Source organism: Phallusia mammillata, chromosome 3 (genome assembly GCF_965637545.1).
Source record: "Phallusia mammillata chromosome 3, kaPhaMamm4.hap1.1, whole genome shotgun sequence".
In the NCBI taxonomy this organism is placed as follows: Eukaryota; Metazoa; Chordata; class Ascidiacea; order Phlebobranchia; family Ascidiidae; genus Phallusia; species Phallusia mammillata.
Window position 1 is genome coordinate 13,562,831 of NC_137254.1, and position 60,948 is coordinate 13,623,778.

A 60,948-nucleotide genomic window follows, 5' to 3' on the forward strand; every position below is an offset into this window, starting at 1 on the left:
TTTTTAACCATTTTTACTCAGTTTACGTTGTTTTACTGCAAAAACAGTTGCATTTAGCACATTTAACACTAACAAAAACAAATTAAAACCAGCGTTCTAACCGGAACGTAACTTTTCGCTTGTTAGCGCATAAAACTCCTTGTTAAACCCTTGTTACGTCACAATTGGCGATTAGATAACAAGCGAATACAAGAGATTGAAAGCTCATAGCTTAGGGATAACGACTCCCTGTTATCACGCAACGGTAGCGGAACGATTTGAGCCTATTTAATTAACGCACATAACAAACAGTAGAAATGAATGTTTTCAGTTTATTGAGATGGTGCAGGATCCACATTATCCAGGCAATCGTCCTTGACAAACAGGACAAATTGTTTTGCCTCCCTTAACAACATCCTCAACATAAGGCCAGGCAAAGGCTCGTCTTTAACCGCTGCCTCTTCAACTTCCTGTTTAAATTTAATAAACTCCATTCTCACCCTTCTTTGGCTCGTATGTATATTGACAAACATTAGGATAAAACAATGTTGAAAGGAAAGCAAATAACAACAAGGACAAATTGTTTTGCCTCCCTTAACAACATCCTCAACATAAGGCCAGGCAAAGGCTCGTCTTTAACCGCTGCCTCTTCAACTTCCTGTTTAAATTTAATAAACTCCATTCTCACCCTTCTTTGGCTCGTATGTATAAAGTTTCAATTGCTTACAGTCTCATTTACTTCTTGGAAATGTTTGCTGGAAATTGTTCGGAAGGCTAGTTCGGGAGGCGCGCTGCACGTGTTTGCTGGGGCACTGCGGAATGACGTAGCGTAGCAGAGCAATGCGGCTCTGAGCAAGCATGGGGTGCACGAAATGGCGACAAGACGGTTTCTTTTTCAGCCAAATAATGAAGATCAGTCGGATCCTGCGACAAGACAGGTGCCGTCACGTGGCGTCACCGCAAGTAGCTGATGGATAAATACCAAAGGCGAAACCGAACCTGCACTACACTGTTAAAAAAATTTCGGTAAAATTTACTGCAAAAGGACTGGCAGCAGTTTTTACGGAATGACGCGGCAATTTCTACAATGCATTTTTACTGTTGTTTAATGTAAATGTACGTAAACTGCCGTAAAAATCACGGGTTGAATCACTTTGTTTACCTTTAAATTAACTGTAAGTGCCAGTAAAATTTACAGGTAACTTATTTTCTTACATACTACGTACTTTTACTGATATCTGGAGTAAAATTGCTCATTTTCGGAGTAGATTTAAAGTAACAAGCTCGGGCTTCCAGTAGATTTTACACAAAATGCACTTAAAAAAGAAAACCAGTGTTTTATTAGCAATGAAAAAACACTTTTCCTACAATCTCAGTCAAAATATGTTTCACCCATTTTGAGTAAGAACAAAAAATTATTAGCAAAACTAATCGAGAGGAACATAATTTTCGAACACAAAAACGCTGAAATTGGGCAAGTTTATACATTACACTTTTCATATTATCTTAAGTGACACACAAAACGACACGATCAGGGATACTGATGTGCAGCAAAACTACGCAGAAAAGGCAGTGTTCCGAAAACTCTTTAAGATTACAATAGATAAATCCAAAATAACAGACCAAGTACTTTAATAGTGATAGAAATCACTGCAGTTTAACAGCGAAAAATAATTTCTAAACTTTTGCTTTTCTCTATCTAAAAACAATTAGGCCCATCTTATACATTGAAAACACAAAAACTCAATAAAAATTTTTTTTTTGCTAAATGTCAGGTAATGCACCCCACCAAAAATGGTATCACAGCCTAGACCAACATATTTACAGAATTTACATGTACACAGAAGCCGTGCCAGTCAACCGGCCACTTTACTCAATTCAGGCTATACACTAATGGTAAACAGGAAACAATTCCCATATCTCACCTTACATAAACGAATAAGCAACACCAAAATACATACTAAAAGCTTATCCTAATGCAAGGGTTTATGCACAAACGGCTTAAAGCACTGAATCATATCGCTTCATAGCCTTCACCAGCGTTAGCACTTTTGGACTGGCCTTCAGTAGCAGTTGAATTTCCTGAATAAATATTAATTTTTTTATTAATTTTGATATACATCCAAAACTCGTAATTGAAACTTAAAGCTTAAAGCTCGAATCACCCAGTCCGTTGCTTGGTGGGTGAAGACTAAAAATCCTTATAGCAATAGATGTAAGTTCCGACAAATCACTTAGTCGTTCACCCTTTGGTTTTAAAGATATATATATTTCGCTATTACAGCATCGTCAGTATCTACGAACAAGCAGAAAGATTCATAAAAAATTAATGAAAACAGTATGCATAAAAGACCTACTAATAAAAGTGTAAAATGGAATGTTAAAAACGTTAAAAAACGTTACTCAAGCTGCAGCGGCAACCAACGCACCGAGTGAACCACTACCGCATCAAACAAGCGAACAGACAAGAAAAAGAAAAAATGCATTACAGGTGCGCGGCCGGAGGGAGGAAACAAGGCAACTTGTATATTATCGTCCGATAAAAATCCACAGGCAGAGAAAACACGCTGGTTGACGAGATAAGGCGATATAAACACAAACAAACTGGAGGGGAAGGCAAAGGACGTTATTTTACTCTAGGAAGAACCATTTTTTGGATGTTTATGCTTGCACCACTTTTGTTTAGCCATTTGTCCTCGTAAATGTCCAATAAATGAACCGGTGGTTTTTGTACGAACTGCACAAAAAAACATAGAGCGATGTCTAAATGTTCTTCAAATATGTCGCTGTGTGCGATAGCGTAGTGGTGCGCCAAAGCCGTTTTGTCGTCGTTTGCGTTGTGTTGATGAGTCTTCCATACCGACCTGTGGCTATTCCAACGGATGGAAAATCGGTTTTTCGTCTGGCCGACATACTGCGCATTGCAAATTCGACATGTTGCCACATAAATGCCGAAATCCCTACATGTTAGATGGGACGCTAATCTGAACATCCCGTTTGGTGTAGTGAGGCTGTCGGATGCGTCCACCATAGACATGTGGTTACCGAAGTGGCCACACAATGCACAATGGCCGCATGGAAAAGAACCCGGCAGTGATGAAATGTTGGTCAAAAAACTGCTTTGCGCGATAGTTCTGTATCTTGTGAGGATCCTAGCCAGAGTCGGTGGCTTTCTGTAGGAAATCATCACATTTGGTTGCAGCAATCGTTCTTTTTCACTAGCCTTCAGTAGATGAGGAAAACTAGTCGCCCAAACGTCCCTTTGAGCCCCAAACATTGTGGACGGGTTTGTCGGAAATCTTTCTGTCCATTTTCCTGCTTTACCAATGATGTCGTGGACCATGTTTTTTGGAAAATTTGACAATATGGCCTTTTGCTGAAGGTGTCGCAGACTCTTTGAGTAATCTTCGTCTCTTTCATTAAGCCGACGCATCCTTTTCGCCTCACCATGCAGAATCGATTTAAAAACTGATATTGGATGGTGAGACCTTCCGTCCAGAAAACGGCGGTTGACAGCAGTTTTCTTTACGTGATTTTTTGTTACAAACTGGAACACGTCATAATTGCAGATGACGTGTTCCACGTCTAGAAAAGAAATGTGCCCCTTCTTCTGATCGGTAGCAATTAGCTGAAATGTCAATGCAAGACCAGATTCAGCAAATGATTTTCTTAAGCCGTCATTTATCTGTTCAGCTTTCTTTTTACCCAGACATATGTACGCAATGTCATCAATAAAACGAAATAAAGCGATCAAACTGATCCCGCCGCGTCTTAACCGTGCAGCAGCAAGTCGGTCCATAGAACATAGCATGACGAAATACACACGAAACTGTAGATGATTTCATCCAGCGAATTGTGTCTTCACAAGGCGAATTCGAAGCGTTCCAAAGCAGATCTTTCCTCCCACTAGTGTTGAAGCTAAACGCTCTTTTTCTGGGGCTGTTAATTTTGTTTTGTGTAGTCGATTGCACTTAAATTACATGCGAATTACGACAATAGACCATGGCTCTTCAACCGGGGTTCCGTACAACTTTCTCAGGGGTTCCGTGAACTTTAAGGGTTCCACAGTGGTTCCCCGAGCTTTCTTGTACCAATTCAAAAATGATTCATAATACAGCAACGCTGGCTTGTACAACAGGGGTGCAAAATTTGTTTCGGAATGTGGTAGCGCGCAAAAATTTTTAGTAGCACATACCGTTTTGTGTATGCGTCTTGTTCCACCTAATGCACAACCATTTCGCTACTAACAGGCCGTATCACAGGTCCCTATTTCACAAACTGCCACCAAATGTATCAAATTGTTCATAATCTAGTGATTTGAAGAATTTTATGTCTAATCCATAGATTTTTTATTTTTTCAAAAAGTTTATGCCCAATCCATAGATTGAACTGTACAGCTTTAATGATTTGTTTCAATTGTTAAGTTGTTTGTTGCCTGCTGACATTTGGCATTGTTTGCACACAATAGCGTACAAAAAGTTCGTCACGTATTGCTACCGAGAGTAGCCCCGAAAAATCTATTTATACTACCGTAATTTTCCAAGTATAGTGCGCCCCCGTACATAATACGCACCCTAAAAATGGCATGTCAATGCTGGAAAAAAGCCTGTACCCATGTATAATACGCACCCAAATTTTTACTCTTAAATCCGTAAACGTGAAATTATTTCAGAAAAAAGATCATCTTTTGAAACAACCGGATGTTATTCTGCCGGTCAGTATCAATGCGCATGCGCTCGCAAACTCGATAGCGAAAAATGTTTAGGATTTGTGTAGGGTACATCGTGACAGCAAACGAGATCTTAGTGGTTGCGTTCAAGCGGAACCGATCTTAATAATTGCAGAGAATATTTTTATTTTTAAAACACAAATGAAGTTTAATATGTGTATCAGATTAAAATACCTAAAAATCAGAATATATAAATTCAAATTTGTATTCAAAATTTTAGTTCGATCCGTTGCATATCGGCAATGATCACCCCAATTACGTTGTCGCTAAATGGGCAGTGTGCAATATTTGACAATAACACACCATCAAGGATTGCACCATCACATCAAACGATGTGTCGTCAATTATGAATTTTGCTGACTAAGTGTGTTGGGCAGATGGCTAAATGTGATGCGCGATTGACAACAAACAAGAAGAAAGGTGTGATTTCAAGTTTTATTTCGAGGAAGATTTTCTTCAAAAATTGTTGTACCCATGCATAATGCGCAACCCAGATTTTAGGACAATAAATTAAGTAAATTTTGCGCATTATACACGGAAAATTAATGTAGTCTTTTAAAATTAAGTTTAAATCAACGCTGTACCGCCCACACATTTACTTCCATATACGATTTCGCGGTCGCATCTCTGAGTAGCATACGGCGACAGGTTGTGGAGCACTGCTTCAGTAACATCACGGCATAGTCTATTGATAGGTTTTGGAATTGGGGTTTGCCCGATATCTAGTTTTTATCCCGACGCCTGACAAATCGTCGTTAAAATTGCTGATTCGGCAAATCGGTCTTTCGGCTCGTCTCATACGTTCTCAGATAGGAACAGGAAACGTCCAAACCTGACGCAGAGATTGTGTTTTAACTAGGCCTACCATATTTCAATCCCCAAAGAGGAGGACACATTGTTGAAAAGAACATAAACAAAAAAAAAACCGTTGAAAATGTGTGTGCGGCGTGAGTGACGTGTTGTTGAGTGCATGTGCGTTGCTAATTCTTTTTGAGACACGTGTGCGATTGCACCATACCCACGACTATCAGCATCACATTCGGGCCCAATGTGTAAGAATGCTTATTATGATAGTGAAAAGTAAATGTTCTTTTTAGGTTTTAAAAACGTTTGCGGAAATCATTACTTCAACAGATGACAGACACAGTCACGTCATGTCATGTCAATTGATGATTGCACATTTTACACAGTTACATCGCGATAGTGCCATATAAAATATGCAATTAACGTAATTCGGTCGCCGCTTGACTCCAGCGTGTTTTTCGCGAAAACAATATTGTTAGATCGTTGCCTACTCTCTATTTTTGTGCCACTTTATCATTGCTTTGTTATTATTCTGAGAATTAATTACAAAAATATAGACCACCTTTAATTGTGACTACAAACTGCGGTCGCGCACGCAAGTTTATTGGTCGCGCGGCGCGACCGTGCGACCGCATTTTTGCACCCCTGCTTTACAATCTTACTTGCGTGTTGATCAAGTATTTATAATTTTATGACAAGTGGCAAATTACAAAACGTCTGTTGAACTATTAAAAAAGTCCATTGACAGTAAGCAGTAATGCAAACCGGTTCGCTGATCTCTTTTTGTGTGACGGTTCTATAAAACCGGTGCAAACCGGCAGAATCCCACCACTGGATATATGGGTGTGGTTTAAAGTTTCATTAATTTTCCTTTGTTGAACATTCGACGGGTAAGTAAAACAATAAAAAATTGGGTCATATTTCACAAGATTTTAATATTTTTTTTATTTGCTATTGACCCAGCGGCCATGGAATATTGCCTCGCGGGCCACGTGATGGATCTCCCTGGCGTAAGATTACAAGGACTGTAGGAAAGGCTTGGCCGAATGGTCTGGCGCGCCTGACCCACATACAGACATAAAAAAACCTTGATCGGGATTCGTCCCCGGGAGTGTCCTGGGTTCGAACCCCGTGAGGGCAGCTTGGTTTAAGAAAGATTGGTTAGTCGACAGCGCAAATATGCCCATATTTGCTGGACTTTCTGCAAAACACTCCGATTGCAAAACAATTTCAAAACCAGATGAAAAAGAAGGGCTCTCCACACAGGAATTTTTTCTCATTATTTTATCGGCTAAAAAACGATTTTTTAAACCAGCGCTTCCCAACCGGTGGGCCGCGAAGCTTTTCAAACTACTATCATGCCAATATAGAGGTTAACAAAAGTTGCACAATTTGTGTGAACGCACTTTCAAATTTAACCATTTTTCTCAAAAATATGATACTATATGAAAGGCGCATGGCGCTTAAGATTTCACGTTAAACAAACTTGTCGCGTCACAACAGTACCTGTACTAGTTATAAAATCTTGTTGCTGCAACTCTCTTTGTTAACTTTATTTGGTCTTTGCGTAGCTACAAAATGGATAGTTTTTTTCATTATGGTTTTCTCGTAATATTATACGGTGGTCCGCCAAAAAAAAAAAAAAATTTTTAAGTGGGCCGCGAGCTGGAAAAGGTTGGGAAGCACTGTTTTAAACCGTTGGTCAGCATCAAAAAACACATTTGATTTCTGAGATTATTGTCTTCCGGATATGCGACTTGACCCAGCCGAAAAAGCTCTATAATAAACATTCTGTCTGTTTCTTCAACTTTCTGGGTCCGCGCTACCAGGTCTTGTTTGGCCTTGTTCCTGAACACATTGCCGCTGGTTCATTTAATTCCAAGTGCCTTTAGGTCTTTGTAATCAGCCGTGTACGAGTCACTGCTGATTTGTCCCATAATCGAGTGACGGAATAAAAATTCCTTTTGGTATGCTTTAAACAGTAATATACTGCACCGCAAGCTTTTTTAGACTACGTCATAGTCATGATACAATAGGACACTAAGCACATCAAATGGGTAATCCTACTCTACCATTGACAAGTTAGTTCCTGTAATTGTTATGTCGTGCGCTCGCTGTTTGCATTTTGACAATGGTTCTAAAACACCGCTTAGCAGATTGTCAAATACTGCAACTGCTGGTTATAAATTTATTGTTAATTACACCGTGCACAGTGTGAAGCTTAAATAACTCGATGCTGTTGACGAAATGCATTTCAAATACAATTTAAATCTGAAAAAGGTTCGTAGCATGTTCGTTGTTACTACATGTTAGTCCTACAGCAGTTCAGCACACAGAAGATTGTGACCGTTTTTTGCAGAGTATCGGGACCACAATGAACAGACTAGAGCTGTGTCGTATTGGTTTTATTATTTCAGTTTTTCTGTCATTGACTTCAATATGTTTTCTGCTTTCGGATGCTGCCGCTAAAATATTCCAATGCTTTTGTTTTGGTACTGCTTAGATTTATAAGAACCAACTTGCATTGTATGATTTCACTCAAATTTTTTGCGCTTGTGCGACAAAAGTTTTTCTCGAGGACCTTGAAATGTTTTGTGTTATGCAGGCCTGTTTTTAGGGACTACGAATCAACAAAATGGTGTACCAACAGTCACATTTGAATGGTTTGCCTCAGTTACATTCTATTTAAATCACACCGTTTCCTTTAGATACTATAGGTTCTGCATCATATGGTTAACATTTTGCAGTTGCAGACTGCGGAATTTCCGATTGGCTTAGTAGGAGGATATCCTGGCCGTTTCAAGTGCAAGTTTAGTTTTCCAAAAGGATCTGCAATTAATATTAATCACGTGAGGTTTGATGCAGATGAAATGAAAAGATGTTTTCATCCCGATACAAGGTATATACTCGTTAAGTTGCCCATTTTATGTCGTGTAGTAATGTTGAGTAAACTAATATCGCGTACAAGTGGAAAATACCAACAAATATTTTACTTTAGGTATTTTACAATAATTCGAAAGCCATACGACAATTTTCTTCTTACAACTTTTTCCCCAAACTGAAAGCGCCTTCGTTCCACTGCGATCAAATGCCATCAATTTACGTCAACCAGGGTGCAGACGCCAACACTCCTCAATTCCTTTCAAAAGCTGTATTATTGCTCAATGTTATTGTCGGTTCCTTTCTATTTCAGGTGAGATTTGCCCCAATGCGGCAAACAAATTGTTTGAATACGATGAAATGACTTCTGGATCTGTCACAAACACTCGATTAAAACGAAACCCACTTTTGTGTTCAGGTACCGAAATTCTCAGTCATATGATTTAGGAATTGACTCGATGATGGACGATGACAAAGAAATTAAAAGAGAGATACGAGAATTGGATAAAAACATGGATCTAGTTATGCTGCTTGAATATCTTGAGGAGTCTCTCATACTCCTAAAGGCTTGTTTGAGATGCAAACTTCTATTTAACATGTTCTAACTTGAAATGTAACCAACAACGACTTCTTTTAAAAGGGTTGTGAATAGATTTGATGCTAATCATCAAAGATAATTGTTTGTTTTTTTGCAAGAATATTTCAATGTTAAACTTTGAACCGAAAAATATCTTTTTTGTGTTAGGATCTACTGTGTTGCGATTGGGATGTTGTAAGCAATTTTGCCTATTTGAACAAAAATTTGTACAATCGAAAATCGCTAATTGATGAACAGGAGAAGGAAAACTTTCAGCAACTCTATAACATTGTACGGAAGCACAGAAAAAGTTTTGTAACGCTCTTTCTGGAATCCGATATTATGTATAACACACTGTTACTCGCTTCGCAGTAAGCTTCTACACGTTAAGTCGCATGACTTGGCAGGAGTAGTAAACTTATGTTGTTATTTAAGAAGCGTCAAGCGATTGTTTATAGATTCGAATACCGCGCATTCTTATTTCTAGGCTTGATTTGGGTTAAAGTAACGTTGTGTTCCGTAACAGTTTGGTTTCTTTTGTGTTCAGGATATTGTACTTTACGATTACTTCAACAAAACCCTTTGGAAACGGGTTGACGCATACGGACGGGAGAAAATGGCAAAGGATTTGGAAATACTGCGCAAAAGACAAACCAAGCCGTCAGCTGTAGGACCAAATCGTTTACCTCCAGAAGTAATTATAAATTCCTCATTAAAAGCGGAGTTGCAAAATTATATGTTCAAAAATAACGGAAAATGCATACTTCCCGGTTGGAAAGAGCCCCTGCACATTCCTTAGATGAGTGGTCGGCAAACTTTACATAAGAAAAGTTTATAAATGAAGAAAGATTCAAGTGAGAAAAAGTACAATCGAAATTAGTATTTGACAAACCAGTTCTTGCATCATGCACGCGTTTCTGTTTTCTCAATTGTAATTTAGTTTGATGGAGCGTCATTTTTGTCCTCTCATGACTAACCAACAGAGTTTTTCTGAATAAGTTTTGCTACATTTTTTCCGTTGGTTATTAATTCTTGCGTGTAACAATTTAAATACTAATATGATGTCATTGACACTTAAAGCACCCTAACGTCACCAACATTATTGTCGAAAAGTGGTGTTTCAAAAAAAACATGACGAAGTAAAGACTGCCACTGTACGCTCAGTGACGACAGGAGTTAAACCAGGGGTCTCCAACACGCTGCCCGCATGTGGCCCGCCAGGCAATTTTCCGTGACCCACGGCGTAATTAGCAATGAAAAATATATTGTAAAATTTAAAGGATGTGTTTGTTTTTTATTTTCCCTTTAAAGTATTTCATAATTCAAAATTATATATCAGTAAATTAAAATACCAAATTTAACCGTTGTGATACATTATTATTATTATTGTGATGAAATAATGCATATCATGAAAGCGTTAAAATCCGTTAAGTTTTTTGTGTAGACTATTTTTGTTTAGCTTGGAGGTAAGGAAATTTTAAGTTGATTAGAGCCAACCAACATTTTAGTGACACTTATGCTGGTCGCATTGACTTTTTCAGAAGTGTATAGCCCAGTGGTTTCCAAGCCATTTAATTTAAATAACAGACGTCTCGTCATTTTTCGCGGTCCACGCCTAATTCAATGCTAAAACCAATTAATCAGCTTAAGCTACTAAATGTAATTTAACCTTTTGCCACTACAGCTTTATGATTTATTTTACCTACATATTATCAATTGGTTACGCATATCAATGATCTAAGAGCGGATTGAGACATAACAGACAAAACTAAGATATGAAATTATGTGCAAACAATTGCTTTCTTTGTTGAATTTTATGATTTATAAAAACCATTGATGAACACGCAAGTAAGATTAAAAAGTCATGAGCTCTTGGAGGTCAACAAAAATAACGCCGTTAGCCACTAAGGGACCATGAACTATCTAGTTTGGAAACATCTGGCGTGGAGTGTTAAATCCACAGTAATGTAATCACATATTTTTCTATGATTGGTAGCGTGTAGTATTTAGTGGCCCGTGGCCACTAGAAAATTAGCCTTGGACAACCGTTGAGTTGTAGACCCCTGAGTTAAACTATATCTACGCCATTAGGAGTAGCAGACTGCACTAAATCTTTGTATATATTGTTTTTTTGTGCTCTACAGTTTGATGCTTATAGACAAATTAGATCAAATGCACCGAAGCAAATTATACTTTTTGTCTATTGTGGTAGTTAACAGCACTGCCCTTTTCCCTTCGGTACGACGAAGAGGAAGCTGGCTTATTGCATTGTTCTGTACGTACCACAGAGTACACGCAATTTATCCAGCAATATGGAGACGATGCGACTCGACCGGTCTAATTGCAAAAGCTTGTTCATATCACATCAGATATTGCCGCAGCTTTAATCAAACAAGAGGAAGGGGTATAGTCCTTAAACGACTTTTTAACGCAAAATATTAACAAATCGGGAAACCGACGTATGCTCCCCCAACATTTTTATACTGCTAATTCGACGATGTTACTCAAATAAGCGGAGAGTACTTTAAAGACTGTGCTCGAAAGGAACTGTGGGAGTTTGCCAAGGATGAGGTTTTCGGAGAAAAATTATGGAACGAAAGTGTCGCGTTTACAAAAAAGTATCTTCCTCGGGAACTCAAATGTAGCGAAAATGTCATTATCGACTTTAAATATCATTGTCGAATTTCGGGGACGAACAGAATTAACTTGAACAACACACGCATAGGCAGATAAGGCAGCTTCGTTACAATAAGTTTTTTTTTGTGAATATTGTACTGATTGTACATTGTGGCAATCTGTGTTATAAAGTGCGCAATTCAACCAAACTGTTAGTTGCTAGCACCATGAATACGTTGAAACGCTGAACCAAGTGTAACAAGTAAAAACTCACTTTTCAGTTAATATGTAAATAAAACTGAATTCGATTTTTTAAATCAGCTAGTCATTCACTATTACTTGAACGTCATCAATACAATCCTGTGTTTTAATTTCAAGCGACGCATGTTTAAACAAAGCGCTAATATTCCATATCGCAACAATTACAGCAGCCAACGCAATTTTCACGTCAGAATGTTTGATCATATTATAATTAATACAACAGAACAAGTATAATTAATAGAACATCCATCTATCTTTCGAATACTTCAATACATAGCCGTACTACATGACACACAGTTGTACGACGCGGCGTTTCCGCTTCTCAGTGACGTAACAATCAGTCGAACCTGCAAATGACTCCCGCAGGTGTTGTGTTTTGATTTAAACGTTTCAGACATCGAACAGTGTGTAAACTCGTGGTTGTATTGTGCTTGCTGTTATAAGAAAAAGCCATTCACAGGCGAAGTTGTGCAGTCTGTTATTAGGATATTTCGTAAAAAAAGAAAATTTGTTAAGTTGGTGTAAACGACAATGTATATTGCGATTCCATTTTATGATATAAAGCAAGAGTCATATGTTGCGGTTGGAATAAGTTTGCAATAACTTTTTGTTTTTGACACTATTGTGTGGCATTTAGTAACCACAATAAAAACGACACTGACAGTTATGCAAATTGCATGTATGATGTTGTGTGCCTAGATGCCGCTTAACAGTTTTATGCCATTGTTAGTTTACTTCTGATACCCGTCCACTTTGCGTTTACCGGCAGAGCGTCACAGGAAGTATGACGTCATCTAGAACAATGGTAACACAGCTTTACAACCTCCCATGTCCATATTATACTAGTTCACATTGAAGCAAAGCGTGTAAAAGAAGCATGCACTCAAGTAGCAGCCATGCAAAGAATCTAAAAGCTTGTAAAGAAAGTGTTTAATTTTTTTATTTTGATTTGGACGCTCTTTCTGAGACAGGTAAAAACAAGTGCAGCCTTTCAGGTTTTATTCAACGTAAAGCGCGATGCAAACAAATATGTTACTTTTTTAGGTTGCATTTTCTTAGGCTAAGTAAAACTTTATTAGTTCGGTGGATTCAAACCTGATGATGTCATACAATTTAGGAGTTTCTCGTAGTGATGATGGTTTACAAGCAGGGGAAGATCCCTATTCAGAAGTGGGAGTCCCATCTGCAAAACCTATTCCTGTTCAGGGTTATGTGAATTACAATTTTGAGGTAGGAAAAACATACCCATATCTTGCTAATTTTGTTCATTGAAATCTATCCAACTTTCGCTAATGTAAAAACATTGATGTGGAGTTTGCATTACTAAGTTGATTAGTTTAACTTAAACCACAAACACTTTATAGGTGGGGAGAAAAGGAAAGGCCCCAGGTCAGTTCGGGGGCTGGGTACAACATTTTACCACTAGCAAGGATGGCAGTTAAAGCGAAAACCAATGTGAGTAGCTTTAAAACACTGAAGATTACGATAGTTACGAACTCTAATTCCACAGTTGTTAATTGTTGGGGTAAAAAAAATAATTAATTTTAAAAAATGTATGATCTTGGTCTCGCATTCTCTCTTCTTTACAGTAGTTCCTTTCCGACCACTATGGAAGGATTTAACTTCCAAGCGCAAGGTGTCCAGGTTTTTAGGGACGGAAACTTATGTGTTAATTGCGTTGGTTTTGATGGGACTTCGAGGATTGGGATTTTCTCTCCCGAAGGCCGAAAAATAAGCAGCTTCGGACCGGGTGTGATCGGTTCAACATCTTGTATCGCTGTAGACAATATGGACCGAGTCGTTGCTATTGACAGGTAAGTTTGAAATGAAGAGCACATTCAATTAAGTTTGTACATTCGCTGAAATATAAACTTAGCCATCTATAAGTCTGGATAACGAATATAAGAATGATTTGTAAAGAATGTTGAACTTATAACGTAACATTATTGCAGTTGTAGGAAGATAAGGTTGAACATTTGATTTTTCTGTCATGCAGACGCAAGATGCGGATTTCTACGTGTTCAAAAGATGGCAGACTCTTGGAAAGTTTTAACCCGGGCATCAAGGGCGATCTCCTGCAGATTTGCTGCAACAGCAAAGGCCACGTGGTGGTGCCAAACCACCTTGAAAACCAGGTGGTAGTTTTTGACCCTTATGGGAACCCTATACACCTGATCCGCCCCCTAAGCGGTTGTGGGTACGAGATGAAGTACCCGGCCGGCGTCACGTGCGATTGTAATGACAACGTGTTTGTTTGTGATGTGGGGAATCACCGAGTTTTGCAGTTTAACTCTGATTGTGAGTTCAGGGCAGCGACATTAACCAAGCGTGACCACAAGCTATGGCGACCTCATGACGTCACTGCGACAAATTTGGGCGATTTAATTGTCAGCGAAGTTTCCGAAACTTTCAATTTTTCGCCAAAAGTGTATTAGAATTTGCTTTCTGTAAAATCTCATTTTTGCTTTTGTTTGTTGTTGAACGAACTTATTTGAATTGTGTTTGTATGTTACCAGTTTAGTATGTATATATCGCTACGGAAATTATAAACCGAAACATTTAATTAAGACGTAAAAATCACCTAAAATCCCACAGTTGACTTCATGAAGGTAAAAGCGGTTAAATAATTTCTCTTCCTCATTTTTCTGTTATTATATAACACCTTAAACAGATTCGGGAGATCTACTCAGAAGTAGTAAATAAACAAATGTTACAAGTGTCATAATAAAGCTATACTGAGTTGACACCTCAAAAGAATGGGTATAACCAGCATATGGCCACAAACAAAGCAAACTATCATCGTCTAACAGAGTTTAAAATGTATTTCTTCATATGCTTTCGACACTAAGTGTGGTCAGAAACGGGCAACTGAATTGCTTCCGATTGTATAACTGCTACACAAACGCGATATATTGCGTGACTGAAGACCGAGTTCATGAAATCCGTATGCTATTTATAACATGGTTGAAAATATTAATGCTTTTCATACTTACAGCCATACTAAAGCGTAAGGTTTACATCGCTGTCGTATTGGTATTTTAAACCATGTTAAGAATAATTATAGGAGTTTCGAATTTCACGTTAAAGTTTGTTGAAGTTAAAATAATGTTTTTGGCAAAAAATGACCACAAAGCTTGCACTTACGGCCACTTTTACAATAAAAGCACAGTTTTATTCCAAAGAACATACTGTGTGAGGAGATGGTACGAAACAACTTTATAGGTTAACGTGTAGTGAAAAATATAAATGCATTGGAAAACAGACCAGTTGACCACTAGACGTGCCATGGAAATTCACTCAACATACCACCGTTCATTTGACGGCCGCTGCTTTAATCCGCCCACATTATGTGCTCTGGTTTCCAACAGGAAGTTAAATTGCTTCCTGTCTGACAAGAACGCCTGCGTTCGCCGCACAACAATAGACTTATTATGTGTGGAATGGCAAGGAAAGGCTTTGGAAAACTTTACTACATAGAAAATCGAGTTGGATGTAAGTTGCATGAAACTTAGACATACGATATGACTTTGCAAATGCGTACGCAACGATATGCGAAGTACCACTTGAATACCCGATGGAGCAGTTATTTTCGAAATGACTTAGTTGGTCTACGACAGGGGTCGCCAACCTTTACTACTTAAAGAGCCATTCTGACCCGTTTTACGCAGTACAGAAAACACTGGGAGCCGCAAATTTTTTTTTGGATTTGCCTTTCCAAATCAATGAACGAAAGCAGAAGAACGAAATAAAATGTATGCATGCAACAAAATTACGAAAAAAGACGTTGGGCAAAAGGCCGAAATGCCTAGTGTGATTTCTGCCCCTGAACCTCAGAGCATAGCAACTGCACATCGGGGATGTATGTCGTCACCTTCATCTTTAAACAGGATTGTATGCTGTCATCTGTAAAGCGTGTGCGATGTTTGTTTTTAATAAAGTTCATGTTGGAGAACACCTGCTCACATACATATGTGGACCCAAAAATCGACAGTACTCCAAATGCAAACTTTTTCATGTTTTCATATATGCCGGGGATAGCATTCCAAGTTTCAAACACAAGTTTGTCTGGTTTGGGGAGGCTTTCAATATCGCGCCATTTGTGATTCTGAGCCAAAACCGCCTTCGGACGTAAAACATCTTCGAGGTCCGCTGTTAAATTCTTAAACTTGGAAACCCACATTTCTTTGTCGGCAATGTCAGCCAGATCCATGTCAAGATCAGGAGGACTCGTACCTGGAAATGCAGTTAAGTTACACAGGGATGGATCGATACTTAAAGGAGTGACAGGGAAGGATAATGTGTTTTTTCCTCTCTGAACTCACTAAATCGTTTTCCAATCATTTATTTCGTGAGCTTCTCTAAATTCTCTTAAACTAGGGAAGTGTGACAGTGTACTTTTCTGTAAATCTCTTGCAAGGATTGTCAACTTCCGCTCGAATGCTAAAACCTCTTCCAACATGTGCAGGGCTGTGCGTCCTTTACCCTGAAGAGCTGTGTTCAGCGTATTTAAGTATGCTGTCATGTCTACCAAGAAATATAGCTTTTCTAGCCACTCTGGCTGTTCCAGCTCTGGAAATTTGAGCCCTTTGCTGACCAGGAAGGATTTTACTTCTTGCAGACACGCAGCAAAGCGTTTTAGCACCTCGCCTCTGGACAGCCATCGAACTTTGTTGTGCAGCAATAGATCAGAATAAGTGCTTTCCAGCTCGTCCAGTAACGAACGGAATTGGCGGTGATTCAATCCTTTTGCCAATATTTTATTGACAATCTGAATTACAACATTCATTACTTCTGTGCATTCTGAAGGAAATGTTTGAGCACACAGTGCCTCTTGGTGCAAGATGCAGTGAAATGCCAGTAACTTTCTATTCAGCGATTTCTGCAGTAAAGCTACAAAGCCCTTGTGTGCTCCTGTCATGCTAGGTGCCCCGTCTGTAGCCACTGACAGCAGGTGTGTGGTGTTTATTCCGTTGGTTCTTAAACAACTCAAGACAGCTTCACATACGTCTTCACCCCGTGTTTGGCCTTTTAGTGGTATCAACTCAATTAATTCTTCCTGTGGTCCAGTGGAGTTCACGTACCGGCAAAACAGCGCTATTTGTTCGATATCACCCCTGTCTTTTGATTCATCGCAGGCGATTGAATAAGCCACTGCTGAATTGATGTCTTTTAGTTGCTTCCTGGTTATGTCTTTTGACATTTTTATGGTTCTGTCTTTGACGGTCTGTGATGAGAGGGGCATATCCCTTATTTTCTGCAAAATTTCTGTTTTGTTTTTAAAGTCCATAAAAAGATGTTCTGAAATCTTAATAAAAGACGCTTTCATATATTCTCCATCTGTAAACGGCTTTCCGTGTCTGACTATTTCCTGCGCGGCGACAAAAGTAGCATATGTACTTGGATTTGCTGACTTCATCCATGTCTTAAAGTGTTTTTTACTCAAATCAGTCTTTCGCATCAGTTCCGAAACTGCCCTTTTTCTTTCATCACCATCGGGATATTTTTGAGCAAATGCTGCGTGTTTGTTCTCAAAATGTCTCACGACATTTGACTTTTTGTTATTGGCTAGTTTTTCGTGACAGATCAAGCATATTGGCAAACCAGTGCCATCAGCAGTAAAGGCAAATGCATCTGCCCACGCAGCATTAAATGTTCTGTTTTCTTCGGACACTTTTCTTTGATTTCTCCATGATGCACTGGGCGACTGGGTTGATTTTTCTGCATTGCTGATTTTTGTACTTGATTGTTGGATAACTATTAACAAACAGGTATTGTTGCGCGCGCACACAACAACAAAAGCAGTATCTCACACTGTGTTAACGTGCGCGCCCCAATTTGGACATTTTATGGTATATAGGCATGATTGTAGCTAACTGCAAGACGCGGGTACTGTCATGTTATTGCACTAAAAATTTTATTGTCAAATTGTTGGCATAAGCGTTATAGAATTTAAATTTGTAAACTTTTTGTAATTTTAAAACTGAGCCGCATCAGAGGGATCAAAGAGCCGCATGCGGCTCCGGAGCCGCGGGTTGGCGACCCCTGTCTTAACCTGTGAACCATAGGGTTGAGCAATAGAAAATGGAACGACTGTGATGGGGCAAGTCAAATCAAGACGTGTTGCAGATGAAAGTTTGTGTTTTTGGAAACGACTACCATCATGCGGATGAAACTATCCCTTAAACCAGTAGATCTCAAACTGGGCGTCGCGATGCTGGTGCGTCGCAAGACTAAACAAACTTTTCGACATAGTACACCTCATGCGCCTGACTTTAGGAAACATGTAATTTAACTTTTATAATTTATAAAAAAACAAACAAATCGTGTAGGTGCTGTCCACTAGCCAAGCCATTGGAGTATATTGTTTATGCCATCGTGCTATTGCGTTTATTGTTCTGCTTATTCATGCATGATACGCCTACTAGGCGGTCTTTATTACTTGTCTTATTATTGCATATACGCCAATTAGGCGCTCACTTTTTTTATTGTCATTGCATGAGGCGTTTTTCTACACATTGCGAAAGAACGAACAATCGAAGCTTGTCGTAGCTTCCGAGCATGGCTCGATGCACGTACGTACTTTTATCACTTTCCCACGAGGAATGAATACTATTATACTTCATGCGAATAATTATTTACACCAATATACTCATGAGTCCCATCTCAATTTTAGGTTTTAGTTTCAACATGGCTAGCTTGGGGGCATTCCTATACATTAAAAACCCGAAATATATTTTCGTATTTCAAATCCTATACATTACAATCTAGTTGTATGCCATATTTTATAAAACATACTTTTTCTTCTGCAATTCGTCAAATACAGTCAGCCAAGACTACCGCTTCAATTGCCAAGTTTGTTGCCTGTCCAATTGTAACACATAATATTGAATTCGATTCTCAGGCAATAAATACGCTGCTCTACCGCAATTGCTATGTTCTATTGTTACACATTAAAACGTAGCAACGTATGTGTGAAATAGATGTCATTGTTAGCTTGGGAGGTTAAGGACGGTGGTAATACCTTTCTAATTTGTAGTGACGCGGTTATAACCTTGAGATTCATCAGCGACTATTAACATTAAAATCGATAACACTACACCGCTGTAGCGAATTAAGTCATACTATTTCATTAAATCTAAAACGGTAAATTTGTAGAATCCAGTCAAGTATTTCATTTTGAATGGTTTTAGAAAACCCCTTTAAAAACTGTAAGTGTTTAGATGCAATATGAACTAATCCTTCAAAGAAGAGCTTCATCTTTGTCCTTGTGTCCACGTAAGTGATTTTCGAAGTCAGAACGAAATGCAGTCTATTATTTTGGAAAAATTTCAAGATTTTTTTTCACCTTTTCGTTGTGTTCAATAATTGAAAGTCTATATACCTCACTAAGTTGTTCCTTAATAATCACAGTTCCCAAAAGTGAAAGTGAAACTTTGTCCACATGCGTTTTTGACTCTTTTGGCTACATTTGTAAATCCATTTTTGTCCAGCATTTTTCATCACCTCCAAAGAGCAAACATGGAAAACAGAGCAGTGCATTTTCAACTTCACAACCACAAAGCCATTTTTTCTTTTGATACCATTCAGAATTAAAACTGCATATATATTTCTTGTTGTGGCTCATTCCTGGCTGACTAAGTTGAATTTTAGGTGTTGGACGCCCTTTTTTCTTTATACTTACCTTTTCAGCACTTGATAACTGCGAAAACTTAAGTTGCTGAATCTCACTGACAGTCACCGAATGCGAATCTTGAAAAGCCATGATTTACCTTTAAATCAAAAAAGAATAACTGTCGAACTTAAGAATATGGTACACGGGTTTTGCTTTGGCACACAATAGACCTGGAACAGACGACTACATGCCGGATTGTCGTTTCACACGCTACGTGATTGGGGGAGCTACGTGAGCCGCAGCACCCTGTCGCCTACTTCGCCCCGCATGTAGCTTTTCCAAGTGCGCATGTACACAACTGCAAAACGTCATGAAACTGCACCCAGCATGGATAACTTATTAGCTTTTTATCCTTTTAAAAAAAAAGGTGACCAAGATGCAAATTATGCTGATTATTAGGGCAATTATTTTTTGACTTGTCAAAAAAAGGGTCTAAATTTTTGGAATAAGTCAAAAATTGTCAAAATTGTTCACAAAGTCAAATTTTTTTACAAAGTTAAAATTGTTTACAAACTGCACTGTCGTGGTGTTGTAGAGGTTGCACTTTGAGTGAACTGTTCATTTTACACATTGTAGCCTACTTTGGTGAGTCCCAAGTCATTTTACTGCAGCTCTTGCTTCGGTTTTGCTATAGGTATTTCATGTATCTTTCGTTTAAACAAATGTATTGAATATTTTTCGTTGTTTCTTAGCTGCAGTTTTGGCAGTGATTTTTAATTGGCTCATTTCCCTTTTCAGAACAGGCTAGGTCTGTGTTCAGATTTTTGCCCTTCTGTTAGACTTTTGCTCTACAGCAGTGGTTCTTTAACCTTTTTCCTTGTTGCACCCCTTTCAAATCACTAACCAATTTTCGCTCCCCCTTCTGTAATTGCTTAAATAGAATAGGCCTAACCAACCTCCCTTGGGGGAGGGTGCACCCCAGGTTAAGAACCCCTGAGTAGCCTACGGCCATATTTTAACTTTATTTAAATACTTGGATTTTTCATAGGTCAAAATTTTGTAAAAAAAAAAGTTTTTTAAAGTCAAAATTTTCAATTTGTAGGTCAAAAGTTTTCGTTTTTTAGGTCAAAAAATAATCGCCCTACTTACGTATATTACTAACGAAAAAAAAATAAGTAAAAGTTACATGTAATAGGAGTATTAGGTAAAAATATTAGGGGGTGCTGCAGCCCCGCAGCACCCTAGTACGAGCCGCCACTGTTGGTTATTGATGTTTTACACTGTTCGTACGTATATACAACTCGTTTCTTAACTTACTGTGATCACTGTTACCCTGCCGTTAAGTGCGCGTGAAGGCAAAAAATATAAAATATTAATAAAAATGAAATGACTGTTTTTTCATTTGGCTTTAGAGAGGGATACGTTCGACCACGCCACTTTGGATCTGTACATAAGTCCCTGTCTAGAGAAACCAGCGATAATCGAACATGGGCCGATCGTACATTTCCTGTCTTCCGCCAGTGACAAATCTATAGGGTATCTGCGATCAGCAAGTTTTGGGCCACGCTGTTCGACTAAGACTCGCACTAAAATTTCCGACTGGGTGCAACCATTAGGAAAACAAGACTATTCAGTAACATCAAGCAAACTGCTTTATTCACGTTTCCCTTTTCTTTGTCTAAATACAATAAATTTGGTGCCTTACTTGCCACTGAAACAAAAGAACCGTTTTTTCTTTCTTTCTAAGTCTCTCATATCTTCTGTTGTAACACTTGTTTTATAGGACGAATGTACAGGATATACAACTAAAAATGAAACTTTGCGACAAACAGTTCTTCGTTTCCGCTATTTTTTCTTACTTTTATTTTTTTCTTTCAAGCAAACGTAGCTAAAAGGGCTTACATTGTATCTTGCAAAGCAATTTATGTTTTGTTGGCAGCAATTTTGCGAACTTTACACATTTTAAGGGTTGGGCTCTTTCAGGCTATTGATTTACAAAGGCAACAATCTACGACCAACCAACAAAACAACTTTACATAAACAACCAAAGACCAGACCGCAGCAGATATTAACATCGTGTTGTCCACCATAGCATCAAAATTTGCTGGTACTGCTGTGTATTTTGTGTAAACTTACATTTTATGCCTAAACGTGACCGACTTACAATAAAATCAAACAGTTTTCACAGGTCAACTTCAAATTGCTGTCAGCAACAGTCTGCAAAATATTGTGATGACGTGAAATTACATGTTCAAAAATTTTAAATTGTTGGGCCTTTACAATCCTTTGAGGAATTATTTGTCAGAGTGTGGTTCAATCACTTTCATCGTAACTTTACCAGTAATCAGTTTTAATTAGCCTTACAGGGTAGATTAGATTATGGTGTTACTAGCATTTGTTTTCACTACCAAATACACAATTTAATGTTGCTGTCGAGTTCCATTCACTCCACATGCAATTAAATTATTTTTGGTGGAGGTTTGGACCTAACGCAAAGATAAGGAACTACAAAAAAAGATCCAGTTAAATACCTAGGTGTAATTTCAGATGGAAAAATGTCATGTGTTCCACACATACGCTACATTCAAAATAAAACTAAAGCCTTCCTTGCTGATTGCACTATTTCACGGTTTTGCTTGTTTCTCTTTTCATCATGTGCTTGATTTATTTTTACAGTGCTTCATGATTAGTTATTTTATTTGCTGATATGACAGTTGCAATACCACTTCTTAACATACTTGTACGCACTACTCTTCTGCTACCGACAAATACAGATATTATTTCAAATAGTTGGGGTCAGCTACAAGTCATAACCACGTATGCTTTAGGCCAGTGTTTCCCAGCCGGTGGTACGCGAACACCTTTTGGTATTTTGCGATTTCCGTATTTTTGCAAACAAGTCACAAGTGATAACAAAATGTCTGTTACTGAATCCACCGGGTTACGTGATCCACCGGGTCCAACTAACCCATTTAAGGTGCCACCAGTACGGTATGCATTGTTTGAAAATAATATGTCTTGGTTCTAATTATTTCGTGGTAACAATAACAAGCGTAGATATAATGCGCCTGTAGTTGAATTAGTGTGCTTGAGAGTTGTAGTTTACTGTAGAAAGTGCAATACAAACGTTTTACCAATTTGATTTCAAAAAAATGTCGAAGCGAAAGTATGACACGAGTTATCTAAAATATGGATTCGTAGAAATTGAACACAGAGGCGAGGTTCTCCCGCAGTGCGTTGATTGCATGAAGACGCTCTCGAATAGTGCCATGAAACCAAGTCTGCTCAAGCGGCATCTTGAAACAACCATCCTACAAAAAAGGACCAAGATCTTAGCTTCTTTCAGCGCCTCGGATAAAAAGCTAAACAGCAACGCATTGATAAAACAGGCGGCGTGTACCAGAGTAGCTCTGGGAATGTAAAAGCTTCATTTGAATTTTTATCCTGGTTACCCAAACATGAAGGCGCATACAATTGCTGAGTCTCTTACTATGCCAGCGGCGAAAATCTTGATTCGAAACGTGATCGGGGTGGAGGCGGAGGCCAAGTTGTCCAGTGTATCCCTGTCTAATAACACTGTGAAGCGTCGTATTGAGGAAATGTCTATCGACGTTGCCGACCAAGTTGTTGCAGCAGTGAGAACTTCAAAGTATGGGTTTGCAATTGAACTTTGAACTTGACGAATCCACGCGCCCAGTTACTGGTATATGTCCGATTTTAATGTTTTGAACGACTTTTTCAAGCGAAATGAACTAGAGTGGGGGAAGTTGGTTGGCTGCACGACTGATGGGGCTCCGGATATGCTTGGCCGTAAATCCGGATTTTAACCTCATGTAAAAGCTGTTTAGCCCTTTGCGCTAAAGTGCTGTCGCCAAATTTGTTAGCCTGTTTAAACCGGGTTGCAAAAATGGTTAATGCCTTTACTATACGGAGGTGCGTTGGCTTTCCCGAGGCGACGAGACGCCTTTCCGAACGGAAAGAAGAATTATACGTTTTTTCAAACAAAAGGGCCATGAATTTAAAAAAGACAGGATAAAATGATTATCGTAAGGTTGGCTTACCACTCTGATATTTTTGGGGTCATCAACCACCTGAACCTATCAATGCAAGGAACTGATTGCACTGTCACTCAGTTTATCTCAAGGCTACGGGCATTGGTGCGCAAGCTGGAACTTGGGTCAAATAACGTAAAAAACAAGCGCTATGGAATGTTCGAACTAATTAGTAATCTTCCGGGAGGCTACAAAAATGCCCCGGCCATGTTTCTGATGTGCAGTAAGCAAAGTTGTGCCCCGGATCGATCGACTTGTAGAAGGCAAACAAATACAGATTTCTCAATAAATTTATCTGTTATTCATTTTTACTTCTTTGTTAGATTTGCATTAGTCGATTCGGGAAATAAAAAAGAAAATACTTTTCTAAAAACAAGTGGTAAGTGGCAACAATGCGTTGCCTTCAAGTGGTACGCGACCACAAAAAGGTTGGGAACCACTGCTTTAAGCTGATCCTTTTTTGTTTGCAACGCTTTGACATGTTCCGTTTATTGTGAATTACTTGTGGGCGCTGTAAACAAAGTAAAATTGAATTGTTAAAGTTTAATCCCAAAGAACAATACACTTTGAAAGATTTACGGACATAGTAGTAATCAACTTTTAGTTTAAACACAACATATGTCAAGGTTACAAACCACATGTTGTATTTGAGTAATAAATAAACTGAAGTTGTTGAAATTTGGAATTCTTTAGTTGCTTTTTCCGCTCCTTCCATAGATGAAACACACTATAAAAATCCAGTCGAGCTTCAGTTTGTATCTTCTTTTTGGCGAATTTCATACATATGTATATACTTGTACAGGTGTGTAACTTTTCGACATAGTTTTTTATAGAATCATCATTTTTTGTTTTCTGCTTTCTTCAGTTCCTAAACATGGTTTACAATGACAAAGGCAGAAAATTAACAGTTACGTGCTTAAACATGCTTGCCAATCTTACACCATCAAATATTGAACTTCTCTACGCAACAGTGAATCATTGAATGACAAAGCTTGCATGATGTTGTGATGCTACTGGTTGAACTTCTGCTAAAAACACCTGAAAGGTTAACAATATTTTACTTTCTTTCAAAACATTTAGCTATACAAAGACACTCAATGGTATATAAACCTTGCAAATCATCTTGTTGTTGTGATGACACTGGTTGAACATCTGTTAAAAGCAATTGAAAGGTTAACCATACTTTATTTTTTCTTCAAACATTTAACTGTACAGAGATATTCAATAGAACAAGCTATCAAATCATCTTGTTGCTTGCTAAACACAATTAAAAATGTAACCATACACTGAAAAAGTATATTTAATATACGGTAAGCGCAAAGCATACACAACACTTTCCAAATGTTAAGGCAAGCTTTTCCAACCCGACGTGGGTGTTGTGCATTATATACTTGGTCACCGCTAGAGTTGAAAAATGCGGAAATGAACCTGTTGCTGCTAAGTTTTTGGTGACGTTGTTGGAAAAACTGGTGACTGCCCTGTAGGTTTTATCTTGTGAAACATCCAAGCCAACTGATGGTTTCAATGTCTTGTAATTAAACTGCATTCCAAACAATGCACGCCGGTAGCCTTTCCTTCTGGACGGTCCACCACTAGAATTGAATAAATGTCCTTGTCGTTTTTTTCATAGTCCCGGAGCTCTCCAACGAGGAGACCAATCATTACAGATGGTTTACAGCCTAGAAAATATCCCCATACAATAGTTACAGGTGTGTTTTTTTTCAATTTTGGATTCAGACATGACTTTAATTCTGTCAACTCTATTAAACCCTTCGTTTTTTTATATTGTAGTATGAGATTGTAGGCATTCTTTTACGGTGGACAGCTTTTTCTGGAGTTTTCTTTAGTGTAAAATTATCCTTTTTCTTTCTGCGTGCGCAAGGTCCATTGTGTCAGTATGCCCTAAACCAGTGGTTCCCAACCTATGGGTCGGGACCCAAAGTTGGGTCGTCTAAACATTCTGTTGGGTCGCTTGTTTTAGTGACAATTACAGCATCTACTTTTTGACGCCTTGTAGCGTTACTTTTATATTACCCAGGGCTTTAAATTGTTGCCCAATCACAACTTGTGGTGACGTCATAAAGTGATGTGTAGCTCACAGTAGAACGTTGTCTGGCTAATAATGCCTTGATTCAGCTCCAAGTTCGGAATAAATGGAAATGTTTGGTCGTAAAAAACAACGTTATTGATGTGCTAGACGGGCGTAGTAATTTTCAAAAAGCTTTCCTAACGTACAGACAAAAATACAACTAAAATAGCATGTCCATGGGTCGCGAGAAACCACAAAACTAAATTTTGGTAAGTATTTGGGTCGCGTTAAAAAAAGGTTGGGAGCTCGGAAATCAAACCAATTGTTTGTATAAAATGTAAAGAAATTTAGTAACGTAGACAAAAATGCCACTTTTGATTAAACTTGACCTTCAAGGTTTAAGACCGGGCGAAAGGCTTTCCAATTTTCATCATCTGTGTTTCTAACAACGTCTTCAAAACGCAGTGCTGCTGTCAAAATTATTACCAGGATGGATCTATTTCACGTCTCCTTACAAAAGTTAACATTTCGGGTGAAGTGAGTTCTGAACTTTTTGCCTAGTAAGGATGATTCAATCGAACGCCTTTTGCATCGTACTTATTCAATTTGATTTTCCTTTGTCGTCAAGAACTGTTGGCAGCAGGGATTGCGTCGCATGGCCGCTTGGCACTTTGGTCAATTAAGCGTTTTTTTTTAGATGGGAACCAATACAGAGGTTTCCTACTCGCAGCATGCCTTCATGATATAGAAATCGTGCTTACAATTGAAGCAAAAGAAATAGATTGAGTCTCTTTTTCTGCAGCCCTCCATAAAGCATACATATATATTATAATTTGACGTTGGTAGAAATTTTCACATTACCTGTAAAACCCCAAAATAACTATACAAGATACGCTCCATTACGTTCAAACATGCGTCATCGCGCGGTGTTTTCGTTGCGTTGTGACGTGTTTGCGTTTCATTCTTTTTTTCCTTTGTTTATCGTGCACTGTTCTAGTCGCATTCAGTGTTGAAGACGACCTGTATAGGACGTCGAAACGTCGGAATAAAATTACATTTGCCAGAAGAGCTCTACAAACTTGGTAAAAAACACTTTGGTTGTAATCTGGTAACATTAGTTACATAGTCTGACAAACGTTCGTTCAGTCTTTGTGACCGCACACGGCCTTGAACTAAAACTTTCTTGATGTCTTTTTTGAAGAATTGTGTCATTGTAGTTATGTAAAAACCAAATGTATTTTGCCGGTTCCTCAACAAACATTAGTACCACGATTAAAACCGCCAAGGTATCCATTTTACAATTAACGTCACAGCGAACAAGCGGATTTTTTTGAATTTCTCACAATGCGAGGGTTACACTAAAACGCTAAATATTGCAGGACGTTGTGGCAGATGGCGGGACGTCGTGAAAACCGCTGAATATCGGGTTAAATTGCTGGCGGTTAGTGCTATTAAGGTTGGAGTGAAACATTCCGCGGTCGAGACGTCTCGCAATCTCCCGCAATAGCATATTTTGCCGAATGTCAGGATCTATCTGAATAAGTTTTAGGCAGGGACATTTTTTATTCATATACTATTATACAACCTCAAACCAACCCTAATTGCACTACTAACCGTCAGCAATTTACCCGATATTTAGCGGTTTCCGCGACGTCCCGTAATATTCAGCGTTTCAGTGTCACCCGAATGAGACTTACAAAACTTATTTTTTTAAATCTAAAATTCGGGTTTTCGTGACAAACTATTGTTACCCTGTGCACTTGTCCCGCATTAATTTACCAGACATCATTGCATTTAAACGCCCACAGTTACCAAGTGTGCACAAAATAATAAAATCGCGTCATTGCATTTGTAAACTTTTTTTGTGGGATCCTTTTTTACGAAACAGATCCACGTATTGTGGCTGAATATGACAACAATCACCCCAGGCACAAGAAAATCGTACAAGAATTGTCGCGGTACACCATGCGAGTGTGGTATAAGAGAACAGACTGAAGAGGTCTGTCTTCGCAAGCCTTTTAAGGCAGTTACCGCCTTTCAGACCTAAACTTTTCACACCGCTGAAACTTAGTTGGTGTTTCTGGTCCTTATATTGTCCCGAATTTAGCATTTAAGAAATGTCAGTCGTGACGTAGTCATTTTGCCGTGAGACGTTTTAATGACTTTTTTGCTGTATATATAGAAAATGCAAAAATCGAACTTATAGTTTGACGTCGAACACATCTAACTGAAAACTTCATAATGAAGCTAGTTTGATTGCAATGCTAGCCCTCGTTGAAGAATCGGAATCATTGGGTAAGAAGATATAAATGTATTGTTTTGTAAGAAAGAGTTATTATTATTATTCGTAATTTTATAGCTTTGCGTAAAATTTACTTTGGTCACGGTAATTTTGTTATTCCAGGCAACTTGAATCGCTATTTTTGTCAAGTTTTCTGCAAAAAAGACAATCAAGGGAATAATTACGTACAAAGACTGCACGTGTTTCAGCAATGGTAATCACGCTTGTGAGAATCAACAGAATAAGCAGTATCTGACCCTGTGACAGGCTCTTTTGTCAAATTTTAAAGCTAAATATGGAGTAAGGTTCTAAAGTACAAAATCAGTCGACATAATCTTGGAATGCTTGTTTTATATTGACAGCTTATAGCTCGAGCGCACTGCTGTTTGATTAATATTTCATTGCAGTTTCGTGTTTTTAACAGAAACTGACGATGCCAACTACAGACGAAATAAATAAGTTTTATATCGACTGACTTTGTTCTCGGGATCTGATTTCACATTTAGCACATTTGGATGTAATTTATAAGGTAACAACCTCTTTGTTTTGTTTGCTGGAGTTTCAAAGATAGAAATTCAGAATTCACGAAATTTAACTTTAACAATGATAGGATGGCTGATTTTTTAACACACTCAAATCTGAAACAATGTTCTGTTTTTAGGTGGAATTAGAGGAATTTGCACGTATTGCTTCAAATTTTACTGTCCAAGATCAGTGAAATCACCATTGCAAGTTTTTGCCCGAGCTTTTTTTCCCCAATTCTGCCCTCAGTTACTGCAAATTTCCCCAATTCTGCCCTCAGTTACTGCAAAATGAATAGTCATTGTGTAGTTCTTATCGTTTGGAACAAAACACGGATCAAATGTCAAAATGAAAGTAAATTTGTAGTTACCGATGATGAACTAACAGAATGCTGTTGTGTTCCATAGTTTAGATTAGCACAACACGAACCATGCAAATTAGTAAGGCTTACTGCGTGATCAAATCAGATTTAAAAAAAAGAAAATAGTGCGTTCTGACTACTATGACAAACCAACACCGTAAGAGCGTACAAGAATGTTTATTAAAAACGAACGTTACAGAAAATATATACTTAAACAAAACACGACACACGAAGAGTTTTGCAAGTAAACGTGTTGTTTTAACCCGGAGCGAAAATAATTACAGTGACAAGACGGCTAAAAAAAGGTTCTATGATAGTTGAGTTGAGTTTATTTCGCTCGGTGAAAAAATCGTAGTAACACAATTGCACTAAAATATTCACCTTGCCGGAGATAGCTGCGCAACGTTGAGACGTTAAAAAGCGCGACAAAGTAGAGGGCACAGTTGGTGAAGATATGAGAAACGCGCTGCAGCTACACCGTTATTATAGGCGTTATGTGACGGGGACTCGCATCAGAGGGTGAGGTTGAAACGTTGGTGGAACCAGTCAGGTTGGGACCTAATCTAACCACCCGTGTTAGGGAAAGAGGGTGGGGTTCGACAGGAAAAGAAACCACCAAAAGAAACCCTGCCGGATAGTTTCGAGCGCCGGAAGAAAGGGTGCAGAACATACATTGTGACGTTATATTAGACTAGTTCGCATTGGACTATATAAAAATAGATAACAGATTAGTAAAGGAACACTTCCTCTAGTATGTACACGAATAGTAAAAAGAAAAAGAATACAAGACAAAAAAGTCAAAAACTCGGAAGCAACACGTATTCGGTCGAGGGCATCGAAGGGGGACGTGGGTCGCAGTATCAAATCCATCCGGGTTGTTCGACAGCTGTCTGTAAATATATTGGCAGCAAGTCAACTGCTCGAGCAATAACCAGACACAATCACACAACGCAAGTGTTTTTGTTAGTTAACACTACTAAAACAAGTGTTTGTGACAAACCAAACTTTTATAGTGTAGGCTATAGGTGTATTACTAAAAAATACAGATTATAAATTCGTAGCCGAGAAAAAATAGTGGTCAAGTGGTACATCAACCGTGGTAACGCTATTACATAAATTATGTTAGTAGTGATAAAGTAGTAGTAGTGATAAAATAATAATAGACCTAGGTCCAAATGTGGCTGCTGGCACTATACAGTCAGTAACTAAAAACGCATGCTAGTTAGCCGGATCTGTAGTGAGACAAGGGTTGTCCAAAGGACCGGTTATAAAAGGTGGTGAATGTGAACAAAAACTGATTTGTCATGCATGCTTATGTGTAGCAGTTATCTAAAAAAGTGTTGAGCTTTGTAGCAAATGTGCAGTGTAGGAGTTTGCAAAAAATCTTGCGTTTGGTGCGTTTCTTATTTCCTCAGGAATGCTATTCCATATTTTGGGACCAATATATTTTATAGATTGTTGAATTAGGGTTGTTCGATAAAAGGGTTTAACAAAAGAAGACCTGGCACGCGTTTGTATATTACTACAGTTTATGTTTAGAAAATCTTTAAACATATCTGGCAACATGTTATTGTCACATTTATACATAAAAATTGCAATTTCTAACTCAAAAAGCTCCTTGATAGATAGAATATTATGTCGGGACATAACTTCTTGTAGACTGTTATTGTGTTTGATGTTGAAAACACATTTTAGAAATTTGTGACATATTCTCTGTAGTTTTGCAATTAGCCTCGTTTGACCGTGGTGCCAGTTAACAATGCAGTATCGTATATGGGAGATTATCAATGCATGATAAAGGCTTAGTAGGGTTTTCCCTAGGTCTTATCTTGCAAACAATGGCAAGGTTTCGTTTACATGACAAAACCAATTTGTTAATATGCTTCTTCCAGGAAAGCCTTTCATCAAGAATTATACCCAGGAATTTTATGGATTGTACCTGTTCCAGGACATGATCTTTAATTTTGACCTGTATCGATTGATAGCTGTGGTTTTGTTGTTGAAATAGAATAGTTTTAGTTTTCGATACGTTCAATGTCAGTTTGTTTGCTAACAGCCAATCAGTGATGTTTATCATTTCCTTATTCGCTGTGCACTGTAATTCGTTATTTGACTTAGCAGTTAGTAAAATAGTAGTGTCGTCAGCAAACATCAGTGGCGATCCGAATTGTAGGCAATTTGGAAAGTCGTTAATATAAATAATAAATAACAGAGGACCCAATTGAGAACCTTGGGGTACTCCGAGTGAGATAGGGCATTGGTTGTTGGAAATAGCATCATTGCATAGGACCTTCTGTGAACGACCGGTAAGATAGCTTTCGAACCATTTGTTGGGAATACCGCGTATTCCGCCCGCAATGTGATTAATTTCTGTAGTAAATCTAGAAAAATTCCCATAGTAGTAAATTTATTGTTTAGGTTTTCCGTGACGTTCGCTATAAAGTTTGTAGTGACATGACTGGTCGAGTGATTTCTACGAAAACCAAACTGATATTTAGTGAAGAAGTTGGTGGATGAGAGGAACGAGTTAATGCGAGTAAACACGAGCTTCTCAAGTATTTTGGAAAGGTTCGAAAGCAAGCTTATCGGCCGGTAGTTTGTTGCCAGTTTGCGATTTCCATTTTTGAAAATAGGAACTACTTTTGAGATTTTGAAATCATCCAAAAAATACCTGTACTTAGCGATCTATTGAAAATATGTGCGAGGCTGGTCACAATGTTTTCTGGAAATGCTTTAATAACCCCAATAGGAATTCCATCAAAACCACAGCTCAATTTTGGTTTCATTGCTTTGATTATGTTTACTATTTCACCAGGGCAGGTCGGAAACAGAAACATTGAATTAGCTTGTGGGGGATCCAAGAAAGTAGTAAATGATTTTTTTGGCATTTCTAGTTTATCTGCCAGATTTTTTGCAATTGTTGAAAAAAATCTGTTGAAATGATCTGATATTTTGGATGGATCATTGGTGGGATTATCATCAACAAGTATATGACCTGAAGAAGATTGACGCGATCGACCCAAAAGTTTGTTTATTATGGACCATGTGCTTCGCATATTGTGTTTTACTTTGCCAAATATAGCCTGGTAGTGTTGTTTCTTTTTCTGAGATAATTTGCGATTGTAAATATTTCTTACATAGTTGTATTTCTCTTTTCGTTCCTGTGTTTTTTTGTTTAGGTATTTTTTGTACGCTTTCTGTTTAGCATAAAGCAGCTTAGAAAGATCTGAATCATACCATTCATTATTTATTGCTTGACTTTGTTTGTTAAGAATTGGGAAACATTTATTGAAGATTGTACCAAATAAATTACTGAAAAGTTTAAATGCCTTATTTGGTTCATTCTCACAGAGAATGCTTGAGGTGTCAGCTTGGCCCATCAGATGAGAAAATTTAGCAAGGTTTTTTTCTGAAAACTGTCTAAATGAGGTTTGGTTGCCAACTTTATTTTTTCTATTAACACTTACAAAAACAGGAAGATGATCAGATATGCAGTCCAAAATTATGAAGGATTGGGTTTGATTTTTAAGGTCATTAGTCCAAATGTGGTCAAGGCATGTTTCACTTGTATCTGTGATTCTTGTTGGTTTGTTGACTAATGAAATGAAAGAGTTATCAAATAGAATATTGGTAAAGTTGTCAATTTGATTGTTGCTAATATCCTAGAGGTTGTAATTAAAATCACCAAGAATGTATGAACGATTCTTTTTGTTATTAATAGTCAAAAGGGTATCTTTTAAAACTCTTAGAAATTCATCGTTTGTGTTTAGGTTCTGCCCTGGTGATCTATAGATAGTTCCACATGTTATGGTTTCAGTGCCCAAATCTATATCCACAAAAATAGATTCAAAAACTTTTTCGTTCATTATTGTCAGGTCTTTACATAAAGAGTGTTTTATGCCAGATTTAATAAATAAACCAACACCCCCACCAGTTGCTTTACATCTACTATTTGAGATAAAAGTGTAGTTTGGTAGGTTGCAATGTAAACCAGGTTGATTATTCCTAACCCATGTTTCATTGACACAAATAATAGTAGGTTTAATATTCATATTATGTATTAATCCCTCGAGTTTGCAGAAGTTATTTGGGTTAACTAATGACCGCGCGTTAATGCAGAGTGCTGAAAAACTGGAAGAAGCATGACAACTTGACACTGGTAATTGGTTTGAATAAACATAGCAGCTAGGATCAGTCAACTCATTATCTGAACTATTACTTTCAGAATCACAATCATCATTAATTTCAGTGGAGAGATAATCTGGGAGTATATTTGGTTCTTTTGTGCCCTTATGTTGGTAATCGAACTCCTGGTCCGTGAGTGAATTAAATGGGAAACAAGAGTATTCAGTATTTAAAAAATTGGTAGTATGAATGGAATTCGACCTACTAGTTGTGCCCCCTTTTTGACTTTTAGGTAGATCTCTGACCGGCATAGGGTAAGCCATGCTCATAGGTTGTTGCTATAATGAATTACATCTGGTACAGTAGGACACAGTGTGCTACATTTATCATGCAAAAGTAAGTGTGGTGATCTAGTTAAGGCAATTAAGATCTTCTATTGTACGGATCACCTTTTTTTGGCCATGGGCCATTGCATGGATGATTCCATTGTTTGTCCATGTGTTTCTCATTCCAATCCTCTCTTGTACTTGTCGAAGCAGTTGTAGGCGCTTTCTTGTGAGGGATTCTGTCAGAACAAGTCCACTTCGAGCCAGGTTTCTTTTTTTAAAGAATAGATCATTCCGAACAGACCTTCGAACAAATTTTATTATTACAGGTGTGCCTTTCTTTGCTGGAAGGACATGAGCAATGTCAATGTCCTGTTGTGTTACGGGAACACAGGACTGTAACTTTACATTTAAAATAGGCAAAAGAAAGTTAACCAGGTCAGAATGACTTCCCTTGGGCACTTTATTAGCACCATGAAGAATCAGGCAGTTTCTTCGTCCATATTGTTCAAGGTCATCCAAGTCCTGCTCACAGCTCTTCATCCTTTCATCGAAGGTACGGATCTCCGTCTCAAGTTTGGAAAGCAGGGCCCTCAACTCGCCAGCTTCTTTCATCATTCCTTCAGATGAGAGTCCAGCTGTGGAAACAGTTTCTGGGATTTTAACAGCATTTACTAGCTCGATTTGTTCTTCCAACTTATCTTGTCTTTGTTTGAACTCTTCAAGTGCTTGGTTCAGTTTTTCCATTTGTGTCACATTGGTTGATCTCCCCATTATTTCAGAATTCAGATGTACAGTTCACTAATTTAATTGAGCAAAATGGCTTTATTAAATAATCCTAAGCAGTCATCTATCCCCTTATTCAAATAGAATGATGGCATGAGGCGGCTAACTTAAAACGAAAATAATTACAAGCGTTTAAATAGGGCCAGTAAAGGTTTGATGCACATTAAAACACAAATGCATTGCTATACATCCATTTCTTGTTTTGGATGTCAAACTTTTCACAACTTGACAGCGATTTATGGGTACGACTTATTTTATCCTAAGTTTCATCATTGCATTTTCAAGTGCTACCTCGATGAATCTGTTCAACGCTGGTCCAGTTGCGATCCATATGATGTCGTCTCTAAATCGTTTAAATATACGACATTTTTCTCAGAGTCAAAGTGATTATCTCCGGTAGCAATAGCATCGGTTTGTTGATAACAATATTGACCATACCCAGTTTCAACATATATGATATTGAACACCTCTAGGCAGATTTGAGTAAAAGCAGCTGTAATGCAAAGGCGTCCTCTAATTTGTGGACGCTTTCACTTTTTTACCTCCTTTACATGGTGCATACTTTCACCCCAGAATTCGTCAATGTCCGACTTGCAGTATCTGATATTTAATAAATGCAGTTACTCGTGATGTTGCTGAAGCAGCTTTTAGGGGCCTGTCAGGAACGTCGCGTACGTTGATAGCTTCAAGTGGATACGCGCATCGGGGTTATACTATTTTCAAAGTATTTTGCTGTAGGTCGAGAATAAGCCAAGTATCAGAATTACATTGATTGCCCCCAGGTAGATACAATTGCTTATACGTGGATCTGGCTCGTACAATAGTGCGAATACCCCATCTTCCGTAAATGCCGTCACAAACGTTCTTACTCCAGTTATTCCGTGTGGTCACAAAAGTTTTTGCTTTTTTTGTTGTAAAGATCATAAAAAGTTGTTGACTAGGGTTACCATATTTGATGATACACAGTCCCTGACAAATTTATCTCAGATGCGTTAACCTTTTTGCGAGCCAAACATTACGGAATAAATGGACAATATTCCAACGTTAGAAACGATACTCTCATCCTTGTGAATTAACAGAAGCGCAGGCTAAATCAAACTTTCCACGTAGCATTGAATGCTGTTTTTTCTTCAGACGTGTTTTTTATATCTATATTTAACTCGTATTGTTAGACAACTAATAACAAACAGGTATTGTTACGAGCGCGCACACACACACTGCAAAACGAAACAGTAACCCCCTTCTGCTTTAACCCGTGGGACCGTCAGTTTATACCTCTTTACGCTTCAACGGATAGACGCGGTTGGACCTGACTGCTCGAAACTTTCTCCGTTGATACATTAATTTCTTCATAAAATTGTATTTGTGTTTATTTCGGGACTTTTCATTTCTCCCTGACGCAGATTTAAACACCTGACACGCCAGGGGAAATCCCGACGTATGGCAACCCTATGTTAGACCGAAATATCGAAAAATGCCCTCTTTTATTTCGCACATATCGGTACGAAACACAATAAATAGCCGGAATGAAATGCTGCGTTTTCAGGGGCTTCCAGTCTTTCCAGGACTTTGTGGTGGAAAGGATCACTCGGTCACCCATCGTGCAGTGCTCCCGACAGTGATGGGGAGACTCGAGTCACCTTTTAAAAGACTCGACTTGGACTCGTCTTAGTCGAGACTGGACTCGGACTCGTCTTAGTCGAGACTGGACTCGGACTCGTTATTTCACCAACAAAACGAAATTTCTTTGGTTTCAACCAAACAACAGCAGCAATTTACTATGCGATGCGAAGTTATTTTTGCCTAATTTTGACGTAACGAAGTCGCTTCTACATGCACAACCTTTCTTGTGCTGGCATTAGGCCTTGTACTTATTGCTTGGTTTAAGGCAGTGGTGGCCAACCTATGGCACATGCGCCAAACGTGGCGCATTGCATGATTAGAAAGGGCGCATTGCCTAGGGTTGCCATATTTTATGAAACACAATCCCTGACAAAATTTATCTCGGTTGCGTGAACCCAGTTTGTCTCAAATTTTAAGTCTCAACGTAAATTCTTATTTGGTGTCAGTTTGTACAACTGGATAAGTTGCAATCAAAGTGGAAGTGAGAATCAACCGTCTCCATTGTTAAACAAAAGGCTTTATTGCATAACAACTAACAAAAATGCAATTGTTCGCGCACAATTGTAATGTTTTTTTTTGTCTTGCCTGTGATGTCAGATATGGATCATTGTTATGCGCAAATTTTGCATAACTAGCTAAAATAGTGCAATCAACTTTCGTTTTTATGTAATACACATTTAGGCTTAAGGACCGCGAGCCCTCGAAATAATGACAAAGGGGGACCGTTTTGAAAAAAATATGAAAAAGTTTGGGAACCACTGTCATAGAAGTATGTTAAAAAGTTGCCGAATGGTATGTAGAAGGTTGGCCACCCCTGGTTTAAGGTAATCGAATGCAGAACATGTCAAGGTCAAGTATTCCCTTTTAAGCGCTTATATTACTGTAAATACGTTCTAGCGCATGCAGTAAAATATGAATTTTGGCTTTTCATGAACTCCTTTAAACAGATTGACGTTCTTGTCCATGCTGTTCGAGTGTCAATTAACGTGTTTAATTAAAGTTGATCATACTCTAAGGAAGGGACGTTGATGGGTTAAGTTCCCTGTAATAAAGCGGTGTCCGTTTAAGGTAAGACAGTCACGATGAAACATTCAAACAGAATAACCATCCTTGACTCGACTGATAGGACTCGTTACCCAACCCTGGCTCTCGGTCTTTTTGTTGCATGGTCACAGCAAGTCCACTACGGTTACGCGAGTTTTGACTACAATGGCGAAGGCTTGGAACGTGGTAGCAAGCCGTGAAGGAAGGCATGCGTGCACATTGGCAAGAAATCTCCACTCACACCCAAAGGTCGGAGTGGACCAGGATATGGGGGAAAAGAGGTGCCACCAAGAAGCAGGATAAATTTAAAGAACCTCACAAGATCCGTGTGGGTTGTTTGGTCTTATGTAGTCCAGCTACAACAATGCTTCGCATATGCGCGACGAATACGAGGCACTTGAAAGCCAGAAAAACACTCTCGAAAACTCGGCAGAGGAAGCGGTCGTAAACCCTTCTTTACCATCAGCTACCTCCTTCCCAGGCATTGATAGTTAGAGACCTCGAGGGCGGGACGCCCGGCAAAATGAACTTCGGAATCCGGGAGGGGGCACATCGGGTGCCGCCGCTATCGGTGTAATAAAGCAGTTTACACATACTTTACATAGATCGTTTATGTTGATAAAAATGCAGAGTGTCCAAAGTTGTTTCGATAAAATGAAGGTCCTCGAAAGGAAATTGGATGTTTACTATCCGCTACCGTGTACAAAAATCAAGCCAGCGACTCAACAACACTAAGGTTATATGCGTGCGTGCCTATGAAAATTTAGTCAATGAATGCAAAATAAGCGAACTGAAGATTAGCGACGAGTGTTATGCATTGAAGAATTAAATTGCAAAATATACGACTAAAGTAAGTTACTTTATGAAGGAAATGGATGTATCAACCCTATATAAGAATTGTTTGCAAGAAGTGCATTGAGGAGAGGCCTGCGAAACGGGCAAGAATTGAAGATCGCACAGGCTCGCAGGATTTATTTAACCCAACGGACAACTGATCAAACCAACTGGTTTTGTAAGGTGTATAAAATTTTCCAATGGAGATAAAAACAGGTTTTCGAAAAAATGTTTGATTCAGCTATGGCATTTTTACGCGCTCACAACTGCTTATTACGAGGGCAACAGCAAGCTTCAACGGACGAGATGAAACGCGTGGACAAGTAATGTTAAATCAAACTATGTACGAGGCTAAGAAAGAAATTACGTCAATATTCAACAAACTCAGACAAGGAACGAGAAGCGCAACGACAGCTCGGTATTGTTTCACTTTTAGACACCGACATAGCGGGAAGTTCACAAAGCTTCTCACAACATAGTTTTAAAAACCACCGTTCACTAAATTTATCTGTGGATAACAAAGCTGGGGAAAGTGGCACCGAAATCGAGCCAAAACCAGAATGCCTGAGCAAAAAAATGACTTCTTAGTTTCAACATGCATGAATTAGTGAAAAAGATCGTACTCACTTCCGATTCTTCACGTTTCAGACTTTTTACACGTCTCTCCCTTTGCCTATCTTTTTCCCTAAATCTTCGACTTTGTTTTTTTCCCATATTAAACAAAATTTTTCTTTAGGCACAACTTAAAATACAATTCAGAAAGCTATGCGACAGGAGTTAACTTTAGATTTGTCATCATGCGTCACATAACACTTTTTTAAACAACATTGTAATTGGGACGGTAATTTTGTAAATGGTTACGACAGTGCAGCAAACGTACACCATGTAAAACGCTTGGCAAGGTCAAGGGGTCAAGTTAGACGAAAATTTGGTAATTGTTTACCGGTATGTGCTTGTTGAGAGATTGTTTATTCAAGTTGTTTTGCTTAGCAGCTAACAAAACAGAGAAAGATGAATTTTGAACTTAGCGATGAAATTCTTGTGGAAGTATTAAAAAAATACAGGTCTTTGTACGACCTCGTGACAAATTTGCGAAAGAAAATGCCTGGAAAGCAATTGGGCTATATTTAAACATGGAAGGTAGTGTGATGTAAAAGCAGACAGACAGATTTAGAATACTACATACTTTTTTTTGCTTTAGATTCCTCTAAAAAACATGTGCATGTTAAGGTGCGTTTACACTACACGCGACGCGAAGCGACCCGTTATCTTTTTGCCTTGTTTGTGTTGAAGCGTTTACACTACACGCGACGCGACGCGAATGTCGCGTCGCGTCGCTTTGAATCGCTTCTGAAGCGAAAAATCGCTTTGCGCGTGTACTGTTGTGAACTAGCAGCCTGTGCTTTTTTTAACTTTTTCAAATTTTGATAGCTATATGCGTGGTTTGTTTTGCTACTAAAGGTATTTGAAACTGAAAACGTAATCAAGGATGATAGAACTAATTGCCTCAATTATGAATTATAGCCTTTGTGTCACTGACATTTGTTTTAGACCCTTGGACAGGATGCTAGTCCTGGTTTGGTTATTGATTTACACTAAAATAATAAACTTTTTTTAAGGTTTTAGTTTTAGCAAACAATGGAAGAAATTTTAATTAACAAAGTGCGGGATTTTCCTGCTTTGTTTAATACCAGCATCAGCGATTACCACAATCGCAACATCAAAGACAATTGCTGGCTTAAAATAGCTTCTGAGATGAACACACCAGGTTAGTATTGGTGTTTTTTTTTTACTTTTACAGTATGCAAAACAACTTTTAGGGCTAGAGTATAGTAAGCAAGTAGTCATTATGTTAGTATAAGGCATGATTTTTACTTTTACAGTTTGCAAAACACTTTCTTAGAGCTTGGATATAGTAAGCAAGTAGTCATTGTGTTAGTATAAGGCATGATTTTTACTTTTACAGTTTGCAAAACATTTTTTAGTGCTAGAATACAGTAAGCAAGTGGTTGTTATGTTAGTAAGGCATCACAGAAAGTCAGATGAGACATTTTAAAAATGTTTTCAGTTAAAGACATAAAAGAAAAGTGGAAGGCATTGAGGGATAAATACGTGAAAATCAAAAGAAAAGAAATGAATGTGAGGTCAGGCTCAGCAGCATCCAGCAGTTATAGTTGGAGTCTGTATGATGCAATTTCTTACATTGATCCTTATGTAAAACCCAGGAGGTAACAGTCAAAACACACTTTTTTGTTGTTACATTTTTTGTTGTTAACAATTTGATATTTTGTAGCACCACAAGCAACTTAGATGAAGACACTGTCACACTAACCCTGGAACCGTGCTGCAGTGAAGATGAGTTTTTCACAACTAAATCTCCGGATAGTGCCATCAAAAGACCAACCAAAAAAAGAAAGGAAATGGATAGCTTTGAAAAAAAGATTTTCGAGCTACTGGAAAATGATAGTAAGTTTGTTGTTGACAGGCATGTCTTAAATACTTTGTTGTACTTATAATTTAACAATTGTACATGTAATTTTTTGCCAAAAGTCAAAAATCAAAGCCAACTTTTACCATTTTTTGCCAAAGTTTATACTATCATTGCATTATGTTTGAAGCTAAAGAAGAAGACCCTGACCGAATGTTCATGCTATCATTGGTGCCTAAACTAAAAGACTTGGACAAGAAAAAGGCATCTGAAATCAAAATTAAAATTCTAAATTTATTTCACCAAGCTGAATTCGAATAACAAACGAAACAAAATGCAATAAATACAAAACAAAACTCTTCTAGCAAAGTTGTGGTTGTGGTTGTTGTTGGATTCATTAACACCTGTTTATCCTGTCCAGCTGCCATGAAACCTGACCCTCAGTACTAAAATAATTTTTGAAGATTTCCCTCACTTTAATGGCAGCATCAGAATTTCTTCGTCCTTGTCTTTGTATATTTTGAAACCCTTGTCCCTCTTCTCGCCAACTGCCGTCAGTAATGTGACCCTGTCGGTCTTCCCGGTCAAAATCACGGTCATCACAGTAGCAGTACCGTAAATAATTGTGTAGAACACAGCATGCTTTTACGACAGCATCAGCTCTACACGGAGAAAGTGGTATGGGCCTTCGGAAAACCCGCCATTTTGCAGATAGTATGCCGAAGGTATTTTCGACAGTCCGTCTTGCTCTAGACAAACGGTAGTTGAAGATTCGTTTTCCTTCTCCAAGGTTTCTTCCTGGAAACGGCCTCATGAAATTGGTTTTTAAACCGAATGCTTCATCACCAACGAAGACATAGGGAGCAACTTCATTGCTGCCACGCAGTGTCGAACACCCAGGAAGGTCCAATTCGTTCGCTTCTAATTTTTTTCCGAAAGCGGAATTGGCAAATACACTGCCATCTGACTGCTTACCGAAAGCCCCCACATCCACACATATAAATCGGCATTGCGAGTCAGCTACAGCGAGCAAAACAATGCTGTGTGAATGTTTGTAATTATAAAACATCGACCCTGAATTATTTGGTGCCTGCATAACAATGTGTTTGCCATCAACACTTCCCACACAGTTTGGAAATTGCCAAAACTGGTCAAAATCTTCTGCAATTTTTACCCAATCTTGCCTCGATGGAATAGGCATGACCTCATTTCGCAATGTCTCCCATATAGCAGCACATGTTTCCGGTACAGCATGGCATATTGTTGATTTTGATGTTCGGAAGGATGCGGCAATTGTCGAATAAGAATCGCCAGTGGCTAAAAACCTGCAAAACAGCAGAACGGCTTAATAATCGTACGCTATAGGCTATGTAATTTTTTAAAGCCTACCGAAGCGTCAGTGCAAGGCGTTCTTCAACGGAAATGCTTGTTCTCAAATGAGTTCTTTGCTTCTTTATCTTCGGTCCAATTTTATGCGCTAAAAAATCAAACGCTTCTGGCGTCATTCGAAAATAAGTCCGAAACTCGGAAAGTCTTTCGAGGCGCAACTCCAAAATTAAACGATGAAATTCACCTAAAGAAAGTATTTTTAGCTAAAAATCAAACCTGTTTTCACTGTATAAATAGTTTCTTAACTTACCAAGTTCGGACCTTCGCTGCAAAATCGGATGGACCCACCAACGTCGCGCCCGTCGTTTCTTTAGAGCCATTCTCCTGGCTATCAATAACAAGGCTACGTTTCTACTTTTTTTTGTACCAACCATGATAAAAATCTGTGTTTGTCTCTTTTTGTGTCAGTAAAAAGAGTTATAACTGGTTTCTAATGACAACGCGCTTGTGCGACACCACAATTAATAAGCAAAAAATATGCAAGTCACGCGAAATTGTTACCGATAGTGTAAACAGTTGATCGCTTGCGCGGCGTGCCGCGTTGCGTCGCGTGTAGTGTAAACGCACCTTTAGACTATATGTCATGTGCAATTTCAATTATTAATTATGTATCAGTTGCAAAGACCTTTTCCCCTACTGATGTATAGGCCAGGTAATAAAATACTGATAAGGATGTGATTGTATGTGTGTATAATGTAGTATACTTTACTGTTATTACGGAAAATTGTATTAATTTTATGCAGTGCATATCCTTGATTCCCGTATGGCCTGTGGGGGTTTCATATATCTTGTATAGTAACATACTTATAGCATTTCAGTATAGCCATGGCCTGCCTTATTTTAATCTTTAATACAAAGGAACTAACTTGAATTTCAACCAGGTAATGAAATGAAAAAAAGTGGAAGTCCCTGCGGAATAAGTTTACCAGGGAGAAAAAAAATCTCTGAAAAAGTCCGGCTCAGAAGCCCCAACTGCATCGCAGTGGTCATTGTACCCTGTGATGCAGTTTTTAGAAAAACAAATGGAGCCCATGTCTGGATCAGTGCTCTACAACCTTTTTAGTGGCACGGAACCCTCAAGGTGTTTTGTCAAACTTCGCGGAACTCCCCATAAAATAATTTTATTGTAATACAAGTATCAAAGAAATAACACACCCCAAGCGCAATATTGACTTCAATTAAATGATTCATTGAAACGCATTCCCATGTTGCTTGGATCGGTCGTTTCCACATTCTTGCAACTTAGCCAAAAAGTATCAAGACTGCGTTGTTTCCACACCCCAAATGTGCGCTCAATTTTTGTTCGGGTTGCAATATGTGAGCGATTATAATTTCTCTCTTTCTGGCTACTAGAGTTTATTAATGGCCATCATGTATTTTCTGCAAGCATATCCACCGTCTCCAAGCATTAAACCTTCAATAATACAATGTTCGAGCTGGTAATACAAATGGCTGTTGTCAAATATCCTGATGTCATGAGTAGAACCAGGCCAACGGCAAACAAAATTGTTAAACAGCCTGTACATTAATGGAAAAGAAGCCTTTTCTATTTCAATATATTTCTGCATTTTCTCCGATTGCTCCAATAACATTGGGAAAACCTGCTACTGCATAAAATCCTCATTTGATGGAAAATCAATCAACAGTTTGTGTTGTTTAGCAATTGCTCTTGACACCCTGTGAATAATGCGACATGAAGATGATTGACTGATGCCTATGAGATCTCCATCAGCTTTTGAAAATGTGCAGTTGCAAAAAATCGTAATGCTGTACAGATCTGCAACATGGGTGGAATGTAGTTGTTTTTTTGTTGTTGCGCAGACGAGGTCATCTTCAATTAAACTCAATAGTTGAAGTACATTTTCTTTGCAAAACCGAAATCTGCTATAAAATTCTACATCATCAAACTTCTCAATTGGATTGATTCTGTCTCTTATGTTTCTTTTCAACAGTCTTGTGGTTTCTGTGACGTTATTACATTTTCTACACTTTCTATCACCTGGATTGCATCCATTTTACTGCTTTGAAATAAAAATATCTGCACTGAGGCAAGCTGGAGAGTGGTGATTTTTTTTAAATCAGATTTAAGTATTATTTTTACATTTTTTGGTTAATGCACACAAATAAAGCATAACCAAACAAAAAACCTACTTTTTATCCCGGTTAAAATGCCCAAACAACCCAAAATTCAACTTAATCCATCCTTAAACCTGGGGTAGGGCAGGATTAAAATTTCGCCCATTTAATCCGAGATTAAAATTTAATCTCGGTTGGTGAATACGACTACCAAGGATTATCCCTTACTTAATCTAGGATTACGTTAATCTAGGTTTAATCTGACTTGGTGAATTCCACCCATAGTCGTTTATCCGTTACTCAAGCTGCAGCGGCAATCAAGAAAAAAAAGTACAAACAAACGGAAGGGTAAGGCGATAGATGTTACTTTATTCCTGGAAGAACCATTTTGGGATGTTGAAGGCGATAGATGTTACTTTATTCCTGGAAGAACCATTTTGGGATGTTTATGCTTGCACCACTTGCCCTCAAATTGTCGAATAAATGAACCGGTGGCCTTTGCACACACAAAAAAAACATTCAGCGATGTCCAAATTTTCTGCAAATAGCGCAGTGGTGCGCCAAAGGTTTTTTTACGTCTTTTTCGTTGCGTTGGTGAGTTTTCTATACCGATCTATATGGCCATTCCAACGGATGGAAAATCGTTTAATCGTGTGGCCAACATTGGCATGTTGCTGCATAAATGCCGAAATCCCTGCATGGTAGATTGGACATGTGGCGACCAAAGTGGCCACACAATGGCACACGATCACACGGAAAAGAACCGACATGATGGAAGGTTGGTCAGAAAACCATTTACAAGTATTAGGATACATATACAAGTATATATTAGGATCAATAAATAGTTTTGCAAAAAGATCAAGGAAGGCAATGTTTTTATTTGTGCTGAACACCTTGTATCGGATCGTATTGCCAGAAGTATGTGGTGTTGTTAAAGACAATTTTTTGTTTGGGTTTTATAATTTAAATATATTTGGTTCGGGTATTTTTTCGCATTGCAGCAATAAAAGTATCATGGTTAAAGAATTAGTCATTTCCTTAAAAAGCTTAAAGAACACTTAAAACCTAATACAAATGATGATGACAACGGGATAACATTACCAGAAACAACATTTCCATGTACCAAAATTGTTGTCATTTCACACACAGAGTTTGTAGATCGAGTAATAGTGGTTGAAGAATTCATTAAAAATTTGAGAAAACCTGATGAAACCGGTGGTCTGACTTTCATGAATCCATGCTGTTGTCTAAAAAAGAGAAAGGAGGGATTGATTAAGACATCAAAATCAATCGCTGGAATAATTACACAGACTAGAAAATGGGGGGGGGGGGGGGGGGGGTCTTGGCACCGGCCCGAGGTTTTTTTACCATAGCCGCTGGACGAAGCTGTGTGTTAGTGTGTGCTCCAGATGTAGTAACAAAACGATAAGAACGGTTGGCAGTTTGATGCTGGCACTGTTGTGGCATTTTTCAAATAAATATCACAATACCTATATAGGAAAAAAAACGCGTCAATAAAACTTGTTAGACCAGCGTTTACGGCGTGCCACCAGAAGTTCTTCAATGGCTTAAACGTGCCCGACTCCACCAATCACTGTGGCCTGATCCGTCAACATTCCAACCTGTCCGAAGAAGACCAAAAGCCAACTCCCCTTTAAAGATCCCTAACGAATGTGTTACAATAAAACCTTCCAAGAAGTTGAAATTGATGCCTCCGTCATAATTACATCTTGTCATACATCTAATGTCAAAAAATACATAACTGGGTACAAAAACCAATATTTTTATGTAAAAGACACTGTGTACAACAAAATAATTTTAGTAAAAAAAGCATGCTCTTCTAAACATGTTGGAATTTTCTCATCTTTCATACTTTACAAAGTAAAACATAGCTATAGAAACCAGAAGGTTACTGGCGGTGTCTCATGTGATCTGAAAGGAATGAAAATTAGACATCTTTTTTTAAAAAACTGCTAGCAAAACCAACTGCTTTCTGTGCAGTTTTTAAATTTCTTCCATACCTGGTCCTCAAACTTCGCCACTTTTTTTGTATGTGTCAACTAAAAAAAGTTTTTTATAAAACTTAAATGTCCTTACAAGCAAGGGAATTTACAACTAACTATAACAAAACTTCCTCAACCTGTCGTATAATGAAAACAATGTAAAGAGAATTATTGACCTAAAGCCACCTCTAAAACAAACACCAAACTGTTCTAACACAATTTTGTGAGTCAAAATATTAAAATTCAACTTCTGAAAACAAAAAAATTATCCATTTTTTACAAACAGCAACATGTAACTTCCTTCTGTAGCAAAATGAGAAAATAACGTTTTGTCAATATTTACTACAAAACAAATTGCCAGCGAAGTGGAATGAAACGTATTCATTTTATTGAGCAGACGTTTCGACAAAAACATTTGTCATCATCAATAAACAGTTGTCTGCTCAATAAATGAATACGTTTTATTTCACTTCGCTGGCAACTTGTTTTACACTAAACCTACTATTTAAGTCCGTATGTTTGAAAATAACCTTTTCTTCCAACTCATCTGCTATTTTTGCCCAAACGTTTTGCCTAAATTATTATCTTTGTAGTTGTTCTGACTACTGTCGCATAGCACAGGGTGTTCCCTTACTAGATTAGTTAACTTTTCGTTAAATGATATCATTTCTTAATTTTTCTGTGCACAAAACAATACCAAAATTACTACAGCTTTGAAACTCTCTAACTCGTTGTTTACCTACAACACAAAAAAGATCCTGGACTCGAAATCGCAGTGACCTCTGCAATGACCGCGATTTTGTAGACAGCAGTTGAACTTTGCGATTTTGTCGCTGGAGGGTGGAAATGACGTAATTTTTTTGGCCTTGCGACAAAAAATCGCATCAGGTGTGCACCGGCCTTTTCTTATTATACCTGTACACACAGAACAAGGTGGCAAAATGCCGGCTTCCACTTATTCCTTTGAAGCCAAGCTCGGACCAAACACAGTTAGCTTCAAATGCTTTCATGGTCCTTCTTGCTATATCTGCTGGACATAAACCCTACAAATCTTCTCAAACATTTTATCGGCATAGAAATTATGCCATTAAGGGGAATCCCTGCCAAAACTCTCATTTAAAACAACACATATAATCTGTCTTTTTAAACAGTAAAACCCCAAGTACTGGTTACTAATAGCTATAATTTTGAACTTCTATGGAAAGCCAGGTATTTTGCACCGGTAAAGAAATTTGCTTTTTAACCTCTGTGATTCTTTTAAGGTTTGTGTTTTAAATATTACGTTTGAGGCAAATGTTTCCACTGGTGCAAAATCCCTGACTTTCCAAAGAAATTCAAAATTATGAGAATCATCTTGCTGGAGCTGTAGTGGAGGAAAGAAACGGATTTTTTTTGAGCTGATACAACATCATAATCGAAATCTCTTGGACGATTTTTTTTTTGCCGGATTTGTTTTCTTTTGTATTTAGCGGAATCATTTGATGAGTAGATTGAGGCTTTTTTGAACTGCTAAAATTTGTAACATTTACGAATACTTGGGCAAGGGCACTTTGGTCGCCTAGGAAAATACTAAATAAAATAAAAGGTTTTATTTTTAAACTTTTTAGAAAAAAACACCTGAAAATACTTTTTCAATTCTGATCTATGGATTCAATAAACATTGTATAGGCGTACATGTGTCAGCATCAAAAAGTATCCAAAGCAAGTTGTTTTCGAACTGCACAGTTTTTTTAGAACTGTGTTTATGGTCTCTGCAATGCTGTTGGTCACAACACATCCTAAATGTTTGTTGTAAGGCATGCTCTAGATTGGCATTTTGAGAATTTTGCTTGAAGCATTTAACGAAAGAGTGACTTTCTGTCACTTCCGTTTATTTTCCACGTTTATGTTTTTTGATTGATTTTTAGTTCAGTGACGCTTCCAATGCTAACGAGTGTCGACTTAGCGTTTAACGGGACCGTTTTTTGCCCTCTGCCTTTCCACTTGTCCAACATTAGTCATACTAGGAACGTGGTTCAAAATTCTCACGCATACATTTAATTGCATCCAAGTTGAAGAAAACACAGTCGCGAGGTAAGAGAAACAGATTGATAAAAAGTAAGACCTGCACAGCCTGGTGTCTGTTTAATGTCAGCGCTGTTTCCAGTTGGACTGAAATGCGAATCAGTGGGTGAATGGCATTCATTTGCGCTTTGTTGTGAAAACGATTCTCCCGAACTTTCGGCAAAGTCTCTGTCAGAAAGCTTCAAACGACACATGGCTTCGTTCATCAGTTGTTGACCATGTTCCGTTTCGTCCGTGGCAGTCTGGTGTCCGCCTCGGAACAAATGGTTGTCCGGCCGCGAGAACGCGATAGCCGTATCTTTCTGTCGAGAGTACATTTTCTCGAACACATGTTTTAGCTCCATGGCAAAGTTGTCCTATGTATTAAACATAATATTTTCATAAAATTAAAAATAGTGCAAACTGAATGAAAAATAATATAATGAACAAAGTGAAGCATACATTTGCATAACAAATTCGTTTTAATACTTGTGGATTGTGTACAAATATCCTGTATCCCCGTGCGTTTTTGACTTTCGGCAAAAGATTGCACTTGTTACTAACAATCATGGCGAAGTACAGTTGAGTTGTTTATCTCACCCATTATAGGCTGCTTAACAGCATTGAGTTCGGTTGTTAGTTTTGAAACTTTTTTTAGACAGTTAGTACGTAATCCTTGTTTCACCAACTTTTTATAGGCCTGCATAATATCGTGTTGTTTACCGACTGTCTGGGTTTTTGGACTCTTTCATTTTGAAGTGCTGTAATTTTGTGAAAACAGCTTTGAACATTCTGCATTTTTATTAAGAGGTCGAACAACGATTTTTTTGTAAAACACGCACGTTGGGTGTTTTTGCATTGCGTCTTATGAAGCAGATTCTAAAATGTAGTAATATTCGAACAGTTTTAGGGTGTTTAATTTGGAAGGAAATATAATTACCCGCAAACAATTTTCCTAAATGCATTTGGTGTACATAACACTCAACTTGGCTTTGGGTTTTTGGTGGTAATTTTCGGAGTACGTAAATTCAGTTGAGGCTATGCGAACAACGTCAAGGACACAGTGACAACGTAAGTATGACGTCATTATAGCGTGTTTTGCATGGCCATTTCTCCAGAATATCGATCATACACGAGACTATATTTTGAGTTGAAATGCACTGTTTATTTCTTATATCAAGGACTGCATAAGTTAAACAATACATGTTAACAATTTACACAATATTTGACCTGGCAGCACTTTTGACAGCATATGACTGTTTTTCTTGTACTTGAAGTGAAACATGTTTAGCTCTACCTTGCAGGCGCAGTTTTTAAGTAGCGCTTTACTTTGCAAGTTATACTTAATTTTTAAATTCATTTGATTAAAAATGGTGCTCAAATTCTGCTCACCATGCAAAAGCGGAAAGTTAATTCTGCTGATTTTAGGCTGTTTTTATAACCTATTCGCTCGGAGCATATCAAAAATTAGTGTGTGAAGATGACAGAAGCTTTACTGATGTATATTTTTTTTGTAGCAAGGGGTAATTGCAATTTACGTTTACAAACTGCAAAAACATGTACTGCTGCAATCTTCTTCTTTTTCAGTTCTTGTCGAACTGCCTATCCTGTAATGCATGCCAGACCATATTGTATTATTATGATATGAAAAATCTAATGACATTTGATTAGACCTCATTGAGTTGGTCACGTTTGGCAATAGACTTTGGAAACAGTGCGCCGACTCTGAAACCTAAATGTTACTTCGGATTTAACATAACACTGATTGTTTGACATTCAAACCGTCACAACCTTAGCAATAAAGACAGAGTACTTTCTTACAACAAACTCCGGCATTACAATTTCGTGATTAAGCAGGCTGTTGTGATGGAGTAGAGTTTTTTTTCCATCATTTTTAAATGATTTTGCTGCATTATCACTTTTTACCCATCACATTTCGTTAAAATTCCTACCTTCTACATACCAGCTGCTGTTCACATACCCTGTTACATTCTGCCATACCACTAACAATTGCCCTGCCTGACATGCCAATCTTACTTAAAATTAAAATCAAGTTTTTAGCGACAGCCCAGAACATTTTTCCATCTACTGTATTTACGGTTAAATAGTATGCTGTTAAAGGAAATAAACAAACACATTTACACAAAAGTTTGGTCTTGTTTCCATTTGGTGCTGAGGCCGTTTAACATAAAACACAACACATGAATTGGTCAGTTGAACAATTGTTACTTTGGAAGGCTGGGGTCAATATATTGATTTAGAGTAGACCTGTGCTCTTCAACCGGTGTGCACGGTGCACCTAGGGTGCACCAAAATAAGCATGGGGTGCACCAATATGAAAAGATATGCAAGGGTGCATCACAAACTTTTTATGAACCATTAATATTTGACTTTCAAGATATTAGATTAAGATGTACGTTTTAACTTCTGTATAACCCAAGTAAACTTTTTCAATGGTTTATCCCGGTGTCTAGTTTAAAAGTGTCTGTGATGCGCCTTTGGGTTATGTTAGGATATCGAGTGTTTGTTTTTTTCGCCGATGTTTTTACAGAAAATTCGCGAACGTATGCTTGGAGTAATTGACAAGATGATATGCATAACGATTTTTATATCGCTTTATATCTCAGTTTATCTTTTAAGTAAACATCAACTTTAAGGGTTCACCACACCAAAAAAGGTTGAAGAGCACTGGAGTAGACCAACATCGTAGTCAAAATCCTGTACTTTAGCGAGAAGTGGACAGCTTTTCTTCCTTGTACTTGGGTGGGCATTATGCAATTTTAATCCAATCCACTCTTGCTTGATGTCATATGCCAGGAGTCATGGCCAAAGGCAGAATCTTCTGCTTAATTTGAAAACAAAAAGAGGATTCGTTTAATCGACTTATATACCTCTTTACTACAGTGGCAAATTTTTTGATTTGCTTCGTTTGTTTCTCTACAGGCTTGGTTAACCATTCAGTGCATCAGTCAAGCTTGGCTCGGTCTTTGTAGTCAACTTTAGCCTCTTTCCCCAACATTTGTAACAATCACAAACTGGTTGCTTTTAAAATGTATCGAAAAGTGTGTACAAGTTTTGTTCAGAAAGTTGTTTACCTCACTCAGTTTACTGTCATCATTTGGTCTCTATTGACTTGCAACAGTTAACAAGCAATTTTGTCTTTATTCCTTGTCATTAAAGTCTAAAATCTGTGTAGCTTGCTATTTCATCGTTATCTGAACAACTTGGGGCGTCAAGTGGGCATTTCAATTAACCTGTATTTAATATCTTGTTTTGCAAGCCCATGTGAGGCGAGACCTATTTAAACCTTTAAAAACTGTGTCGAGAATGAGCTTGAAAATAAAATCTAACGGTATGTTAGTGAACAGACTTCGAACGTTGCCATATGGGAGCTGCCCAATCTCTTGTATTGCGGATGTAAACACGATTGAGTCTGCGAGGCTGACTCGTATGTGAAACTGCCATTTGAATGGGCCTCATCGGTAAACGTGGGTTGTGTACCGTGGGCAACCCATGCATGGTGGGATGATGCATCATGTGGTAGTTTGTGTTGTGTCCTCCAGAGCCTTGGCCTTCTTCAGATATCGAAAACAATTCCGAAACCCACACAGGTTGTGAATTGTATCATGTTACTTGCCTCGGTTTTGAAAGTAACGCCAGGTTTTTTTTGCTTATTCAAATAGTAACATATACGCAACTTTTTTGACCAGGACCTTCGCCGATAGCCATATTTTTTGATCAGGTGCATGAAGGTACGTACATACATGTAGGTCAGCAATCTCAAACTGCTTTGGGGGCAAAAACAAATTTTTAAGTAAGCCGAGGGCCGAACTTTTGAAACATTTGTTACAGTGCAATGTCAACAAACATATTACCACAGGAAATTTTCACTGATGCCATTAGCTTTGTTAAAAAACAATGTTGTAGTAAATAGCAAACTAATATACAGTGCAACAAAGTGAAAGAGTCAACTGTGCTTTTATTGCTTTGTGTGGAAAAATGCCATACAGTGACACAACAAATGCAATTGCTCATTTCAAAGATGTGGTATTTCGATCATGCCATTCATACTAGAGAATGACTATATTGTGTAAACTCACTGGTTCGACAAGGTATTTCGCTTGAGTAAAACACATTAAAAGTTACTTCGCGGGCCGCACCCCGAAGTAGGTCTTGTATGGTGTAGCTAATTATATGGTATAAAATGACACATCGCATTAACTTTTTTTGTATTTTTGAACAAGTATAAATAACATAAACATGAAACAAGAAAACAGCAAATAATACACAACAACTCTGTACAATTGAGATGCCTTTTTTTAATAAAAGTTCCATTAACAAGTTGGTCCCTTTCATCAACAGAAATAAACTTACCATAAAAAGTTTTTGCTATTGTTGTGGTTTTAGAAATTTTATGGTTGGTGCCAAGTTTGAGAAAGTGGAAACTTTGTTAGTCAAAGTTTAAAAAGTAGAAACTTCGTCAGTCAAAAACTCAAAAGTTTGATAAAGTGGAAACTTTGTAAGTCCTGTCTTAAACCACAACACACATTATATAACACACAATGAATATTTATTTTGTTCACATACCCACAGACAATGTGCACAAAGTAAATGTGAAAAAAACAAATTCTATACACATATGAAATTGTCTTGTTGCAACTGAGTAAAGTGTATGCAAGAAGTAATGAACTGCAGATGACAGCGACAGCACGAAATCTGGTCAGTTGTTACTTTTGTTACTGTAGTTCAAATTGAAATTTCTTGAAATGGTTTAAAAAAGTCATTTTCTGTATTCTGTAGATGAACTGGATCCACTTTGCATACATGCAAATAACCACACCACAGCTAGTGTAATCTGGCTGAAGGGCGTGTTTTAGTACTGTGTGCTGTGACAGAAAAAAACAACATTTAAATCTGCAGTTATTGAATAGCTTTCATTTGGATCTAAATAAATTAGAATCTGATTGACAATATCTACCATTAGTAAAACCTAATGACGTAGAGTTGGATTCCAAGGAATGAAATGAAAACTTTGGGTTGTCAAGGTGATTGGTTGAGTTGAGTTTGTTTTGCTTGGTGAAAGACAGCGCAGTGACGACACCATTGCACCAAAACAATCACCAAGCCGGAAATAGCTGCGCAACGTTAAAACGTTATGAAGCGCAAAAAAGTGTCTGGCACAATTGGTGGATAGTGGTACAACGCGCTGCAGCTACATCGTATTATAAGGCTATGGTGGATGATGCATACAGGTGTTGCATAGCATCCATAAAAAACATTGATGATTTCGTCATACAACCATCCACTTTGAAACTGGTAGTCCATTGACTCCAAGATTATTTACGTACGATATGTTGACTTCAATTGCTTGAATTTGAAGGTAAGAGATGTGGTGTGGTCCTATTCCTAAACCGATTTCGCGGAGGATTGGTGGTGCTGTCAGATGTGTGATGTGAAAATGTAGAGCCAACGTTTAGCGGTATGCCAGAAACTTGTGTAAGGGGTTTTCATCATGTTTGCAAACTTGTCACATCTTGCAGCAAACTTGTTTTTTGGGTGGAATTCTTCGGGAAATTGTATCAAACACTTTGTAAAAGTGATTTTTTTCGTTTTCTGTTTCCTAATCCTATTCAGCTTGATTTTAAATGTGCAATCACATTTTGTTTCTGAGAGAACATCCTGTGTTGGCATGTCATAAATTAAAATTTTGATCTCCTCCAACATCTCAGTTATTTCCTTGATGTCTTGCTTGGTAGGTGTTTTTAGTTTTGTAATGTCTGACTCTGTGTTTTCACTTTCACAGACAATGCAGGTTTTTAACTGATGTGTACTGGACATCCTTGTTGCTACTCTTAAGTGATTCGACTATATCAGGATCCAAGGTCATGTAAACAGAATTCGCTTTCACAGAAAAAGCAGGTCATTCAACTGATGTGAGCTGGACTACTGTTAAGTGATTTAACTATTTCAGGATCATGTAAACATTATTGGTGCACCAATCAGGCAAGCTGTTCCAGTTTACGCCAGGACAGTGCTGGTTTCAGCAATTTGAAGCTAAATGTTGATTTCTAAAGAAGACAGAATACTTACCTGAAAAAGATGCAATGGAGAGTATTGTTGCTGTTGGAAATTATGCTTTGCGGTTGAATATCATCCGCTGTCAAAATTCGCGTAATGCAGTCAAGTGTCCGTCAATCCGCGATGACAAACTATGCAACTACTTAACACCACAGCATTAATGTAACCGCTGTACAGGTGTTGGTGAAGGAAACTGATTACCACAAGCGAATTGTCCTAGAGTCTTGGAACATCCATTCATACGCCAACTCAATGAACGAACAGAAACTATCGACCGCTATGACACCACCGAGCTTGTTTCATCACTGCGTTGGTGCAAGTTTGCAGCCGCGCGATCTACTTATCGCTGTTTTTGTTGTGTGTTTTGCATTTCATCGCTTTATTGGAATTTTGTCCTGCAAGATATGTCATTATCCTGATGGAGGCGTTCTGTACGGACGTCGAAACGTAGATTGTTTACAAAAAAGCTGCTGGAAGGGCAGTGCCTGGCAGCAATAGTCGATTTCTATATTATGAAGATTAGGAAACAAGTAAAGAATTTCCAGTTTCAAAAATTTGTACGTAGTGGTTTCTAGTTTCTACCTTGTCAGCTTGTGGCATACTTAAGTTTAACGTTGGTTAAGTTGATAGTCGTCGTGCATTAGGATTTTCCTTGTTTAACATCGCTAAATACAAATTTGTTTCTTATCTGCAAACTATGAACATTTCGCCGGAATTTTTCAAACCTATAAATGTATTTCACTAAGCTCTTGTGGTAATTTTTCCAAAACAAAAACAGTTGGCAGGTAAGTGACGCCCTGCCGTAGTGTGAAATGATTTTGTTACGAAGCAATTGGGACGCCAAACAATACACATTTCATATTTTTCATGCAACGTATAAACAAAAGCTCGCTGTTAATAAACGCATGAGTTCATGTCGCATGGTCACGGACAACATTTTGGTCAAAGAAGGGTAAAAAGCTATTTATCAAAACAATTATCGATTGTCAGCTAAGAAAACGCAGATTAATATAAACCAGAGCCACTGTATTAACGTGCCTGGTCACTTCTGCTCTAACCAATCAGAGCTCTCTGCCGCGTCACAGTTGAGTTGTGTTATTTAACGCGATTACCCTTTTCCGGCTTTTAATTTTTTTTTTGCTAACGTTGGTTGAGATTAATGTGGTCCAGTACGTATTAATCAATACATGTATGTGCTTAAATTGACGGTAAGGTAAACCTTGACGGTAAAAAGGTACAGATATGGTGTTAAAATATTTTGCGAGTCGTTATAAGTAGTTTATGGGCGATATCAGTAGTTTTTTTGTGTTTCTAGGTATTTCATGAATTAAACAAAAATGGCCCTTTTTACACAACAAGATGTGGTACGCTGTGCTGTCACCTTGCGCTGATTCAAATTGTCGTTTTTGTCTGACATCAAAGTCTTGGAAATAAAGAGTAATTTTTAATTGACGATGTAGTTTGTAACCACAGCATTACTGAAAGCAATTTTATCCGTTCAGTGTTTATAGAGATCAATGATTGCGTGTCATTAAACAGTGCATTAGTATTATCATCAACAAAACTTATTTTCAATGTGTCTAATTCCTGCTAAGCGTTTTCTGCACTGGTGAAAAGCAGATTATGCCGCAAAGTTACAAGACACCGCTGCTTTTATTTTGTGATTCTTCTTTGAGAACCGCTAATGTTACTAATCATAAATAAATAACTTCCGAACTTGCTGTTCTTTAATTTCGCTGAAATGTAAGCTGGCTATAAAAAGAAACATGCCTCGTCTACATTATTGATATTTTGTAGCAGGGAGTTGAACCGCTTGTCTTATGGGTTCAAATGTGTATTTTCGGGTTGAGATTTTGTTCGGGCAAATTATCCTGTCCAAATCGGTTTGCAGATTTCAAACTGGTTTAGATATTAATTCGTTTAATTTTGATCTTTCGTTTTTGTTAATGGTGAAAATAACGGCCCAAATAGACGTAAAAAGCGACATGCTTTATTGTTCAAACGTTTCGGCAAATGCCATCATCAGTGATATGAAGGCCACATCAGTTGCACCCATTTATATACCACTTTAGTCGCATAAAAGAATGATAAAAAGGTGAAGCGTCGCATAAAAACGATAGATAAAAAAAAGGTACGCAGAAGCGAAGTGTAAGCCACCTGCGAGTGTGCGTCTGACCAAACAGGTGCAGAGCAACCACGATATACAATATATTTACAAACCAAGGAACAATAGTAGGACAGCACGTCACATCAAAAAAACGCAATAAGTTAATTAGGTATTAAACAAATACAGAGGAACCGACTTAGAATCAACGTTTAATTCCGGTGTATAGCGTTGAATAAAAATTGATTCCAGTAACATTAGTCGATAGCGGTCCCTGGCTGTCCCAAGCACTTCCGGGTTTTTAAAGTCCACTACATGGTCTTTGTTGGCCTGAAGGTTGACACACCTCGGACGTTTCGATTTGTTGGTGCTCATGAACTCCTCGCGTTCCAAGGTTTCGCCTGGTTTCTCCAATGTAGGTTTTGCCATAAGAACATTTCAGTCCGTAAACAACCGAAGATCGGTTGAGTAATCCTTGCATATCTTTATGCACAAATGCTTTCACAAGCTTTTCTGTGTTTGGTGGAAAATACGTACACGGACCTTTCCGTATGTTGCTTGAAGGATAAAACTGAAGAGTTCTTTCTGTATGCGGTGGTTGATGTCGCCAAGGTATGGTAGTTTGATGCAACTAAATTTGGTTTTGGAATCCAAATCTGTGGACTTAGCTACATTAAGGTTTAACACCAACCTAATACACCTGGATACGAACTTGCCGGGATATCCATTTCATTTATTCCTTTGATGCGCATAAATTTCCTATGCATGTTATTATAGTTACCCTCAATCATGTATGCTCTGTTTAGCAGCGAACAGGCATGGTTGACTTTGTGTTGAAATGGTACAAAACTGGCCCATTTTGTATCAAGGCCTGTGCACGTCGGCCTTCGGTATGTGGTGGTGGAGAAATGTTCGCCTGAGCGATCTACCAACACATCTAGAAAGGGAATCCTTTGTTCTTGTTCAACTTTCTTTTTGAATTTGATGTTTCTGTGGATCTTGCTCATGTTGTTAAAAAATGTATCGATTGAGTTGGATCGGAAAAAGTTGCGAAAATATCGTCCACATAGCGGCACAGTAATTTTGGTCGATGCTGGCCCGGTGTTGCGTTGAGAGCTTTGTTAACCACATGGTTCATCATTACGTCTGCAAACAATGAAGCAATCGGTGAACCCATCGCTACGCCGTGAATCTGTTTGCACATTTGACTGTTTAATTGAAATGTTGTGGTTGAGGCAGTCCAAAGCAGCAACTTCTTTAACCGACGACGGTTCAAACCGCTGATCGTTTCGGTTCCATTACGGAACATGGCGGAAAGTATAAGCTCAATCGTGACGTCAACCGGTACATAGTAAAAAGGCTATTTGCATTAAATGGCCGTAACAACATTGTTGAATTGGCTTTCCTTGATCCTTGAAATAAACTCAAAAGAATCTTTTATATTGCACATTAGAGTTTTGACATTAGAGTGCGCGAAAGCCATTTCGCACTATCGTGATTGAAGCAGCCTGCTGAGTCAAGGATAGGTCGTAGTGGTATACTTTCTCTTTATGGATCTTAGGCAAGCCATAGTGTGGGTGTTCTGGCCGCCGTAGATCGCATTTGGAGATAGTCCTCTTCAATGAGGGCGCCTTTGGTTTTGAGGTAGCGCAGGCAATTTTGAAGTTTTGTCAGGTTGCTTGCGTTATCGTCCTTGCTGCCAATAACGAACTTGCTGCCACCACTTAAAATGTCATTCATTTTGTTGACATATGCCGTGCGATCTAGAACAACCACGCCATTACCTTTATCAGGTTTCGTAATGATGATGTCTTGGTTGGTCGCTAGATTCCGAACACTGTTAAGCTCTTCTGGTGAGAGTGCAGCTGTGTGCTTTTTTCGTTGAATGAAGAAGGTTGAAACATATCGACTGTAGAGGTTCATTAACTTTTGCTTTAGTTGCACACACTGATGGTGCGACAGGACTTGACGTCGTGATATAGATGTTTGAACACGACTTGGATGCACTTGATGTTAATTTTGGTTGGAAAGTGTGCAAAGTGGAAGGATAAGATCAGATTGAGTGAGCGCGGTGTTCAAAAGATTTCAAACTTTATGCGGTTCGTTGCCTGTAGATAGTTTTTTGTTGATGCGTTTTTCGGCTCGTTGTTTAAAACTGAGCCTACTCTAACGCAGGAAGCGTCTTGCGTAGTATGATGAAAGAAAACCAATATCCTGGAGCAGTTCACGCAATCTTTCGTTGTGTAGGTGTGGGCACGATTGATGTTCCTTCCTTCTTGTGGGCCGTATTTCTATTTGGGCCGTTATTTTCACCATTAAACTTATGAACAGATCCGTATATAGTGTTCTTTCGTTTTTTTTTTTCAATTTAATAAATTCGTTTAAATTAATTCTTTCCATGGTCTAACTGGCGTTATCAAACTTCAAAATAATTTTTACAGTGTATTGATATTTTAATGCGCCTCATAACCGTCAGATGTAAGAGGAAATATAATGGGAAGATTCTGATCTTTTCCAATAATTAGGGTAGACTTTCCAGTCTGTAATCTATTTGTTTGTTTATCTTCTACCACCTCAAAACGGTTTTCCACTTTTTCGATTTTAGGGGTGCACTGTGATTATCTGTAATTAAATCTCCGACTTTCCAACCCTCCACATCCTTGTCGCAAATCGATTTTATCTTATTGGGTCCTAGTTGTTTCGCCACTGGTAACAAGCCGGTTTCGCATTTTTCAACTCCCAGCAATCTTTTACAAGATGTGAATTTGGAAAAATACGTTATAGTTGTCTCCGTAAACCAAAAGCTACATTGACTCTAGCTGTCTCGATTTGGGATTCGTGTTCAGTGTGCTTTAGAACGTATGTGGGCAGCATTCGTGCCTGTGTGCTCGCTAAACGGCCTCTTTATAAGGCCGAGAGGTCATTACAAGGATTGGTTTGCGTGAAAGGTGGTTGATGTTTACTTAGGCCCAGGCACGTCAGTATAGTGGCTCTGATTACACTAACGTTTCGTATAATTTATGAAAAATGTGCTGACACGCGGCGCATTTTGGGCTAAAGTTTGCACGTGCACAACATAAGCAAGGGGCACATAAAGAACTGCTCCGACATACAGTTTTAAGAGATATAAAGTTAAGATGCTTGTTGTTAACGCTCAAACCTCCTACAATAATGGCTCCTTGTCCAGTTTGAAAACCGCATACCATTGCGTTGTCACTGTGAAAACAGGAATGCTTTGGATTAGGTATATCTAATTGTGCTGAGCTGTTTAACAACAATCAGTAAACGTACAAAAATCTGTAAACACAGCATAAAAAGACGAAACTGTGTAAAGATGCAACTTGGTTGTAATGGATTACTAGCTATTTCGGTTGCAAACATGCGAGTAGTCGAAGTTTGTGTAGTTTACAAATTTGTGTTTTTGAAAACCTGCAAAATTATCAAGGATTCATCTTTTTCGTTATGTTTTCATAAGATCGAGTAGCTTTATCGTAGTTCCTTGCGACAAAAGCCTGATAAGTTTAGCATTATATCAGTGTTTTTGAGACAACCTTGAAAAGATTAGAAGCGTGATAAGTCTTTTTTCGTTGATCTAACGTTTACAGGGCGACTACAGTTTTATGGACAACAGTAAAATTTCCGCAGAAGAAAAAACATTAGTTTTATTTTTGTGTGTGTACAAAAAAATATTAGTCGTAGTTGTCAGGACTCAATTCTTTCCGTTGTTATCTTACTTGTTCAAAATGTGTTAGTCGAATGCCACCATTATATTATTAGACAGAATCGTGGTAATTGTATTTTGTCGTGTTTAAGCTGGATTTTCAATGATATCTTCTGGTTTCGATTCTTTGCACCCTTACATAACTCGATGTCGTATAGCTTCAGACAAACAATTGCAAAAACGAAAAAGCGTATTATGGATGTGGCCACGAAAAAAATTACGTAATACCTTACAAAATGTTTTTGTTTATGGGGCGACCCGTGATTTACCTTACATTTATATCTACACTAGTTGATCAGTAAGCCATAAGAAAGACGGTTTGCTCTCAAGCCAACTACATGCAAATGTTCCAAGAAAAATGTGTTCTGAAAACATAAGACATCCTTGCAAAAAGTCGCTGAAACGACCTTACAAATGTGAGTTATGCGAAAAATCCTTCAGGCGCAAATTTCACCTCTCACGTCACGTGATGACTCACACTGGAGAGAAACCCTATATTTGCACTGTGTGCAAAAAAGAGTTTACTCGAGTTGGTAATTTCAGAAGACACATGTTGATTCACACTGGAGAGAAACAGCATCAATGTGATGTTTGTGAAAAAGGGTTTGGCCGACTTGGAGGTTTGAAAAGACACATGTTGATTCACACTAGAGAGAAGCCACATCGATGTGGTGTTTGTAACAAACAGTTTAGTCTAGTTGAACATTTAAAGAGGCACATGTTCACTCACACTGGTGAGAAACCACATCGATGTGATGTTTGTGAAAAAGTGTTTCGACAATTTGAACATTTGAAATCACACATGTTCACCCATAGTGTAAAACAATACCATCCATAATATGTTTGCAAATCGAAGAATAGGACGCATGTCAACTTGCCATTAAAGACAAACAAACCACCAATGCTAGTCTTGAATTACGCTGAAGTAGAATGTAAAGACACAGAATAATGCTCATTGATGTGATGTTTGTAACAAACGCTTAGCCTTTGTAAAGACACATACGATAAGTAGGGCGATTATTTTTTGACCCACAAATTGAAAATTTTGACATATTTTGACTTCAAAAAGACAAAATTTGGACCTATGAAGAATTAAAGTACTTAAATTACGCAATATTGTCCAAAAAGTTAAAATGTGACTTTAGGCTAGTCTAACTAGTGTTGCACCGAACCGACCAAACAAGTTCGGGCCGAAACCGAATATTCGGCCGTTTGGCTGAAACTTCAGTTTTTCAACAGTGGATGTTTTCACCCGAGTCTGCTGTTGTTTGCGTGGAAATATTTCTGAACTATTAAAAATTCGAACCGGCCTGAAAGGGAATCAAAATCAAGCTTCACTTTATTAGAGGATAATTGTTTACCTAAAGTGCGTTTGAAAAGTTTCACAACAATGAAACAAATAGCCTGTCTGTTACAGTCTAACGGTCTGCTTAAACTGTAAATTCGATTGTAAGTGAGCAAAACAACTTGGCTGTTTAAGCCAGCAAAATGACTTCTGTTGAGTGGAATTTTTTTGTAGCAGATGAAAGTGACCCATCAAATGCAAAGTGTAACCTGTGTCTAGATAGTAAAGGCACGGTATCAAGAGGCAATAAAAAACGCAGGGCCAAATCGTGGACAACTTCCTCTTTAATTAGTCATTTGAGCAGATACCACCATAATGAG

At 38.2% G+C, this 60,948-nt stretch overlaps 2 protein-coding genes, 2 long non-coding RNA genes and 2 pseudogenes across 4 annotated transcripts; 3 read left to right on the forward strand and 3 right to left on the reverse strand.

Annotated features, from left to right (window-relative positions):
* Positions 1 to 1,296: 1,296 nt before the first annotated feature.
* On the reverse strand, positions 1,297 to 2,590 carry LOC145219058 (uncharacterized). Its single transcript, XR_013857835.1, has 2 exons — positions 2,145 to 2,590; positions 1,297 to 2,061 (listed from the first exon to the last, which is right to left on the reverse strand). It is a non-coding gene; the product is annotated as an uncharacterized LOC145219058 (long non-coding RNA).
* Positions 2,591 to 12,944: 10,354 nt separating this feature from the next.
* Positions 12,945 to 13,288, forward strand: LOC145219022 (uncharacterized). Its single transcript, XR_013857804.1, has 2 exons — positions 12,945 to 13,076; positions 13,211 to 13,288. It is a non-coding gene; the product is annotated as an uncharacterized LOC145219022 (long non-coding RNA).
* A 2,363-nt stretch (positions 13,289 to 15,651) lies between these two features.
* Positions 15,652 to 19,608, reverse strand: LOC145219587 (general transcription factor II-I repeat domain-containing protein 2B-like). Its single transcript, XM_080086936.1, has 3 exons — positions 19,528 to 19,608; positions 16,242 to 17,550; positions 15,652 to 16,079 (listed from the first exon to the last, which is right to left on the reverse strand). The coding sequence occupies exons 1-3, from the start codon at positions 19,606 to 19,608 to the stop codon at positions 15,652 to 15,654; spliced, it is 1,818 nt and encodes a 605-aa protein (XP_079943062.1).
* A 3,002-nt stretch (positions 19,609 to 22,610) lies between these two features.
* LOC145219011 (zinc finger BED domain-containing protein 5-like) lies at positions 22,611 to 23,132 on the forward strand (annotated as a pseudogene).
* Positions 23,133 to 55,730: 32,598 nt separating this feature from the next.
* Positions 55,731 to 56,963, reverse strand: LOC145219588 (uncharacterized; annotated as a pseudogene).
* LOC145219030 (uncharacterized) lies at positions 56,926 to 60,614 on the forward strand. Its single transcript, XM_080086438.1, has one exon. It carries the CDS (start codon positions 59,642 to 59,644, stop codon positions 60,119 to 60,121), a length of 480 nt encoding a protein of 159 aa, XP_079942564.1. The 5' UTR covers positions 56,926 to 59,641; the 3' UTR covers positions 60,122 to 60,614.
* Positions 60,615 to 60,948: the final 334 nt, after the last annotated feature.

Coding starts and splice junctions, on each gene's coding strand:
- LOC145219587 (XM_080086936.1), bottom strand. CDS start 19,608: ATGGCTTTTCAAGATTCGCATTCGGTGACTGTCAGTGAGATTCAGCAA. Junction 17,551..19,527: donor AGTTATCAAGTGCTGAAAAG/GTAAGTATAAAG, acceptor AAATCAACCCAG/TCGCCCAGTGCATCATGGAG. Junction 16,080..16,241: donor TGCAAGAGATTTACAGAAAA/GTACACTGTCAC, acceptor CTGCATTTCCAG/GTACGAGTCCTCCTGATCTT.
- LOC145219030 (XM_080086438.1), top strand. CDS start 59,642: ATGTGTTCTGAAAACATAAGACATCCTTGCAAAAAGTCGCTGAAACGA.